We start from the raw sequence: 56,255 nt of genomic DNA, 5'->3' as shown, positions 1-56,255 counted from the left end.
TGAAATGTATTATTTTGTGAAAAAGGGATTATTAGTCGAATATTCAAGATATCGCCACATGCGTAGTGGGCGTAGTTAACCTTATCATAACATTCGTTTCATTTGGCATATTACTGTCATCATAGCAGCCTTAATTGTAAGCAAAACGTCTGGTTTATAGTTGAACACTTGCAGCATTGCTGTTTTGACGCCCCTGCGAACAAATTGAGTAACACATTTATTTCATATCAAATATCGCTAAATTCTGTAGTTCTACGTAATACACGTTAATTTCCTTATTTCACACGCATCATATGAGTTATAAACTTCATTTTTCGTTCTGAAAAAAATGCGGTTGTCACTTTTGTTGATAATTGTTAATAAAACGTAAATTATTTACGTGTTATATTATATTTTGTAGAAAACACATATACACATTACAATTTCATGTAGAAAACTCGTAACACGTTCGTTCAAGGAATAGCTGGTAATCAGGTACGTGGTTAGAAAGAATCAGAAAATATAGATATTAGTGGGTTGTGCCTTACATGCTAGTCATATTACTTCTAGATATAAGAACATACGCCATGTGTCTGGCTACCCAATTATTATCACGTGTGTGACATGTTGCGTTCACGCTGATATATGAGCATGGGAAAGTGCCACGCACAGTTCACATGTACATTAATGGTTAGTAATATATAGACGATGTTTTCTTTATTTATATTGTTCTGAACAACTACTGACGTCATTGTGTAATGTTCGCAACAGCTTCATATGACAACCATCAACGACAATATTTGAAATTGAAGGAAAAGTACTTCCGGGTGTGCACTATTGTTAATGTTGTTTGCCGTTTTAATTGGTCTATTGTTTTCCTCGTAATTTTACTTTAGTTAAAGTAAATTCGCTATGATATTAGGTGTAACACACCCAGGAATGTTATCTATCACAAAAAATGCTATTCCAACAAAAATATTTTAGAGTGCAAAAATATGGCAACCTGATTGTATCTGATACGTCACTAGAATACGAAAATATTGCATAAAATCTACCCAATGACCCTTCAATACAATCTGGGAAATGGTGAAAAAGAATGGGAATAGCTTTTAAATTACTTGACATAAAGATCATATTACTAGCACAAGTCTGGTTACGAATAAGCGGAAAGTAAAAAGCATGAAGCAATTTGAAAAATAAACTAAACCACGATAGAAATGTTAGGTTAATGGATTAAAGTAACAGTGTCGGCAGATATATGACAGCAATTGAGACTTTTATCAAAAGCCAGCTTTTAAATTGGTTAAGAAAAATGAGTACCGATGTCACTGAAACTCTTACACGACATAGCATGGGCGGACATAGAGACAACTGAGCTCACAGTTACTCTGAGATCGATATCTTTACAGTTTATTTGTCTAGAGTTATCGGTTTTCATGACATCCATGTGATACGTAGAGATTTCACAGTGTCGCATCATTCCCAAGAATGTGCTTGGCCAATGAAACGTGGAAACAATATACTTCTTTATAAATTCATGAAAAACCGTGTACATTTTCAAAAATTCAAAACAGTAAATTAAATATCAGTAAAAATAAATGGTTTTACAGTAACCGACCGTAGAACAATAAACGCACAGGAAACACACAAATCAACTACAGCTGGAATACATAGAGAATACATTACAATATAGACTGAGGTGGTATCTGATGATGTTTTCATTTATAATAAATATAATTAAACCAGAGGTATACATCTGGTATGTTACGTTGATGCTATTTGTGATCATATTTAACAACAAGCTCTTTACATCGGAAAACATCGCAGTTCGACAATGTGCAGACGTAACACACATCGACTAAAAACACATGGTTGGCGTTGATTACTCTAAATGTAAGGAGTCACATTAGTCACCGCTCTGTGTTGATAAACACATGATGCTACAATATTATTACGGCTGTACCTTTCCCATTATTGTTTCAGTAAATCATCAAACAAAACGGTCGAATGAAATTCATTTACGCTAGGTATCTGCAATAAAAAAAAAACATATTCAAATGTTAAGGCCAGTTGTTTTCCTATTAAACCTTCGGGTTAATAGTTTGGACGAAATGTAATGTCTTTTTAAAATATCTGCTTAGTTGTGGGCATAGCGAAATATATATCCCGTGGTTATTTTTGTAAAGGTGTGGGGCAATTGATGATGTTACAACGAAAATCATTTATATTGTCATACAGTTTGTTGAGCACTCCCCCTTTGAATAAAACAGGAATAAGTTCAGCTTGATATATCTTGATTACTGGTGGGGAGTATAATTTATTCATTGGAATGTCGGTAGTCTGTTGAAAAATATGTCTTTTAAACACGGCAATTATGTTCTAGCATACTGATAATTTTATCTTTTAGAAAAGGTAGAAGGTAGAAGAGTAGGTAGAATCGTATTCAGCTAATATATATTAGTAATGATTAGAACCTGTTTTTATATGATTGATGATAGATAATGCCCAATAAGCAAACTCCGACAACCTTAGAATCCACAAGTAAATTTTCTATCTATCATATGGTATAACTGTATTATTTTTACACAGAATGGATAACTCAAAAGTGATAAAAGAACTTACACTTATAAGTGACCTTGCTCTCCATTTTCTTTTCAAAAGTTCTATAACATTTTGCTAAGTTCGAATTTTGATATTGATAATCTTCAAATATTCCATGAAGCATAATTCGATATAGTAAATATTAATATTTCAATTTGAAATTCAATACACGCCTTGATTTCAAAATCGAATTGCATTTAACTTCCCTGCCATTTCTAATATCCTCAGCCATAATATAATTTGGCAACACATGTATGTTTGTTGAAAACACAAACTGTGCAAAAGAAAATGACAACTATTATTATTTATTAATGTGAACAGCAACCTCTAAAGGAGGTGTCGTTACAAACATAAACACACTTTAACGTATAATGCAACCAAATTACTACAAAATACATTATCATATAAATATCAAACCAAACGTCAAAATAGTACACGCAATGACCGGCAAATGCATATAATTATTCAATTAAAAAACAAGAAACCAATTAATTAATTAATTAAATAATTAATTATTAATTCCTCTAATGTTAGGGTCTCGGCTACAACACATACGTAGGCGATATCTTATGACACTATTGTAGTGGACCAATATCATGCGAAGATTAAATAAACAATTAGTAACATTATGAAATTGATCACAAACACTACTTCAACCTAATGACGACTGGTGCCACTATGTCCCACCATCCACAGCGCCGAGATAGAATGCACCTTAACGACCACATAAAGTCAGGACCAATTATTTCAATATGTCACGTTTGTGGATGTTCTGCTAAGTAATTATTAATTCCTCTAATGTTAGGGTCTCAGCTACAACACATACGTAGGCGATATCTTATGACACTATTGTAGTGGTCCAATATCATGCGAAGATTAAATAAACAATTAGTAACATTATGAAATTGATCACAAACACTACTTCAACCTAATGACGACTGGTGCCACTATGTCCCACCATCCACAGCGCCGAGATAGAATGCACCTTAACGACCCCATAAAGTCAGGACCAATTATTTCAATATGTCACGTTTGTGGATGTTCTGCTAATCGCCGAACTCAGACAATTACATACCTTCCGATTTACAAGTATGAATCGTTACGTGTATGTTTTCAACTTCTTTATTTCCGCATTGATGAGGAAAAGACGAATTTAGAACACTGTGTGAATCGTAACATATCATGTACCGCGAATTTATTAAAATGGCTTCGTTTGTTATTGTTGCACATGCCTTTGGTATGTTCATATAAACAACACACGGGCACTGTAAACTTGACCCAATCACTCTCATGTCAGGTTTCGTATTTCAAATAATTAAGGTCATTTTATCATTATTGATTTGTGGAATTGTTAGCTGCAAATTGCACTCCGAATTGGTCTAAGCTGAATATGAAATGCGTTGTCAATCAAAACGTTTGGGCTTATGCGCATCGTTTAATATAACACATATCAATTACAAAGTCTAACATACATAGCTTGGTAAGTGTAATGTGTGGTCGGGCGATGATTTATTGTTATACCATTATCCTTAGTGTACTTTTTAGGGATAACAAAATAGGAAAACAATCCAAATCGTCGAAAAAAAATCAAACTACAATTGAGCGTTTTGAACGCGCCTAGAAGCCCAGTACCCCATTTTAGACACGCCGAACGGAGGCGGAAATTTGTTTTCTACATATTGACAAATTTGACTTTATCACAACCAACCTATTGCCCAGAAAAAAGTTGGACAAACTTATTGACGTTGACATAACGCTTGCAAATGTACGTGTCTGATCGCAAGTTGGTTATTGATTAACTGGCGTCGTTGGTATTATTCTGGTATGAGACTTCTGTTCTATATAGTATTGTCTAAATACTATAATATTCAACATTTTTCAAATTTCTCAGAATTAAACAATATTTACCAAGTTTTTCAAATGTTAATATAATTAATGTCTGTAATTTATTATCCAGGTCTGCCAAAACTATTGTATATCACAAATTTATCAACATATCGGCTTATTAGTATCATAATGATTATTAAAAAAAATTGCATTATATCGGTATATTATAATAATTTACATATCATTATATTTTAATTTCGTAATATATGAGATCCACTCTTTTTGAACGTTTGTACACATTTCTTAAGGTAATACATACAATGCTTGGCAAATATTTGAATGAGGAGATACACTTCACAATTCACCCCTGCCCCATTAGTTCGTTCATTTATTATTAGAACAAAGGGGTCTTCCATTTTACTCTAATTACTTTGCGAAACCCTGAAACACTTTTTAACAGGCGAGTTATTAGGGAAAGACATCATCTGCATAACGATCTAATATTGTCACCAATTTGTCGGCTATCGCAGCTCTATTGGTTTTAGCAATAATTATGATTTGCTAATGCCTTGATATATTACTGTGAAGCAGTCTTTCTATACCCCTGTACACTTTATAAGTCGTCATGGAGACATTTAAAATACAATACTAATTTAGTTTTTAGAATATTTAATCTTATTCGAATGATGTACATTTCTCGTTGTAATCGATTTAGTTTATTGTGACCTACTGTTGCAAAACCATTACATTCAAACATTGTAGTTTTGTAAACATAATATCAGTGGCATTATTTAACCTACTATTTAAATCATGATCACAGTATAGGGTATTGAATAACTTGTTTTACGAGGACGTGTCCACACCCTACTTCATTGGACACAATCGCCATATATCTTGCATATATCATTACACCATTAAACGACACATACGTTGTCTGATAACCTGGTATCAGGTCATTGATTAAACCACAAACACTTAACTTATCCAATAATATAGATTGTGCATGGTATATAAAGCTATGCCATGTTATAAAGCTATTTCAACTCGATAACCCAGAAGGTCACTTATTATACACATATAAAAAGAATCAACTACATAGGCTAGATTAAAAGTTTGTCGACACTTGTGTTAATTGGAGTACCAGCGTTTGTATGGAAAGTAACTGTAAATGAGAGGTGTAATATATAACTTTCTACGCAATCATCGGCGTTTTTTCAGATCCATAAACCATGAACATTTACACCGCCGTTTGATTCGTACAGATCGCTGTATTCAGTTGTGTAAGCAGTTCTGCGGGGAAGAAGTCAATCAGCGTGATGAAAACGCGCGATTATTAGCGCAAATAGTAATATCTTTTGGAAATACCCAAGACATATAAATAGATAGTTAATGAACCAAACGTAGTTGGTGGTACACTATATATGAGATTTATTTAATCTTATGCACGTTTTTAAAAGGCTCATACGTTTTCGGTACAAAACACCTAATCAACTACTATTTGTTCAACTATGCATGAATAATCAGTAACCGTGGCACGGTAATGCATGTTTCGAATCAAAATTAAAATACGCTGCGTTCTTAAGATGGCATGAGTGGAATATTAAATATTAATTGCTTTAATAATGCATTCATGAAGCACAATAATAACATAGATACAGATAAAAACCTTTACTTTAATCGGTACAAAGAAGAAAAACAACATCTGATGACCTACTTTTATGGACACCAAGGTCACCTTACTATGTCATTTGAGGAAAAATAAGTGTTTTGTTTTGTGTGACGAGTATAGGATATAATGTGTAATCAGCACGAACTATCAACAATCTTTTCACTTTTATTACGTGTGCACGCCGCATGAAATTACAATTATTATTAGGAGGAAGCCACTGCAAAATAGTAAAAATATAGATGAAACACAGTGATCATCATTTGTTTGAGTAATTGTTAAAATTAATATTGTTTGCGCAAGACAGTTCCCAACATTTAATTTCTCCGTCGCCTCATACCTTTGTGTACATTTCATGTACACGTGCGGACCGCACACACATAGGTGGATTTTCGCTACAGATTCAATATTCCATTCTCGGAATGTTAGATCTATGTGACCATCTTCCTATCACAATGACAAATAAACGATATTGTCATAATTATTGATTACATAACGGACGGGCTTAAGGTATTTCGATACTACATTTAGAGCCAAAAAAACTTACACCTGTTGACATTCATGGATCAATATGGTATATATATATATATATAATATACACTGTAAAATACATATATAGTTCCACAAAATATGAACACATTATGAAGAGACCACAGTGCGACGGATATCATGATATATAAATAATGAAAACAAGTGAGGTAATCAGTGACGTTGGTACAACAGAGAACTAACAGGATATACATTCCATCAAATATTATAGTACTATATATATATACAATCAATATTAAAATAAGTGTTTCTCATAGTTTGGCGTAACTGAAATAGTACACACATTGTGCACAGTGGGATAGCCCTAGTTGGCAATGTGTGATGAGTGAACTTGTCATGCAAAGCGTGATTGAAGTGAACAGTTATTATTATTACTTTTCCTTACGTGTTAAACTTGCTGTGATAAAAATGTGTTTAATTGTGAGACGTCAGCATAGTTTTGGATTATAGAAATGATTGAAGAATTAAAGTTTACACGCAATACAAAACAAAGCCACATCTACGTACATGCCGCGTTTACTTACTTGCGTATTAATTGATATATGCCCTCGAAAGTGTAATATGACACTTGTATTTGTACGAGGTACCTTTAATAAGTTTTGAGACTTTTTTCGTAGTCACCCCACACACTTGTAATTTTGATATGATATTACCATATTTCTAAGGAGATAACCTACCAATTTTATTTATTCCAGGTTGAAAGAGACGGCTGTATGTAGACGTTAAGAGGACCCTACTAAATCACGCTTTTTTGCAAAACGCAGTCGGGACGGGAGGACACTTTAGAAGAGTGATACACTATAAACTGTTGTGCTAAGCTCGAAAAGAACGTTATGCAGCAATATGAACTGCGTCAGACTGCTTATATATTAACTTGCTTGGACACGAATTTAAGGGTGGCAGAGAGTCTATGAGAAACGATGAGAGGTGTTGGAGGCGATGGGAAGTCAGAACACCGGAGCTGATGGGGGGAAATCATACTTTTATGAATGAGGACAGTCGAGTGTCGATAGAGACAATACATGTTTTAAGGTAATGTGGGAAGTGTGCACACGATTATTCATGATGAACTGAACGTTTTTCAGTTTTTCCAAGGGTGGCATTTCCACCAGGACAATGCACCAGTCCCCAACTCCATCAGTGTTTCCAAAGATTCGGCCGAGATGCGCATCAAGACAGTTCCTCAACCTCCCTACTGTCCAGACCTTCTTCCCGTGAATTTTGGTTGTTCCCCAAGCTCAATCAAATCTTAGACGCAGTCGTTTTAAAACCATTGAGGAGATGAAAAAGGCTGTGGCAAGGGTCGTGAACACGTTCACAACAGTGGACTTCGAGGGGGGGGGCCTTACAGAAATTATTGAAACGATACAACAAGTACATTGCATCTGAAGGAAAGTACTTTAAAGGTAACCAGGGTTTCGTGCATGTCCGAGGAAAAGAAAGTGTCCCTACGAAAAAGGTTTCAAAACTTAAAGGCACCTCGTACATATTCTAGGACGCCAGCTCGACAAAATTAGCATTCATATGTTGTAATCGTGCACTATAATTAAACAATAGTTTACGAAGCTATTCATATAACCTTGTACATACATGTATACTAGTGGAATGTGGTTTATCGTGCGATTCAAACAAATATATGAAAGCACGTGTACCAGAAATGTCAATTCCTCGCCGCCACCACTACTATCACTATGCAGTACAACTACGGAACGATATTTAATATAATTTTCTATGGTACTGAAATTGACATGGTACTCGAAAGACGAACAATCCTAGATAACAAGAAAACGATTATAGTTGACCTAAGTGATACAGGTTAGTTTTACCCTACTGATAAGTTCGTCATAGTTCAAGTACTTGTATTTCTAACTGACAGTTTAAATCAACGTTGACACTCCGTGATCCGTTCCAAGTACATATCATGATAACTAACTCTCGTATATATGGCTCCAGCTGCTACACCAAGTAATAAACTATTATACGAAATGGAGTTATTATAAGAACTAATTTACGTGCTGGTTTTAATGACACAGTTGTCTATTAACTTTAATCGGTTACGTTGAAGCGCTGTCAAAGTTGGGAGAATAGAACAATTAATTGTTGTGATATTAATTAAAAGTGGCAGACCAATCAACCGGTTTCAGTGCATCCATGCTGGCCTCTGTATTTTGAATAAAACACACTCGTAATGCATCAGACCACACAGAACTGTCATACTATCCGCACTATATGAATTTATTGCAATACCCAGTCGTCGCATGATGATGCAGATACATCGATCGTAAACGATAGTATATAATAAACTTTCGGGTCTTCTAAGGGCTGATCCACGTGATGTAAACAATACAGTCCAATATGAAAGAATTGCATTTGATTTTGTTAAATTTGTTATGTTTTGGACAATGTGACTTGCAATGATTATTCAACACTGAGTGGAATTGCTTCAATTGTCCAATGCCGTCGATTTTTGACTCTGAAGTTTTGAAGGGGTACACAAATCAAATTCGTGTTTCCGAGGTTCCAATGACCACTTCCAAAGGTTTATGTATCCGGCATTGTTATTTTACGGTAATAGACAACAACTATTTGGACTTATACTAAAACACAATAAATATTCCCCATCGCACGAAAATCCTGGTAAAGTATCACCTCAACTGATTGAGTGGACAGGTGCCACACATCTGTTCTCTTCTCGGTGGAAACCAACCACCTTGCTATACATACAACTACATGACATCCCACTGTGCGCAGAATTGCTGATTAATTGGCAATTACCTTTCGTAAGATTAGAATTAATAACTAAGCTGCCGACACATAGCGGTGTATAGCAATGAAAAGCTGGCGTTGCTGTAGAATCAAAGAGTTGAACAATTCACCGACAAAAAACATATACAATATAGATACAAGCGCCAATCCATACATGAAATAAACTTTTAATTGGAAAAACGGTTTTGACAATATTTAATTGATAACTATTGGTCAAGGTTGGTCAACCGAAAATAACATTTCCTTATGTGGTAATAAATAATATACACTTAATTGCTTTTATGAAGACATCTATTTTAGAACACAATGCTTAAAGATATTTCATTACTAACCCCTCAGTATCTTTTTATATATATTTTGTTTTACCATCTATTGCCACATAAAATAACCAATTATAATGAGTTGTCTTTTCTATAATAGGAGCCATGATAAAAATGTATCATAAACAGAAAACCATTGCTAAACGTACTGATAAGCGCATAGTACATAACAACATTGTAAGCACAGTATTTTACATATTATTCAAAAACATGTACTCCCAAGTTACTTCTATGAACCTAAATGTCAAAACACCTATCTCAAGTTTTATTCCAATAGCATCATTTGTAGCGCTTTATTGGGATCTTGAGAATTTGCGCGAATTGTTGGAAGACAGTATACAATGAATTTTCAAATTGCAATGTTTTTAGACGTTTCGGCTTCCAATGTCAAGCTAAGGATTTTGTACAGTGTTCGAACATTCGTTTCTGACCTGAATTTCCGACGGTAGCTGTAATTCGAAACAATGCAGAATCTGGCGAATCCTTGTTATTTTATCACAGTGCACGTAAATTCCGATTATCAAACGTTTCACATAACAGTCCCAACTAACGCTGAATGCAACTTCAACTATTGACTCACATTAGCAAAAAATTACTCGCATTAATAAGTAATTCACACGTTCTTGATTTATTAAGCTCCAATGACATATTTAATTACATGGAGAACCTCTCAACCCGACTGGAATGCAACTTGATTGCATACCAAGTTAAATGTATCGAGACATTATAAATAAACTAGGGACATTGGGTACTATATTAAACGTTCTCTGCCCACTTATCTGAATAAAGCTACAGCAAGAAAGTCATATTATGCCCGTATATATCAGTTACTGTGCCGTGGAGTAATGATGTAAAGAACAATTATACAACTATATACAGATTGCTATTTTATGATGGCGTGTTTTAATGTCTTGCAGCCATTATGCTAATGACATTATTTTTTGCAAGAAACCGTTCACTGTTTTGTTTATTTATTCTTTGGTACCTTTCCGCTGATGACACGGTGACAAAGAAATAAAAGTGAGAATTTCTTTCCTCATATTAAACTGATTCTTCATTGGGGGATATCAAGTGGCAGTTTAGTTAATATCATTTAAATGGAATCGTTGATGAGACTGAATCGTAATAAATCGAAATACTAACACTAACTTAAATTCTTATTATACGAACGTTTGTAAATTTATAGCAACTTTCATAGTTTTAGGCAGACTAGAGAGGACAAAACGTACTAAAATAATGTTAGTTACTGTTGCCAATGGAAAACAATATATGTTTCCAATAACAACGCAGATTGCACGCAGAACGTGCTTTTGATATTTTCACAAGTGAGGGTTAATACATATTGGATATCTAATTTTCGCTCTGAAATTGAAGCATAATGAAAAACGTAACATATGGAAACATAATAAGAGTTATATTCCATCTCTTGTGTATTCTTCGCCGAAATATCAGCCGACTTTAAAGTGGTTTAACCGGACATATGTGTTTGTTATATAAGCTATTACATATAGATATAACCCCCTGGACGTTCTGAAAACACTGGTAGTTATCAATCATTACTTGGAATTGCATCATAGCTTGTTACTTTGCCATATAATGTTTACAATGACGTCATCGCCGATATCACCAGAGAGCATGTACAATTACTTGGCCTGCATGATAGTTGGCTATATAAAAACAGAAAAATATGCGAATTAATGAGGCTGGTTATGGAAGATTAAAATTTGCCTGAAATATGAGATGAGATTATAAAAATAAAAAATAAAAGCACATGCAAGACGCAAAGTCACTGGGGTGCCTGTATTACCACGTCGTGTAGCAACTAAACGAATTGGTACAAGTATTTTAACCTAGTGTCAAATTAAACAACAAACGCCCGTTATAATTGTGGAATATCATTGATCACATCTTTTGATATTGATTAAAGTACACTATGTAATGTTAGTGTCTGCTTCAACGGGGAGCTTTCTTACACCTGTCTATGTTTTCTCAAACTAAATAATGACAGGGGGTAAATAAAATGCCAGGCGGTAGAAATGCCCACTTGCTGCGACAAATATCAACTAATTATTAACTAATTAATTATTCGTCATTGCAGAAGGCTGGTTGTCCAAGTAACATACAGAAAGAGGAATGAATCCATTATTTCACACACACCTTTACATTGTAGTATTTCTCACCCTAGCAAATTCCCTATCAAATAGACTCAGGGTCCAATTTTTCAAATCTATAAAAGGGATTGTACAATTGGTAATTTTAGGAATAGAACGTCTACTAATTGAGAACAGATTTCTGAGAATGAATAAACATACAAACATTTTTTTTTAATTTTTTTATTTATTGCACAATTATTCAAAAATATCTAGCAAACAAATAGGGTAGCGTGTAAGTATTCTATAAGTATGATTTACAATACACAATATTCTAGCGTCACTGTATCAACTAGGCAAAGCATTTAAGAATTTTGATAAAGGATTTGTTTTATTTATTTGACTGAACATGTTGGCGTTCAGCAATGTTTGATACAGTGTCCTGTTCTATCCGGTATCGTGTGAATGGTATTAATGAACATTGCAAAGTAATACAGTGTTCGAAATCGATCGATAGATTAATACTCTCTATTCACTATTAAAATCGGGTACGCTAGTCTACAGGGAAATTGAATTAAAATTCTCCTTCCTATAATTTCATATATTATTACTGAAAAGCCTCCAAACATGTCTTTCCTAGATCATCGTTAACATCCCATCGGGCATATTTATCAGTATATAAAATGTATTTATTAAACGAATAAAGCCACTATTATATATTGTACACGTGAGTTTCTTGGGTTATATTATTATTATGCGCTGACGTTTACATGTCTCTCCATTTTAACTTTAAAAGCATAATTATATTTATGACAAAACATATTGACTTAACTTCCAGGTTTTTGTTAAAAGAAAGACCAAAGTCTTTAACGATGGTCGGCAAAGTGTATTTTCGTAAGCTGTAATCAATTGTTTTTTTATTTTCGTAATAATGTAATTTAAGTACATTAAAAACGTAAATTCTTAGACATGGAAGGTGTAAAATGTAATCTAGCTATTTTATTTATCCGTAATTTATACAAAGATATTATTTTTTGTAAGCGTATAAAGCATTTTCCGGATTAATGTCGTACGCAATCCTCAATTTTATTATTAAACACAAACTATCAAAAATATTATAAAAATGTAAAATGTAATTAAGAATTTGCTTTATCTGTAAAGTGTAAAAATCTTTTTTTTTACTGTAAATGGAACTTTCATTTATTTCCTGTAAAATCGTAAAATGTCGTTTTTAATTTCTGTAACCTGTGCCAGCTATCCCTCTTGCCACCTCACCCTCTTTAGCAACTGCATCCAGACCTCTCGCAACATTTTCTTGATTGGAGTGCCTCAGGGAGCCCCTCTCAGCAATTTCATAAAAAATCGTCCATAACTTTTTTTAATTATCTGACAAGGAATAATTTCCATGTAACCCTGGTCCACATGTCTTAGAAAGTATAAAAGATTGACAACCGTCTCCGCGGGTTTTGAGTTATGTGTCAATGTTCATTTTAATAAAAACTTAATGTTACCAAGATCTTTGTTCCAAATTCGTTATTGAATGCATCACGAGTGACATTGGCAGGCTTACATGCAGAGGTATTGAATTATTGTCGATTTCAAAAACTAAAAATTAGGCCCGTGGCCTGACGCTCATCGGTAATTATAACATTAGACAAGCAAACGAATTAGAAGTATACCGGTAATATACAATACTTGCTTAAGTGTGTCAAGGCAAAGATGAATCTGTATGTGTTAAATTTTGTAGCTGAAATTTTCATAACAAATTGGTATTGCTTTAAGCATGTAATGTATGGTTAAGCAATGCCATATGTGGGTGATCACTGTATGAATTGTCTACTCCTTGTTCATTCTTGTTGCGTTTCCGTCACACAGACACCAGCCCAGATATCGACCTGCCATTATGATATATAAAGTTCAAAAGTTTTGTTTTGGACAAAAAATACATAGAAAAAAATCACTAACAAAAAATTTAAATTAAAACCACATCTACAAGACACAGTATTAACCATGCTAGATATAAAATTACACAAATTTAGATGTTTTGGCATTTCTGACCCAATTTGCTGATTTATTAATCAATCTACACCCCTTGAACAAATTACCATCTTCAACCAATAATGAACCTTCACCCATGAAATAAAAACTAACAATCTAGCAGTTTGAAAAAAAAATATCGAAAATAGCATTTCTGCCAAAAAATAGCACCTAAAGAATCACTAAAAATACAAAACTAACGATAACTCCACCATATTACAAAATCATAGAGTGTTACATCAGTCCAATGTATTTGCTATCTGAGAGTCAAAAATAAAAAAAAAAAATCAGAAAAAAAATTATTGAAAAATTGAAGATTTCATTGAGAGAGATCTGCCCCAGATCTCTACATACTAATATGAAAGCAATTTGACTGACGGAGATAACACTCCCGGTTAAAAATATTAAAAACTGATAATGAAAATATTCACTTAAAATGCAAATTTGAAGATAATGCTACCACATCAACAGACCACACAGCCAACCAGCCAAGGTACCTACATGCTAAATAGCAAGTCAATCAGGCGAAAATATAAATTTTCAGCTTTTTGACCCAATTTGTTGATGGATCTACTTTTCTTGAACAAATTGCCATCTTCATATTCAAAATCAGAACTAAAGGTCTACGAATAGCTGGACGATTCATGATCCCTATAGCTAAACAGCCCTTCGGATCAATAACCTAAAAACTAATTCACAGAAAGCATTACAATTAATTATGCCAATTTGTTAAGGATCTAGGGATTTCAATGCAGAAAGATATAGTACAATTCATGGGAGGCTTTAGATATTTTGATTTGTGTGGTAAGCATACAATATTTGGTATAGATGTCAGACCTGCCTATTGGGGGAGTATAGCATTACCGTTATATAACATTTGCAGACTAGCAACATTCCTTTTGTTGAATTTATTCTTAACATACTACTTTCCTCATCGTAACCCAGAAAAGAAGTGACTGGGACATGAGATGCTAGCTGCATTATATTGCAACCATTTCATTCTAGAGTTTTAGAGGAGTTTTCCAGGAAAAAGTTTGTCCAATTTTAACTGAGGAATATGTGCATATACAATAGGAAAATAGTTTTAATAATCTTGTAACAGAAATATGGCTTACAACTCTCAATACAAATCAAAGAAAAATAATATTGAATGACGAATTTCATAAATTATGTTAAAATAAAGAAATGAACAAAATTAATAAAATGTATGAAGCACAATTATATGAACTAATGTAGTGGATATACTACTATCATGTTCTGTTTGTCATTACTGTGATAACAAACACAGCTAGTTAACTTACCGGGTACATTGCCACACATATTTGCGGTGTGTAACCTGTAGTGATAGACTTGCTTTAACTCAATAAATCAAGGTAGCATTTACTTTTTAAAAATGCCTCTCACCAGAGATACAATAACTAAAGTTTCATACCCAGGAGATCATACTTTACACACCTATTAGTAATTAACTGATTCACAAACAAGTTGCTTCTCGTACATGTATTTTCTTGGTTCTTAATGTGTGATATTTGGAAATGCACATTGAAATAAATACATACAAAATAGGACAAGGATTGCCTATCTGTTCATATACTTTTAGGCTGAGAAAAAAATTATCTCTGTTTCTCGTTTCCCTGCGCATCATTTTGAACTATGCGCCTCAAACATGTTTTTCCCTCCTAAAGCTTTCCAAAATGCACTTGTACTGGCACTTGTCTCAAATTTCCCTCATTTTAGCTCAGTATTAAAAAAAAAAAAATCTCCTCGCCGCTTCTTTTTAAAATTTGAGTTTTAAAAAACGAGAAACAGACAATTTTTTTTCCTGGCCTTAGTTACACATTTGTGACCATGTACTGTATTGTATGCTGTCATTTAAATGAGTTTATAAGTTTGGCATTGTGATGATAAGAATCTTGAATGGCTATGTAAAATATTTTTTCCATCCTAAAGTGTTTTTTACTGGAGAGCAGGACAAAATCTCTCCCAGACAAAGCCCCGCTCAATAAAAGCAACACCTACACAGAACCACTTCTATGGTGATACAATTATTCTAATGCAGTCAGTAATGTTGAGATTCCAAATAGAGTGTTGTATATGACAGGTATATGACAGTTTTTCTCATAAATGTTATAAACATGCCCTAATTCATGGCTAAATACCGGTAGATATAATTGTTGATATATTCATTACAATTATCATTTTCTTGCATAAAATAATATACCGGTAATGCCCTTTTAGACCTTTTAGTTTTCACTGTAACCTGTTCAACCTTTATGATTCAGATAATCTATGCACTGAGCTGAGTTCACTAAAGTTGCATGAATTGATTGGTTGAAATAATCACCTAGTTTGCATAAATTAATATTCAATAACTTTTACCAGTGACAAGTTACCTAATTAGTACGCATTTCGAGAAACCACTGTGTGTTCATGTGCCATTTGAAATAGACCAATTTTGAATCAATAAAATCATACATAGAACTCACTCCAGCAAGAAACTAGTAGTGTCTAACTGGCTGTTACTTGAATTGTTTTACAATATACACAATTTTAGAGCCTGTATATTTCTATGTGATGTTTGTGTATTTTTCATTGAGAATTATTGTGTAAAAAAATCGCTGTAATTATTTCATCTATTTGTAAAAGAGACGTTGCTTTGATGATGGCTATGGATGACTGACTTCGAAACGTTACATCCAGATTGCATAGTGATCTCTTGGGCTAATCCTCCCTGATGGAGGCTGTGGTAAAATAATTGTATACCATGGTTTTTTGTTGAATAATACATGAATATCACTGCTGTCAAATGAAAACGATAAAAATATTTTTTTTTGCATTTTCAGCATAGAAGTTAATGAGGAACATAGTGTATTTGGGATTCAAACAAGATGTAAGAGAAAATACTATTTTTTTTTCAGAGTTACAATGACAGAGAAATCATTTCCATCTGCAGTGGCTTGCTTGTAAACCAGGAAGATTTGTTGACCCTCAAAACACAATCTGCACTAATTGTAGCCTGTATATTTGTTAAATGATGTCTTTTGAGACAACATTACGTATACCAGGTATCAACATTGCTGCTAACAAGAAACAACTAGAATAAACCTTGAAATGAAAAAATACAGGTCTGAATTTGCTACATAGCATTGATTTCACTATAATTGTAATGTTCTAGTTCCAGGGCCAATTTTTATTTTACCATGACTGCAAATAGAATGTTTCAGGTGCTACATCGCATTTGTACAGGGTTTTTGTTGCTTTAAAGTTTTTTATCCTGCTTCATTTAAATTGAAGTTGATATAATATAATGGCGAAAAAATACTGTCAAAGCAAAGTTGGGTATGCCACTTGATTTTGTGCAATTACTAAGGATAGTCCCTTGAATCAAGCAGGTAAAAGGGACTAGCTCCTGTTGGTCTTTCAAAGCTGATAAAAATTAAAGGTCTTTGTTTATATGTACATTACTCACACTCACAAAATCATTTAAAAAAATCAAATCGGTAAGAAGCTTTCAGTACACAGTGAGCTAAAAGTATGAAAAGCTGAATAAAAACCCAATTGTTGTGATTGGAAGTCTTACTTGTGTTCATTTTGGCAGTGTACATTGCACTCACATGTCTACTCAACTGGGGGAGAGAACACCATTCAGAGTGTCAGCTGCAGCAGGGGCATCGTCCATTTCTATGCCAAATTTTGAGTGATATTCCTTGAGAAGTAATCGGAATTTTGATGACATGTACTGCATATCCACATAACTTTCCCCCAACAAAGCAATTTTGAAGAAATACAGAGCTTGGCAGTACTCCTTAGGGTAGTCTAGATTCCAGACACTATAGGTGGCGAGCAACACTAGCAGTGCCTCAGCAACATTTTTTACTTTGCATTCCACTGTCATTCCGTGTCCAACTACAAATGCTCGTTTCAAGGCTATGTTATTCAAGGTGAGTAAAACAAGCCTAGGTGGATCCAACTCACTGGTTTCCAAATATTGGTCTAGGACATCTTCACTCAGGTTCTATGAAAACATGAAAATGGTTTGGTAAATTTTAGTACAAATAATATTTTGTTTTATGCATATTGCGTTAATTGTTTCTCACGGCCATGCACTTATAGAAGTTATATCTTTCCAATGTGTGATTATTACCCTTCTTAGTGATGTTTTCAAAAAGTAAACACTGTTATTACCATGTGACCAATTGTTGATTGGTCTGAAAAAAACACACTACTGGACTGTTTTAGTTTCATATCATAACAAATGATAATGTACATCATAAATATTGTGATGTCATATCAGCATACCGTATGGTTCAAACGTCACAAATATTAATGATGTAGCATGGTCATGTGATAGTATAATGTTATCTTATCACACAAGGGGTGAATGGTGATCTTATCAACCGACATGTACCGGTAGTCCAGATCAATACAATCTTGTACTACTTGTAGAGCCAGCTGCCAAAGTACTGTTTGTATATGCATGGCCAACTATCGAGGTGCTGTGGGCATATACATACAACAATGTAGCCATCTGCCTAGGTACTGTTTGTATATGTACAGCCAGTTATCTAGGTGCTGTTTGCTGTTTTGTATATGCAGACCAAATGCCTAGGTACTGTTTTCATATGCACATGCCTAGGTGCTGTTTGTATATGTAGAACCAGCTATCTAGGTTATGTTTGTGAAACCTGCATAGGTGCTGTTTGCATATGTAGAACCAGCTATCTAGGTTATGTTTGTGACACCTGCATAGGTGCTGTTTGCATATGTAGGACCAGCTATCTAGGTTATGTTTGTGACACCTGCATAGGTGCTGTTTGCATATGTAGAACCAGCTATCTAGGTTATGTTTGTGACACCTGCATAGGTGCTGTTTGTATATGTAGAACCAGCTATCTAGGTTATGTTTGTGACACCTGCATAGGTGCTGTTTGCATATGTAGAACCAGCTATCTAGGTTATGTTTGTGACACCTGCATAGGTGCTGTTTGCATATGTAGAACCAGCTATCTAGGTTATGTTTGTGACACCTGCCTAGGTGCTGTTTGCATATGTAGAACCAGCTATCTAGGTTATGTTTGTGACACCTGCATAGGTGCTGTTTGTATATGTAGAACCAGCTATCTAGGTTATGTTTGTGACACCTGCATAGGTGCTGTTTGTATATGTAGAACCAGCTATCTAGGTTATGTTTGTGACACCTGCCTAGGTGCTGTTTGCATATGTAGAACCAGCTATCTAGATTATGTTTGTGACACCTGCATAGGTGCTGTTTGTATATGTAGAACCAGCTATCTAGGTTATGTTTGTGACACCTGCATAGGTGCTGTTTGTATATGTAGAACCAGCTATCTAGGTTATGTTTGTGACACCTGCCTAGGTGCTGTTTGTATATGTAGAACCAGCTATCTAGGTTATGTTTGTGACACCTGCATAGGTGCTGTTTGTATATGTAGAACCAGCTATCTAGGTTATGTTTGTGACACCTGCATAGGTGCTGTTTGCATATGTAGGACCAGCTATCTAGGTTATGTTTGTGACACCTGCATAGGTGCTGTTTGCATATGAAGAACCAGCTATCTAGGTTATGTTTGTGACACCTGCCTAGGTGCTGTTTGTATATGTAGAACCAGCTATCTAGGTTATGTTTGTGACACCTGCATAGGTGCTGTTTGTATATGTAGAACCAGCTATCTAGGTTATGTTTGTGACACCTGCCTAGGTGCTGTTTGCATATGTAGAACCAGCTATCTAGGTTATGTTTGTGACACCTGCATAGGTGCTGTTTGTATATGTAGAACCAACTATCTAGGTTATGTTTGTGACACCTGCATAGGTGCTGTTTGCATATGTAGAACCAGCTATCCTTGTTATGTTTGTGACACCTGCATAGGTGCTGTTTGCATATGTAGAACCAGCTATCTAGGTTATGTTTGTGACACCTGCATAGGTGCTGTTTGCATATGTAGAACCAGCTATCTAGGTTATGTTTGTGACACCTGCCTAGGTGCTGTTTGCATATGTAGAACCAGCTATCTAGGTTATGTTTGTGACACCTGCCTAGGTGCTGTTTGCATATGTAGAACCAGCTATCTAGGTTATGTTTGTGACACCTGCATAGGTGCTGTTTGCATATGTAGAACCAGCTATCTAGGTTATGTTTGTGACACCTACCTAGGTGCTGTTTGCATATGTAGAACCAGCTATCTAGGTTATGTTTGTGACACCTGCATAGGTGCTGTTTGCATATGTAGGACCAGCTATCTAGGTTATGTTTGTGACACCTGCCTAGGTGCTGTTTGCATATGTAGAACCAGCTATCTAGGTTATGTTTGTGACACCTGCATAGGTGCTGTTTGTATATGTAGAACCAGCTATCTAGGTTATGTTTGTGACACCTGCCTAGGTCTGTTTGTATATGTAGAACCAGCTATCTAGGTTATGTTTGTGACACCTGCATAGGTGCTGTTTGTATATGTAGAACCAGCTATCTAGGTTATGTTTGTGACACCTGCATAGGTGCTGTTTGCATATGTAGAACCAGCTATCTAGGTTATGTTTGTGACACCTGCATAGGTGCTGTTTGCATATGTAGAACCAGCTATCTAGGTTATGTTTGTGACACCTGCCTAGGTGCTGTTTGCATATGTAGAACCAGCTATCTAGGTTATGTTTGTGACACCTGCATAGGTGCTGTTTGTATATGTAGAACCAGCTATCTAGGTTATGTTTGTGACACCTGCATAGGTGCTGTTTGTATATGTAGAACCAGCTATCTAGGTTATGTTTGTGACACCTGCCTAGGTGCTGTTTGCATATGTAGAACCAGCTATCTAGGTTATGTTTGTGACACCTGCATAGGTGCTGTTTGTATATGTAGAACCAGCTATCTAGGTTATGTTTGTGACACCTGCATAGGTGCTGTTTGTATATGTAGAACCAGCTATCTAGGTTATGTTTGTGACACCTGCCTAGGTGCTGTTTGTATATGTAGAACCAGCTATCTAGGTTATGTTTGTGACACCTGCATAGGTGCTGTTTGTATATGTAGAACCAGCTATCTAGGTTATGTTTGTGACACCTGCATAGGTGCTGTTTGCATATGTAGGACCAGCTATCTAGGTTATGTTTGTGACACCTGCATAGGTGCTGTTTGCATATGTAGGACCAGCTATCTAGGTTATGTTTGTGACACCTGCATAGGTGCTGTTTGCATATGAAGAACCAGCTATCTAGGTTATGTTTGTGACACCTGCCTAGGTGCTGTTTGTATATGTAGAACCAGCTATCTAGGTTATGTTTGTGACACCTGCATAGGTGCTGTTTGTATATGTAGAACCAGCTATCTAGGTTATGTTTGTGACACCTGCCTAGGTGCTGTTTGCATATGTAGAACCAGCTATCTAGGTTATGTTTGTGACACCTGCATAGGTGCTGTTTGTATATGTAGAACCAACTATCTAGGTTATGTTTGTGACACCTGCATAGGTGCTGTTTGCATATGTAGAACCAGCTATCCTTGTTATGTTTGTGACACCTGCATAGGTGCTGTTTGCATATGTAGAACCAGCTATCTAGGTTATGTTTGTGACACCTGCATAGGTGCTGTTTGCATATGTAGAACCAGCTATCTAGGTTATGTTTGTGACACCTGCATAGGTGCTGTTTGCATATGTAGAACCAGCTATCTAGGTTATGTTTGTGACACCTGCATAGGTGCTGTTTGTATATGTAGAACCAGCTATCTAGGTTATGTTTGTGACACCTGCATAGGTGCTGTTTGCATATGTAGAACCAGCTATCTAGGTTATGTTTGTGACACCTGCATAGGTGCTGTTTGCATATGTAGAACCAGCTATCCTTGTTATGTTTGTGACACCTGCATATGTGCTGTTTGCATATGTAGAACCATCTATCTAGGTTATGTTTGTGACACCTGCATAGGTGCTGTTTGTATATGTAGAACCAGCTATCTAGGTTATGTTTGTGACACCTGCCTAGGTGCTGTTTGTATATGTAGAACCAGCTATCTAGGTTATGTTTGTGACACCTGCATAGGTCTGTTTGCATATGTAGAACCAGCTATCTAGGTTATGTTTGTGACACCTGCATAGGTGCTGTTTGTATATGCATAGCCAGGTACCTGCCTAGGTATATCTCACATCAACATAGCTTATACCTCAGGGTATGGAGGCAGTGTACATTGTCCATAGAGATTATTAGCAGTAATAGTCAAGAAAGTGAATAATTCATCTAATATACTTGTTTAGTAATATCTTGCTTTACTGTTTATTTAGATAAGAAATGGACACACATTCTTAATAATTAACTTACATTTAGAACTTGGACCACACTTTGCCTTTTGTGACCTTTCTCATACTCTGTATTGTCTTCTGTGTATAAAATAACGGGTAGCATCCTTAAGTCACCCTGCAGAAATAAACATATCAGTAATTTTAAAATATGGCAGCTATAAATAAACTAGCCCTGATTACATCCTTATACATGTAGCTCTAGGTTAGGGTAGAGTAAAGCACACAGGGCTGATGGCCATGCAGTGATCTAAATAGAATTAGTATGTACATTTTGACTTATAACTGCTTCCAGGATACAGATTGTTTTTAGCATATTTGGTCTATCAGTAGCACGTCTCTAATATATACTTAAAAATGCACGACTGCAGTATGTCACTTCACAACAAAATACCAACGTACATACACATGTATCATATTTATTTTGCAAAATACAAACAGGATTGCATCTCAATTACCAACTCCAAAATTAATTAATTAATGAAGATAAATTAATGAAGAGATCCAGCAAGTGGTTTTCAAAAAAAAAAACATAGGTGACCTTGCCCTTTGTTATATAATATAATTCCCTTTATCATAGTTTGTTTCAATATAAATATGCATTGTCATAATTAATTTTGAATACAAACAAGTTTTGGGGTTGAACCAACAGTGGGGAATCAGTCTACCGAATGTCCTTAAAAGATGTAAATATCTTACAAAAACATTGGTACCTTATTTGTTTACCGGTAATTATTTTAAGGGACATAATTTCCAGCTTTCTTCAAAGTAATTCAGATATTTTAGTATAAAAACAAATGTCTCATTGAAAAAAAAAGTGCTGCATTTAGATGTGAATAGATTCATAAAACATGCAAGATAACAGAAAATTTTAGCTGGCTTTAGTACAAGTATTTTGTACAGGTGTCTGTCAAAAATTAATGATTCACTGAGACAAATATGAACTGCCTCATTGTGTGACTACTGTATTATATGAAAAGTAAAAAAAACACCTTTTATGAATAGCTATCATGTTGCAAGCTCTGCTTTGTATGCAAATCAACTTAAATAGTTAGTTGGTGTCCAGTGGAGGGAGAAGTCAACAGTACTGTTGCCTCCTAAGAATCTACATCTTCAAACACTGCAATCTTTGAAGTGCGTTTTTAAACTAGTATTATAAAAACTCTATCATTCTGTTCTAATAGCTGAAACATATTCCTGTGAGTTTTCATTTGTCGAATGAACTGTTTGTCAAATACAGAATACATATATTTTAGAATAATTTTCTTTTTAAAATGTGGATGAAATGTTTTGCTTTTAATGTATTTTTTATGTATTGTTTTTGATTTGATAACTTTGAACTAAACAGATTTTCTATTAGCTTCAGATCTTGATCAAAGTTAGGCACCCAGTTCATAGGAGTGCTTATATTGATTTTCTGACATCTTGTTTTCTGTAAAGATTTTATTGGTAGGTTTGCAAATGTGTATCAGACTGTGCACTCTCTCCATGAGTTGGTTTTGAAACCCAGTATGGGATTCTGAGATACATTACCAAGGATATTATTACAAGATAAATCATTTGCTTCATTGAACACATACAACAATGCATATTTCCACTGAGATCAGTGACCTTTGATGTGTATCACCAGTGATCAGTCAAGTAGAAACAGTCAAAATATTTTATCAGATTTTCTCAAACTCAGGGAAGACTTTATACTGATGAATAAGGTGACCAAGTTTGATATAGTTTGGAATAGAATTAGTAAAGTTATTATGCACACAATAACAATTATTAACGACGACGACGACAACGACGACGACAACAACAACGACAACGCCGGACAAAATTTTTCCCTTAATATACCTTTCCCTTCCATCTTTGATGGTACGGGCAAGGTAAAAAAAAAAATTGCAAATTTAAATTTATGGCTGGAGCAAGGATATTCAGACAGCTTTGTTGTCACCTTTAATAACATTTTTAGTTAACTAGAACAACATCGCTTTTCATATTTGACTCCACATAAATTTACAATACTGGCAAAATAATTTAAATCACCATGAGTACATATATAATCTACCTGTTTCTTGTTTCCATTGTTCATCAGGATTTCAATATTTGACATGAAAGGATCCAGCGTTCGGAAAATCTTGATAAGTTTAGGTTTTCCAAGAATAAGAGAGTACTCATACAGAACCTATTAGGAAGGAGAAAACATGAAATAAACATAAATCAACAGAATATTTATCCAGATCATGTATCTTGACATCTAAAACAAATTCTCAGATACTAAAAAGATAAATATAAGCATACATGTATGTGATCACATCAATCGGTTTTCAATAGAATGCCAATTTTATTATGTCCAAATCTATTTTTCTGTCACGTATATTGATAGTTATTGTTATGCTTAAACATGGTTGATAGGATGCGATTTTATCATAGATGTACAATTTCATCATTATTATGATCAAATATTACTCTCGTCATCAATAACTGGACATAATTACGTCATTATGATTATGATTTATCATTAAATTTAAATGTTGCATTTGCGACACAACAGTATTCGTTAAATGAAAAATCAAAATCTCTAATATACATATGATGGTTACTGTACAACCAGTGCACATATGTATTAGAGAATTTCATTGTTTCATTGAATGAATACACAACTTTGTGCTACAAGAACAGCATTATCTATTAAAATACAGTATTGAATGACAATACCAAAAAATGTTTTGTCCATCTTGCATCTTTAAAGTTAAAAAATTAAAAATTTCATGAAATTAACTCATAGTAGCTGCTGTCATAGAAAGTAATGAAAGTAAATAACACTGAATTAACATCATTAGTACTATGTCAAATAACTATCTAGGTGCTGTTTGTATATGCATAGCCACCTGCCTAGGTGCTGTTTGTATATGCACAACCAGCTATCTAGGTGCTGTTTGTATATGCATAGCCAGCTATCTAGGCAATTTAGAGTACTAACGTAATTCCCATCCTTGAAGCATGGAATGTCTTCCAGTATTTGTGGGATTTCACTGAGAGATATACCGCATGACATCAATCGTTTACGATATTGGAAAGTTTCTCTGAGAAGATTCTTTATCACTTTATCATCGGGCAATGACTTGATCCACTCCATCTGTAGATTCTGTAAATTCTTCTCATACACTTCCTCTGACATAAAGGTCTCCACAGCATACGAGTCACTATTGGTAGGTGACAATAGTTCCTCTTTCATGGGTCTTTTTTCAGGCGGTTCATCCAGTAGCTGTTGAGTTCTTCTCTTGTTGGCCCATCTTATATGACGGATCTTCTGACTTAGGTTTTTGGTGAACAGAGACTGTAATAAAGTTAACAATAACAATAATTGGTTATAATAAAGCAAAAATATTAGCACAATATACTAGTCAACAGGTCCCTAAATGAATATTACGCTGACTATATTAGTCAACAGGTCCCTAAATGAATATCACATTGACTATATTAGTCAACAGGTCCCTAAATGAATATCACATTGACTATATTAGTCAACAGGTCCCTAAATGAATATTACGCTGACTATATTAGTCAACAGGTCCCTAAATGAATATCACATTGACTATATTAGTCAACAGGTCCCTAAATGAATATCACATTGACTATATTAGTCAACAGGTCCCTAAATGAATATCACATTGACTATATTAGTCAACAGGTCTCTAAATGAATATCACATTGACTATATTAGTCAACAGGTCCCTAAATGAATATCACATTGACTATATTAGTCAACAGGTCTCTAAATGAATATCACTTTAACTATATTAGTCAACAGGTCCCTAAATGAATATTACTTTGACTATATTACTCAACAGGTCCCTAAATGAATATAACATTGACTATATTAGTCAACAGGTCCCTAAATGAATATTACACCGACTATATTAGTCAACAGGTCTCTAAATGAATATCACATTGACTATATTAAATGAATATTAAATGAACACCACAATATTATAAACCTGCAAGTCCCTTAATAAATAGAACATATACTGTATTAATCTACAGATCCCTCATTAATTATCACATAGAGAGTTTTATTTATATAACAAGAATGGAAAACACATGAAATGGACATACCCAAGGACTTATACCCTGATCTTGGGCAATACATGGGAAGCATTTATACATCATGGATCCTATCTTCCTATACTCTGTGCCATCAGACAGACTGGGGCGGTTGGCTACATAAAAGCATGCTGCTTCATCAATCATACGTCTCCATACTTTGGTTGAATTTCCTTTCTGCAATTCACTCATCACATAGTGTGAGAATGGTGGTAACGGTATGTCATCCTTTTCCAGAATACCTGAAACTTGTTTCAAAAATACAAACAGTACATTACATCTTAAAGTCTGTTTAATAGCATTGTATTAAATAATAATCATCTGTCAATCAATATTTTCAATGTATGAAATCCAATTTACTTGATTTTTTTTTTCTCAGGCGATTTTGAAGATTGAGGAATTTTTTTTTTTTTTTTGGGGGGGGGGGGCAGGTTTAAAAAAAATTAAGAAGTTGAAAAAAAGGACAATGTGTAGATTTATACTGAACCATACAGTACATATATAGCCATTAATTCACATCTTTGTCGTGTTGTTTGAACAAACACTTGACTGTGCATGTCTATTGCATCACATTCCATCCCTCAAATACAACCTTTTGAGTTCAAGATCTGTGTATGATTAACTTGAACTTTGAGTACCGGTACTGTAAATTTCATGCATCTACAAGTTTTTACTCAGAGATAAAGAGCATAATTACGGATCTGGACACCCTATGAGGGATAAGAATGGGGGAAGGACATAAAACAACAAACCAGCACTAACAGTGCAATGGCATGCAACATCATCAGTGGCCATTTATTGATTTCCATTAAGGAATTTATTTATTTTTGGAGCCTTCAATATATTGTGGTTTACTCAGACACATTGGTAACATTCCAATTTTGAGCTACAATTTAGTTTAGCTGCCTTTACATATGTACTGGCAAAGTTGTGGCAATTTTATTGTTTTATACGATAATTCCTCGAAGAACGAGTTTGTAGAATCTTGTGCGTTGACACAAAATGTCCATGACAACGTCAAAAGATCGATGTCGGATAAAAAACTTATTTGCTTTAGTTTAGGGGTGGGGGTTTTGACCTCAAAAAGTTTCCATCCTACAAAAACGATTTTATTTTTTAATGAAGTAAAAAAATTTTTGGAGTATTTGTAATTCGTTTTTTTTTCTATCCAATCATGGACAAAAATAACGGAAAATGAAAAAAACACATTCAAGCGGAGAAAATGGTTTGGTCCGAGTGTAAAGTCTTTTTACACCCCTCCCTCCCCGACAACCAACTGCTATGCCATACTACTGTCGGATTATCAATTTGTATTTAATGGTGAATGTAGTCTGACGCCATGGTCAATATTTATCAATTAAGTTTCAGTGGGGGGTAGGGGGGGGGGGTTGGGAAAAAACTAAAGGAATCAAGTTTTTTATCCTACATTGAACTTTTGATGTTGTCCCTTATTATGGGTAGATTAAACATGTATGATATTTGTACTTACCTTTTGGGAGAGGAGATGACACAGAACTGTTATAATGGCTAACCTCAAGCCCCATGTCATTTTCACTAGTACAGAAATGCCCATTCATCATGTCAATTCCTGAAGAGACATAAGTTGGCGTTGCTGTTGTCGTTGGTACAATTGGGCTCACTTCTCCACTCACATATATATTTCTGCCTCCAAATGATATACGATCAACATGATTTGGGCTCTCAGTCCTGATTGGTACATTTACATTTACACTGGAATTCTGCATATGCACAGTTCTTGAGAGTGACATACTTTTGTCCTGACTCCCTTGGTTAGTGCTTTCTAAAACAACCGGTGCAGGTCCTGTCTGAGCCAATACTGTGTTTTCATTGGTTGATTGAGTTGATTGGGTAGAGTACTGCCTATTGCTACTTGCCACATTTGTGACGACAGCACCTGGTTTGTTCCACCGCTCTCCCTCAGCTAAGAGCAATAAAATTTGTTTTGATACCTCCATCAATATCTCGTCTTCATCAACTTCAGAGCCATCTTCTTCCAAGACGATCATTGTGCACACCTTCCCAAACTTTATGCTCCCTGACGATGAGAATTATGAAATACATCAACTCAAGAGTAGATAACTTACTTAAAAATCTTAGTAAATATACAAAATAATGGAGTAGTCATGAAAAAAAACATGTGTTCCTTTCATGCATCCTCACCAGCCCTGTACCAAGTGCTACTGTTATGTCTGGAACACTTTGGTTAAGCCAATCAATTTATTTCCATTTGTACTTTTATTGTTGAATTTTTCACCATACACTTTAGAATGATTAAATTGAGTAGGCAATGGAAAGATTAGACAATCAGCGAAAAATGATTAAATTGAGTTGGCAGTGGAAAGATAAGATTATCAGCGGAGAATGATTAAATTGAGTTGGCAGTGGAAAGATTAGACAACCCAGGAATCTGTGATTATCAGTGAAGAGTTGTGGATGTATGGGCTCGTGCGTGTGTTAAACCCACCAAGTTATGTGGTATGCAAATTTTCAGATCATGAATATTCAACAACTCATACCTCACAAGAAACACATCATAAAGTTTTTTTTGGCAATCGTACTTCTATTTCACAGTCACTGATCTATTTTGTATTTTACTACACTTTTTTCACTTTCGAAAAAACAATTAGAAAAGATTATACAGACAGGCATATGAACACAAAACAATTGTAGGTTTGACTGGACTCATTGATGAGAGCATCCAGTAGTCGGAAAAGACATCTCCACTTGAATCTGTTGGATCAGTGCATTTTGAAAACAATCTTAACACTTTAAATGTCTTTCCCCCTCAAAGTTGCTGCAACCTATTTATTGTACATATTTATATAGTTTTTTGGTTAATTTTGATCGAAATGTCAATAATTTACCATTTGTGAAAAATGATGACAATTTTAAGGGTCAAAGGTCAACTAATTGGGGTATAATTTACTGTGAACCATTATTAGTCCCGGTTCGGACGTAGTCCGAAAACGGGGACTTATGGTTTGCCCTGTGTGTGTCCGTGCTTCCGTGCGTCCGTGATCACCTGTATCTCGAACATGCATGGACCGATTAAGTTCAAACTTCACTCATACATCACACATTATATGGGACATATGCACATGCATTTTTTCCATGATCCGATCAACGATAGCCGAATAGCGGCCATTTTAAGGCCGAAAATGCATCAAAATCGCACATTTTCACCATTCCGGACCCAGATCTCAGTTATGCATGGACGGCTTTTGTTCAAATTTGGTACATACATTAAACATAATAGGACCTTGATGCACGTCATTTTTTTTTTGGATCGGGTTTGAAATGGCCGACTGGCGGCCATTTTGTTTTAAAGAATTCAGTTCTGGATCCGTATCCGAGACATGTCTGGTTTGATCAAGTTCAAACTTCACACACACATGGTACATTATGTCACAAATAGATATGTGCATTTGTTTCATGATCCGCTTAACCATAGCTGAATGATGGCCATTTTAAGGCCGAAAATGCATCAAAATCACGTATTTTCACAATTCCGGAACCGGATCTCAGTCATGCATGGATGGATTTTGTTCAGATTTAGTACAATGTGTTGTACATATGCAGGTGCATTTCTGATCAGACCACTGAAAGTGGTCTGAGATTTTGGTCATGATCTGCTTTGAATGTATATGTCACTCAAATATGACAATGACTTGTATGTTTTTACTGTTATCAAATTTTTCTAGAGAAAATAAACAAGAGGAAGCACACACAGGTGATCGACCTGTATACACCATATCAGAAGGTTTCTGCACTGTTTTGACGGTGTATCTATCACCATTGAAATATATTTGGAGTAATTTTAGTGTATTTGGAAGTTTTCAGAGAAAAATATATTTGAGAAAGATTTCATGTTGTACGGCAGCACAGAAGTGCGCGGCTCAAGAAATATATTTATGACTTGAAAGTTAAATCGTCAATTCATTAAGAGGGCGCCAGTCGAGAGTATCAGGGCGCTGTGTCCCTGTTCCCCAGTTTAAAAAAAAAACCTATTAAATTAATTGAACATGAACAGAATAATATATTTTTGGAGGCAGTTGAATTGTTAGAAGATAAAATTATACTTTATTGGGTTGATTTTAGTCAGCGGTGATATTATTATAGAATTAAAACTGAGAAATTTTAAATCAAAACACAGAAACATCAATGTTGGTTGCATCTGCATGTGGCAATTTCCTGCCAGGAGATTGAACTGCTGGAGGAAAATAACAAATCACTGTTTTAGAAAAACCACATTAACAGTGTTTTTTTGTTTTGTTTTTTTGATGAATTAAATTTTTTCTGTTTTATTCCTCCAGCAAAAATAAAATCCAAATGAAAATAAAGTAAACATATGTGGACATCTGAAGAGAGACCAAGAAGATGAAGTATGGGGTAAACTTGTTGCCTTGAATCTTTCACACCCTCACAATATCTGTATATAGTCCATCCCTAGTCACTTTTTTTAATTGGTGTTCACCGTCAAGTTAGATATATTTATCATATTGTTGAATCCTAAACATGGACACTTGTGATTGTAAATGTCAATTTTAGGTTGATTTGTCAAATTATCAGATTATCTTACCTATTTCAAGCAACGACTCTACTGACTCTGCAAAAGCCATTTTCCTTTTCTCTCGCTTTCCATCCCAAATCTTAAACAGGGTTCGCATTGTTACCTGTAAATAAATAACTAAACATTATTACATGTGTCATACAATCTTGGTATTTCAAAAAATAAAATGGTATGATATAACAAGATTTTATGGTTCAATCGGCCTGGGTTTCATTGTTATAAAGACACAATCACATGGCAAATATGAGTTTATTTTTACAATATAGCATTATTTATACCAACAAGTATTCTCAATATTTCTCAGTAACATACCAATGTCTTCTAGAAGTTCAGATTCAGTTTATATGTGCATGCAGAATATGTACTCATGCAAATAAATAAACCAGAGACAACTCCGAATAAAAAAAAGTAATTCTGTTATTTCAAGGAGAGTCAAAAACATTTAGAATACTGTGGAATACTTAATATTCGCTGGAATTACTTTTCGCTGAAAAGGCTTTTTGGGCGTTTTGTATGGAATTTATTTTCACTGATTTTTGATGAGTGTAATGTGAAATATAGGAAAAAAAGTATATTCGCTGGATTTTATTTTCAATCACAGAATCATCCCTCCAGCGAAAATAACGAAAATAAATTCCAAGCGAAGATAAAGTATTCTACAGTAATAGAATTTCTTCAGGAAATTCCAAACACCAATGTGACTTTGAACTGTGTCAAGAAATTAACTAATAGGTGTTTTAATGAGAGATGTTGACCATAAATGAAAAAATTTTAATTTTTACTTTTGTACTACTCTATTTATCTTTTGTTGTACCTTTTCTTTTTTAGTTGGGATACTCAATAAAAACGCACCCCCTAATTTTTAAAATTAGTGGGCCTTTGTTGTCAGGAGAACATAGCAAATACATATTACATAAATAAATGAACATAATAAATAATATAATAATAATACAATATAAATAGATGTAAATTTCTCCCAATCATTAAATTTATAAATGACTAAAAGATATGCTAAATGCTGCACTATAAATTGATCTACTTAGTGAACTGTACAAGTTCAAATCAATCAGTATTTATAATTTATGTAATTTCATTTGTCATTGTATAAGGTTATGGAGCCTGTAAATTTCCATGCCGGTAATTTATATAAATAATACCAAAGTATCATCTTGTAACTGGCATTTCTGTTTAAAAATTCAGTTTGCAGTATGTTATTTGTTGATTTTACTGTACAAGACATTGAAGTGGTTACCCAATTAACTGCAACTTTGCAAATTTGTATGTTTTATTTTTTTGTCAATTTTTGGCCATATTTTACTTTAAAATAAAGGAAAAAAAATGTATTAATTTGCGAAAGACAAAAGAAGTAGACCTTGGCATTCAGAGGGTTAAAAAGAAGTTCAATCACCAGAAAAATTTATCAAAATTTATGAAGTAATTTCTTAATGAATTTGTGATTTAATCTTAGTGTTATATAGATTTGAAAGGTACAAAGAGAAGAATAGAAGGTCCCATAATGTGTTTCCATAGAAATCACATTTTGATATTATTCCAAAGAACTAAGGCTGTACAACCCAAGAAAATTGATAAGTTGTAAACTGAAGCAAAAAAAAGATTGATGAAGGCCCTCCAATTTTTTGAGGGCAGTTCAAAATATATTAGGTGTATATATATTGGTAAATTTAACACAAATTTAATAAAATGCTACTCATGCATTGTTGACATGACCATAGTTCATATAGTAATGATAATATTTAGGGGTGATAGATGGTAAAAAAAAAAAAAAAAAAAAAATTAACAGAGAAAATTACAGAAAAATACACAAACTATTCTGAATAAAAAAAAACATACACACAATACAGATATTATCACTACATCATCATGAAACAAAATCTTGCCCAACACTAAGTCTTTATTATGAACGAAAGGGTCTTTCTACCATTTTTCGATCAAAAGTTGCTAATGGTCAACCTGTATACTAGTAGTTATAAATTATTTCAGAATAAGTTAACAGTAAGTAAATAAATTAAATAAATTCCCGGTAAATTAAAATATATGCACATTTTTTATTAATTAAAAACTCACTAGAAAAATTGTCATTTACTTAATTACTTTCCTTCAAGACACCATGTTTTATCTTTTTTAGCAAAATGTTCATTAATTTTCTCTGAAATTTGTATATGACCCAATAATTTTATTTCAAATTCTTCATCTGTGAAATGCCACAGTTTAAAGTAAATGACATCATTTGTCTTTCCTTGTAACATGCATGGCAAAGAAACTACGTAAACACTCGCCTACCGCGCATGCGTGAAACATACATTACAACAAATATTGAAGATGAATGTTCTGCGAAACGAACACTGACTGTACCCATCCAAAGCTTCTACATACCCTGTTACCATAGTTAAGATTGTAACAGATATCACGTGTTTATACACAATGCGATAGTCAACGCAGTTTAGACAGCAGTTGACCAACCCCTTTCGGTGACGGCACTCTTACAAATGGACGCCCAAATTCACAATGACGCCATTTTTAACACGGAAAAACCAAAGTGTGCAAATGACGTGTTCAAACCTCATCTAAATCGGGAACGACGGTCCAGTTGCTTGGAGCGACGTTCACACGGTGACTGAGATCAACGTATAAGTTGTAGATGTTGGTGTCTATTTGACCCCGACGTACGTACCTCTGATTTCTATTCGTGTGAACAGAGAGCAAGCATCACCTTCCGAACATCGAGCATAAAGAAAGCTAATGGCGCATGCGCTGTACATTGAACGAGTGTTTACATGAACGCAATTTTGAACGTGTGCAGTTCATGATACACAATGGAGTTTATTTCCAATGTTAAACGCCCAATGTAGGCGTTAATGCTTGAATTTAGTGTTAATGGATGGGTCAGTCTGTAAATACAGTTTAATATGTCATGAATTTAGTGCGAAAATGGAAATAAATTAAGTAAACAATTCCGGTACAGCAAATGCCATTAACACGGTGAAAACACAGCTACGTTGTCCAACTACACATCGGAGGAAGTCAGAGGTGGATATAAATATATTGACACGGTGTTTTAGTAACGGAGATAAAACAGAGAAAACTGAACTAGAGCATTGTTTTGCATATTGAGCATAATATCAACATGGAGCGAACCATTATTTCTTGAGGGGTGAGTCGGTTGAAAACGACGATGGTTTTTATTATCGCCTTGGGCCATTCCTCCTCAACTCTAATTGTTGTACATGTATAATTATGTGATTAGTTCAAAATGTGTATCAATACTTACACTCCTGGCGGGTTTCGAGCGATGGTTGACAGCTGGATGGAAGAAGCCAAATTTGGCTTTTATCCATGTCTCCCTCTCCGTCAATTGTTGTTGGCCATCCCCACTCTTTTTCTTGTCCAACCTGGTAGATATAAAGACATACTAAGCATATAGTAAGAAAATTGTTCAAGTATTGGCATCTGATAAGATATGGAATATATAAATTGTTGTCATGCAAGTCATGAGGTAAATACTTGCCTTGTGAACATGTCCCTGAGGGACTTGAACCAGGTCCACAGATGGTCCACGTCGATCCCTAGTTCTGTGGCCTTGGCCTTGAGCACTCTTTGCCTTTTGGCCTTGTTCCTGTACTCAGTCTTCTGCGAGTTCCATAAAAGTTCGTTTTCGCGGAAAAACTCGACGAGACTATCCTCAACCTCCCTGTCCTGGATCTTGCAATCCTTTCTCTGTTTTTTCTCCCTCTTTGCTGTGGTGGGACCTTCCTCACTGGGGTCTTCAGGGGGTTTAGGGTCCTCACGGGGTGCCACGTTAGGGTTATCTTCTCGGATCGACTCGTCGTCGAGGAGATCTTCTTCGTCCGAAGAACTTGCTTTGACAAGAGGCTTGGTATTTTTCTTAGGAATAGAAGTAGAACCACCCACCCCACGTTTTTTTCGTCTCTGTGGCATGATGTTGATTCTTCAAGCTCAAAAGAACAACTGAATTCAAAATGAAATTTTAAACGTTTTGTACACGTTCTGCCGTAAAACTCACACGCTAGCTAAACGCTATTCGTCCGTTATTCACACGTTAGATACACGCTCAACACCCCTGGAAATCATTTACGTGTGCTAACGTGTCACTAGCGCGCGACGAACGATCTTACTTGGTCGCTCATTACACGCTCCTCGTGCGTTAAGAACACGCTAGTCATACGTTAGGCACTCGTTAATCGAACGCTGGATGTGTCTACCTCGTTCCAGAACGCTCGGAAATTGAACGATTGGAACGTTCAGAGAACGCTGACCAAAACGTTATGGTGTGACGGGGCTATAAGACGTGTATTTTCTTCAATGGTATTCTTAGTTTATATTGGATTACCAATATTTTCACGTGCATAAAATTTAAACTATTTTTCGTTCCAACAACAGCACTGAGTTAATATGTTAGGTTAGATCCACCTAAACTTAGTACAAATGTAGCAATATTGCGTTATAACCCACCTCTTGTCGTATTGTAAAGATATAATGCGCGCACCATAGGATGTCGTATTTCTGCATTTGACTTGGTCCAGGTGGCTTGCATCTTTTCAATTGTTTGCATAACACCACATGATTGCGTGTTAAGGGAGAAGCCTAGTTATAATTGTTGACAAAATTGATCATAACTCGCAAGACAATGTTCATTAGTTTATTATGTACAATCATGAAGCTAATGTCTCATGGTACAATGAAATAGCATTATTTTGTGTGTTACAGTTATGCTTTTTGAGAAACGTGTCCTAATATTTCTTGAAAAATGCTATTTTTTAGAACAATTCCATAGAACACAATGTTAAAGAAAAATTGCATTTTTTGAGACTTTTTAAAACCCTGATTTTTTAAATAATTCAGAACAACAAAAAGTACTCCATCATTAACAATATATGATTTTTTTCAACCTATGTCACCGGGCTAGATTTTGAGATATTGCATAATATCTCTGCCATAGGAACCTGTGGTAAAAGTGTTATAATAGTGTCAAAATGGCGACTTTCCACTAAAATACAACCATTAATTTCTCAAAAAAAAAAAAAAAAAAAAAAAAATGCTGGTGACCCCCAACTTTTTTTTAGGTCAATATCCTTGTATTGCCTTGGAGTACAATTTATTGCAAAATGAATAAATTCTGGGTTTATTAATTTATGAGTCGGGTTCTACCTTAACATGCCTCGCATTTTAGAAAGTTTGTCGCGTTTAATCATACGAAAGCTATAACGCGCGTATCATGTAAGATAATGTGTCGTATTTTATTATCTGACTTGGCCCAGGAGATTTGCATTTCTTTCATAGAATCCCGTGTTAAAATGCCGCGCAGCATTATAGTTTTGTTTTCAAATTCAACGTAGTAAGGCTATAATGCACACAAGCTAGCAATGTATGCTAGATTTAATGTAAATATATGTAATATTGGTGCACATGAAGATTTAGTTCAACACAGACTTGCTAGGTCACATGGTCATACTATGATGCAACATTTACTACTGTTGGCCATTCCTGGGTATTTTGTTTCAAAGATGAAATCTCAAAGCATACCTATTTCGCGAGAATCACGAACGCGCATATGCTGGCCCAGGTGGGTATAGAACATCATAGAATTGAAATTGTATTTGTGGTCTGGTACTTGTAAGTATTGTCACGTGGTCAGAGTGGCATATTCACTTGTGGGAATACCACCTTGATTGTATACAAACACAACAACATAAGTAATGTTTTGAATTCTCGTCAAACTTACTTCTAATAATGGATATCCTTACATAATTTAAAGCGCGGGAGTCGTCACGTGCGCATGCGTCGGATGGCCATAGCGTGTCATTGTTTACAAACAAGCGTCTACCCATGAACCTTTGCGTTTTTAGCGTGTGTTGTTATCGTCGCTTGGAACTCAATTCCCGCGCGTGCGTAGGTGACGACCCACCCGCTTTAAATTTAAATATGATCGTGACGTCACCAAAACATACTTCAAATGTGTTTCATTTACTTCATATTAACGCAAAAACGGCACAGTAAGCTAGTACGCGTTCGAATACTTTGACAATTTTCAGACGTGCTAGGTAATGTCTTTGTCCTGCAACAATACGGTAATGAAAATTGTTACGTTTTATGTGAATTTCTTGAACACTGTCAATGACGACCAGCTAGTAATGTATTTGGTACGATGTGTGATCAACTGTATTAAACCGTCAGTGATGTTTTTTTTACTATCGCTATCGCCAACACGAGATAGCGATACCATCGATACAATCATCTGACACATTGTGTCAAAGACGCCAAATTTCACCCAGCGGGGAACGAGTGAACGTCTGTACCATGACGTGTGTCAATTTGAACAGGAATACAACCAAGCTTTGATAATTGGAATGTTCTGTCTTGTCAATTCATTGTATCGCTAATGTATAAGTATGCCAGGAATTGTGCTGATTTGACTAGGGGCATTGCTACACGTGAGCGATGTTGTAAAACGCGCGAAACTTGAGAACATTGTTGAATTCTGACCAGAAACCGAACTTTCAGGGTACAATCTAATAATATGATGTCTCTGTGCGAGTTAAATTTTTGCAGTTTTCCACATGGCCATGTATCCCAGAAAATATCGCGACATTACATGTAAATGAAACGCGGTATATGACACGTTGGTGACCGTTCTCAACGGACATGTTCTTTCAAACCGAAGAAGACGCCAAGTTCAAATTTAACTTTTCCCAACGAGTGAAAACAGATCTCTCGTGGAGCGAACTTGAGAGGTTATTTTGTGCGGTATCAACTCGAGTTACTGTTTAAGAATAGCATATGTATTTATTTCCGTGTAGAAAGTGAATATCTTAATGCAATTAAAATATTCGATTTCAAGAAGTAAATTGGTTTCAACTAGTAACATGTATCGGAACCACAGCCTAACGTTCAATTATGAGATCGCCTTGTAGTATCGATGTTCGTTGACAGCGGTACGACTCTCTTTTCATCTATGTGACACGTTTAAAGATTTAGGCGATCGATGTCGCCAGGAAGTACCATAATAACCGGCCAACAACGGGTGTGTACATAACACACACATCGACACAGCGCGAAGATCTTTCATTCAAGTTGATTGTATTCGTGTCGTACGCGGGTTTCGAACGTATACCCCATAATGCCATTCGGCAATGATGTCATTATAAAGAGCGACTCTGAGCAGAAAAAAATTTCAATTTTGAAGGGCGGTAGCCGTCGCGCCGCGCATATGCGACATTTGTGTTGATAAACATTGATTTTCTCATATTCCAAAGCGCTTTTATAATGAATTAACGAGTACGAGTTTTGCCATGGATGACACTTGCACTAAAACACACACTTCCAAAAAACCCCCAAAATACCTAATTAAAGCTTGGTAATCTCTCAGTTTGTACTAGTTGGTGTGCAAAACAGTCAAAATCGTCATCTTTGTTTATATGAGATCCATCGCGCATGCGCGGCGCGACGACTACCGTCCTTTAATATAAAACTTTTCTCTTTTTTTAACCCCCCCCCCCAGTAGACCAAAATAGTCAACAAATGGTAATATATATAACCAAACGTAGATTGAATTCGAACACGACGTAGTCCAAACATGTCTCTTATATCACGAACAGGATCCCGCGATCTCAAAACCCCCGGTATAACCACTGTCGGTGGTTTGGAGTATTTTATGGCAAAGTAATAGAAGGCAACTTAAGTGTGTACATACATTAGGGAACATTACACAGTCATCCGACAATGACGTCATCTTTTACTATGTACATCACCCGTCGCTAAGCGAATGTGAGATGTTAGTGCTTCCCCCATTGTCAACTAACTGGGAATAATATTGTGTCGCAGAAATAAATACTGGTCGAGTGTTGGTCGAGTGTTGATTGCTTGTAGCCAAAACCAGCGACAAAAGCAAAAATAATCCAAACAACACTTATAATATGACGTCGCTATTCTGTTTGTATTCTACACCCATCTTCAATGACTTTCTTTTTTATGGTTAGATTAATGTCGCCTATTCCGAGATTGTAGATATAGCGTTGTATTCTGTTGTCTGTGACTTTTCATAAGTTTGCGTAGAAGGTGAAAGTCATGGACATATTGTATGTATTCACTAACTAAAGATATTTAAAGCACATATTGGCCCTGTCTATGCTACTACATACATACAGTTTTTATAACTTGAATATGTTGTTTTTATGTCGCGGTGCAAGCCTAATAACGTTTTACTAAATATAAAACACATGTCGACCTTAGTTGGTATAGATTTATTAAATCATTTGCACAGAATGAAATGAAGTGAATTGCGCGCTGGTCGTAACCGATTCCCATTACAATAATGTGAATTGAGTGTTGACCTTACCGATTCTTGTTACAGTAATGTGAATCGAGTGTTGTACAGTTTCGATTCCTTTTACTAATACGAATCTAGTGTTGATCTGTACCGATTCCTGTTACAGTAATGTGAATCTAGTGCTGATCGGTACCGATTCATGTTACAGTAATCTGTATCGAGTGTTGTAAGTACCGATTTCCGTTACAATGATTTAAACCTAGTGTTGGCCTGTACTGATCCCGTTACAGTATTGTGAATCTAGTGTTGGAATGTACAGATTCACGTTACAGAATTGTGAATCGAGTGTTGACCTGCCCCGAATTCCGTTACAGTAATGTGAATTAAGTGTTGGCCTGCACCGATTCCAGTTACAGTAACGTGAATTAAGTGTTATTCGGTTTCGAGTCCCGTTACAGTATTGTGAATCTAATGGTGGTCGTTCTGAAAACTGGTTATTTTAAACGTCTACAGTAGAGATACTATTTCACGTGAAATAAAATACTGCATATAGTAATTATTATGGATTAAATAGAGTATAATTTAACACAGTCGGTTTTCTAAACTATTTATGTTATTGAAACGCGATTAAGTGTTTATAAAGACATATGTACCATTCCGTTTAGTCATGGATCGCATGAACTCTACAGCTCTTGGGACAATAACCCAGCAAACAATTTGAGACAACTCAGCAGGAATGTGTAGACTTATGTTACAGTTGCGATTATGTTGTCTCCCACTGGTCAATTCATCACCAATCCATGGAAAAGTATATGTGTAATGCTATGTTCCCACGTTCCCGTTTCGTTCAGGTCTTTAGATTTGATAATCCAAGCTTTGACGTTTGACAATTTCACAATATATGTATGGGTCGATGAATTAAGTTCATGCATAAACATCAACAAAGCCTCCCAGGAAAATTGAGCAATGACGCCAATCCATCCTGCTGTCTCACTATTTGATTGTTTGTGTTCAGACCAAAAACATACGTTTGTGTTTTTTTAACATGTCTGGCAAATATATTGCTGCGTTGACATTTGACTTAAATAAACCTAAACAGCATGAACGATGTAGTGAAAAAACGCCACCAACGGTGATTTGTCATAAATGTTACGGTTGATCACATATCTATTACTGTATAGGAACCTAATCTGTACAGGGTTGACATGCGCACATGTTACTAGTATACCACGCGACGTAAACAATTACAACTTGTGCAAAATACATTCTTCATACACACGAAAACAATCTTTATTTAAACCGGATGTACCTAGGATTGACCACATACTAGTAGCGTGAGCCATATCGAATTTAAGGATACATGCGACAATTGCCATTTAAATCATTAAAACATATTAATTTGTGTTTGTTTAACTGTACACGATTTCTCCGCCTCAGGTTGTTTTAATGTCATCGGACAAAAAAATGAAGTAAATCCGAATTTATTGAAGAAATCACCCCAACAATAAAATTTAACAGTAAGATTTCAAAACTGAAGTTCATACTAGATCACGAGCAATGTGGGTATCCCAAATAATTGAGTGTAATATTTCATAAAATACATGTGAATTTAACAACCAGCGATCACAACCAGATTTTAATAATTTTAGTTTTGTAATTATATTTACGATTGTTTATAAACAATTTAAGTTAAATGTCCCGAATTTAAATAACCACCCAGTGCAACTTTGTCGGTTAACACTTATTTGGCAATATCCTAACAGTCATTCAGGCAAATACGTAAACAACATGAATCGTTATTGCACACTTCCTAGTTCAAAATTAGAGAAACTCCAAATGAACTGGCAAATGAAACACGGGCAATATTTTGTAACACACAGTTTTTGTTACGTTATACTTCTACATACCAGAGTGAGTGAAATGCGAGTTTTGCATTGACAATTCGAATTGTTGTTGCGCATCATAGCCTGCAATGGAAATTTATATATGTATATTTCAGTGCATACTTAAACCAATGTTTGTGTCAGAAGGTCTTAAGTAAATGAAATGGATACCCGTATACATGTACATGACATGTGTACGTGTCAAGTGCCCGTAATCTACGAAAGCGCTACCAGAGCAAACTCTGAGGGCGCTACGCTTTCTTCTTTAAATTATAAATGTGGCATAAATACAGTTGACACGTCGCTCGATCACTGAAGTGCTCACTAGTAGAATATACACATAACCCGAATACATAATTTCTTGGTTACTATGGTTTCCATTAAGGGATGGCACATCTCGCTATTGTCTGTGGTTGTGAGTCGAAGACTTCAGTGTAGTATGTTGCGTATACTACGCCCTCACGACGGGCTACCAACAGCCTTTTGTTTGTTTGATCCACGCACGGTTGCTAAAAAGGAACCGTGATCCACGGGAAAAAATATTCCGGCGCGCGAAAAAGTGCTAACTGTTAAAACCATATTATAGAATCTTAGGAGTTTTCCCTGCGATTCCGATAATTCTGAATATATAACGTTTTATATTAAAACGTTATTCGACATGGGACGTACCCGACGAGTGTAAAATACTGTGACGTTAAATGCCTTTATGGGGCTACACCGTATTCAGGATCGGGGAGCTTGTCTTTAATACCGGTCTAATAGTCTTTGTCTTTGGTAGCGTGCTTATCTTATAAGTCTCCTCCCTCTCAGCTCGTCCGCTGTCACAGGGTGGGGATCGTTTGGTGAATGTATATCACCACAACTGAGACTGTGCAGAGAAAGATATATACCAGTAACGATTATAACAAATCAACACAACACAATATATACGGTTTCCTGTACTTTAATAAACAAATAACAGGGATGCTGGTCACTGGAACCAGCAAGGGGAGGGGGATACACTGTAAAATAAAATAAATTAGAGACTTGATCGATGCTGCAGGGAACACTCCACTCTCCATTGGACAGCAATGTGCAATGTTGCGTTCCTTCGTATCTGGCACACTGGCGAAGCAGCTGCACTACAATTTAAACTCGTGCTCTGTGTCCAGGGAGTATCGGCAACTGCACTGCTATCTGCTGCTACTGGTAGCACTGGTACAACGGGAGTAGTTCAGGCAGTGAGCTTCAGTGGTTCCTGTTGATCAGCAAGGATTACTGCACAGCACGTCTGCATATGTACCACTGTATAGGGTACAGCTCACTGGAGTCAGGAATCAGCATCACAAGATGTTACATGATCAAGTCAGGTCACCTTCCTGACTAAAGATTTTCCCTTATGTCTCAACTTAAATACCCTAGCTAATTTATGGCCATGCAAATAATAAAATGTATATAACGAAATGATTGGTTATCTCGAAATAGCCGACAAATCAGTGTACAGAGGATGCCAATTTTGGTAGTGGAATAAACCACTCTTAATCCAAGCTCTACCAATTTAAAGTAGGAGACTCGGGTCAATGATGTCATATCTATTTTCATTGCCAACAACACTGGGTTCAGCACATTCCAAGGTATTTCACAATCACCATGTCACTGTCTGAGCCATACCATTATGCCACAGGGAGAGACAGGATGTATGTATCTCAAATTCTGCTGACAACACAATCCAGTGACTGTATCAGCGGTCTTAAAAATAAACATGTGCAATGGGTTGTTGCAAAGTATCCAAACATGTGCGCTTTTATTTCACACAGCCAGGGCTCTGTACTTTTCACTTACAATTTATGTCACATTATTCCCCCCTGAGTTCAACACACCGGGGTTGATTTCATAGCATTTTTTCACAGACATAAATTATCTTGAAAAATTGAAATTGGTTATGGTAATTAATATCTGAAGTCTATCCTCTCAATTGAAATAGTACACAAAATCAAAATCAAGTCACAGCTCAAGTCGACTTTTGACTGCCATTTTGTTTGTCAATTTAACCTCTTTCCCCAAACTCCCAATGCTGGTCTGCAGCCCAGCAGTAGGAATGTGGTTTGAGATCTTTCTGGCCACAAATAAAATAAAAACTAGTTTTCATGAATACAACAAAAATAATTAAATATGGAATAGTTAATCCTTCACACACAAGTGCGGTTTTTATACTTTAAAATTTCTAGTTACACTAAATCCAAATGGAAATATATATGCCACCTAAATAAAGGTAAATACATTTTTCAGGGCAGTGCAAATTTCCCATACAGGGTTATTCACTCACAGTTTATAGTTCAGTTCTATTTCATGTCCTTCTCATCTGATTCAACAAAAATGCACTTTGACTGGTTCATAATTTTCACTTTCATCCGATCTCTTCTAATGTCTTCATCACAACCGTCACATACTCTCGACCTTTCTTTATTCCGAGTTGCTTCCAGCTTCCCCAATTAACTCTCACGGCGGGCGTCAACCGTGACATCTCTTCCCATTTTGGTCTGATTCCGCATTCCTTCGCCCTCTTTACTGGACCTATTTCCGCATCAGCCGTCTGAGCTTCCTTTATCTGATCACTGCTCACCTTAGGTTGAATTCTGACAGCCCGTAACTGGGTCTCTATTTCCGCTTCCACCATCCTGGTATCCACTATTCCTGTTCCCATATTCACTTTTTCTGTGTCCCTCATGCAAGTGGGAGTATCCTGCAATGAACTGCTATACTCTCCGGCCCTGGAAATCACAGCGCTATGTTTCCCCTGCCAACCACATTTCCCGCATGGTCTCCTTATAACCCGTCAGTTTTCCCGGGGATTTTCCCTGGCCTATAACCTTATACTCGGATTCCCCAAGGACTTCGATCCACCTGGCGAGTTTTCCTCCTGGACACTTAAAACTCAACAACCACCTTAGAGCTGCATGATCAGTCCTGATGGTGAATTTCCTACCGTACAAGTACTGCCTGTAGTATCTCACAAAATTCACCAATACCAGTAATTCTTTCCTTGTGACGCAATAATTCCTTTCCGCTTTACTCAGCGACCTGCTGCCATACCTTATCACCCTTTCCTTTTCATCCTGGACCTGTGATAAGACAGCACCAATACCTGTTTCACTTGTGTCTGTATCCAGCATATATTCTCCTGTTTCCTGTGGATACGCTAGTACCGGGGCGGACATCAGACACTCCTTTAATACCTGGAAAGCAATCTCACATTCTGTATTCCAATTAAACACTTCATTTTTCTCCGGTAATCTATGCAAAGGTACTGCTATTTTGGCAAATCCTTGTACATACCGGCAGTAGTAGGACGCCATCCCCAAGAAACTTCTTACATTCTTCACACTTTTTGGCGTTGGCCACTCCTTTATGGTTCTCTCGCTTTGTCTGGATCCGTCGCTACACCATCTTTTGACACTACATGTATATGACCCAAATACATTACACTGGTTCTGCACAGGTCACATTTCTTTGGCTTGAGTTTTAACCCGGCTACCAGCAATCTGTCCAATACTTTTTCCAAACGCTCTAACTTCTCATATACATCTCTGCCATACATAATAATATCGTTTAAGGTCTAGGAACTACAACTTGGTTCAATAATACTGGCTTTTAGCATCTTTTCTACTTCCAATGCAGGTCTCTGCACCACCTGTTAATATTGTTTTCTTGACAGCAGTGTTTCTGATGCCCCAGTATCTATTAAAAATATCTTTGCAATCCATCTCCTTTGTCTGCCGCAAATATCCCGCCTGTCGCCCTAGTATAGTCATGTACGGTAGGGAGGGGTCTACTTTCCTTTTTTGGGGGGTTTCTGTATCTGGTTCCTCTAGTTTCTTTTCCCCTTGCTGTGTACCCTGTCCCTCCTTCTCTGCACCATTTTTACTGCTTGTTGGGGTTGCCTGGGCCTGTCTGCATTTCCGAGCCAGCCCTGGTCCCTGGGGTTAGTTTTGATGCATTTCCAGCATATCTGCTTGGTGGGGTGGTACAGTTTCTCTTTATATGCCTCCGTCCACCACATCTGTAACACTCAATTCCTATCAGGCGCCACCTTTCTGGTCCTTCTGGTCCCCCACTGGATGGCTGTTCTGCTATCAGGCTTGGTTGAAATTGTCCTACCCCCATGTCTTTCATTCTTTCATTCAGCTCCATCACCTCCGAGTCACAATCAGCATTCAGCACTCTGTCAAATCTGGGGTACTGCTCAGCCAGTCTTTGTTTCTCTGACATCACGTGTGACTCAGTCTCCAATTCAGCCTGTATTGCCTGGTCAAATGTTTTTGGATTTGCTCGAAATATACCGTCTCTTATTTCTTTCTCAGGGATTACATTTTTGAAATACTGCCTGCCCAGCCTTTCTTGGGAAGCAGGGTCCATACCTGTGTAGTTCATCTCTGTTAAATCACGTATAGCTTCACCCAATTCTTGCAAACTTTCATCTTTCTTGCGCTGCCTAAACCATAGTTCTGCCACATAGGTATCTGCTTGCCCACTGGGACTAAATCTCTTGTCCAATCTTGCGACTAACTCTTGGTGTGGTATTTCTCCACCATCTGTTTCTTGGGTCAGCACTTTGTGCGCCAAACTGGACAAACTCACTGCTAAATACCTGGACTTGTGTACCATATACCAATTATTTACAATTGCACTTTGCTCAAAATAGGCTTTGTAATCTCTCCATGGCGTTTCACCTTTAAATTTTTCTGGAATTATGCTAGGCTTTGTCACAGGATACATGCCCCTCTGATGGAAAGCCTCCTCTCCTTTCAGTGCTTTTTCTCTGTACAACTTTGGTCTAACTACCAGCTCTGGATCCTCTTTTACCTCCTCAAATAAATCTGAGGTGGGGTTTGTCAGCCATCTGCCAGTTGATTGTGGCCGGGGGTGCCCAAGCCATAAGTCATATGCTCTGTCAGCTGGTCTCCCTCTCAATGCTGATCGGTACCATGGTGTGGCTGTATCCAGCCTCCATGGTATATCTGTTTTCTCTGCTACTGCTGATTCACTCCGCTTTTCCGCTGTAACTCTACTGCCAGTCAACAGGTCAGCTTTACTCATTTCTTGGGTCCCATAGCCAGAGGTTGGTGTCACCTGTTGTGGCAGCTCCTCTGCTTTACCCTCTGACTGCACAACCCCCTCTTTTTCAGTCTCCACTGGATCTTTAAGCTCTGCAGTATCACCAGCTGCTGCCTGTGCAAACTGTATTTCTCTTAATGTATCAACAAAAATTTGCTGATCAATTCTTTGCTCTGTATCAGCTACTGGTTCAATCTGGATACTCTCTACTGTAATCTGCTCTGCCATATCTGGATCTGCTACTGGAGTCGCCTTGATCTGCTTTCTCTGGTTCACCTCCTCTGCACCAGTTGTATCCCACCGCTGCCACCAATGTGACGTTAAATGCGGGGGGCCTTTATGGGGCTACACCGTATTCAGGATCGGGGAGCTTGTCTTTAATACCGGTCTAATAGTCTTTGTCTTTGGTAGCGTGCTTATCTTATAAGTCTCCTCCCTCTCAGCTCGTCCGCTGTCACAGGGTGGGGATCGTTTGGTGAATGTATATCACCACAACTGAGACTGTGCAGAGAAAGAAATATACCAGTAACGATTATAACAAATCAACACAACACAATATATACGGTTTCCTGTACTTTAATAAACAAATAACAGGGATGCTGGTCACTGGAACCAGCAAGGGGAGGGGGATACACTGTAAAATAAAATAAATTAGAGACTTGATCGATGCTGCAGGGAACACTCCACTCTCCATTGGACAGCAATGTGCAATGTTGCGTTCCTTCGTATCTGGCACACTGGCGAAGCAGCTGCACTACAATTTAAACTCGTGCTCTGTGTCCAGGGAGTATCGGCAACTGCACTGCTATCTGCTGCTACTGGTAGCACTGGTACAACGGGAGTAGTTCAGGCAGTGAGCTTCAGTGGTTCCTGTTGATCAGCAGGGATTACTGCACAGCACGTCTGCATATGTACCCCTGTATAGGGTACAGCTCACTGGAGTCAGGAATCAGCATCACAAGATGTTACATGATCAAGTCAGGTCACCTTCCTGACTAAAGATTTTCCCTTATGTCTCAACTTAAATACCCTAGCTAATTTATGGCCATGCAAATAATAAAATGTATATAACGAAATGATTGGTTATCTCGAAATAGCCGACAAATCAGTGTACAGAGGATGCCAATTTTGGTAGTGGAATAAACCACTCTTATTCCAAGCTCTACCAATTTAAAGTAGGAGACTCGGGTCAATGATGTCATATCTATTTTCATTGCCAACAACACTGGGTTCAGCACATTCCAAGGTATTTCACAATCACCATGTCACTGTCTGAGCCATACCATTATGCCACAGGGAGAGACAGGATGTATGTATCTCAAATTCTGCTGACAACACAATCCAGTGACTGTATCAGCGGTCTTAAAAATAAACATGTGCAATGGGTTGTTGCAAAGTATCCAAACATGTGCGCTTTTATTTCACACAGCCAGGGCTCTGTACTTTTCACTTACAATTTATGTCACAATACATTGCTGTCTACATGGCATTCGAACACGAGCCACACGACGACCACCGTCTTCTAATAATGCATTGAACAACAGTCATTTTTATTTAAAATTTTCCAATACATAGATTTAAATTATGTAATAGGAATAAACTCATCATAGACGAACAAATAATCGGAAACACACACACCAACAGTTTCATAGTACTCTAATCTGTAGTTCGCTATGCTCGTGTTTTAACACAATGATCCGAATATTTGCTTAAGATAATTGTTATGTTAGTACAAGATTGTTGTCATTAATTTTTATATTTCCCCTGGGTTGTAAGTAATTAGTAAATTCATTTATCATAAAATACACACTTCAGTGACTGAGAATAAAGTACTATGTTCAATATTTAGTGGTTGCTATGACAACATATACGGTTGCATTGACGCAACAAAACATGTACACGTGGATTGGGTAAAGGTATAGGCTAATATCGAAACATCTATTGGATATTGATTAGTTAACCTACACAAATATATCCGATATAGTTCCGATACATAGATTAACGTCATCAATTTATCTGTGTTTATTTCCAGCTGTACAAAACTCAAGTTAAGAGATGATATAAAAGCATCGTCGTTGTTCATTTTCTTCCAAATCGATGACGTTCAATTCGTACATGCCCTCCCCACGTCTGACAATAACATCGTGAATACGACGCCGAACTAATATACACATACTGACATTAGCAACCTACGTAATTGTTATGTTCCAACATCGCTTACCAACAGTGTTTCTCACTTGCGCAAAGAATGACGGGAACCACCGACTCGGAGTCGGTGCTTTATAATAGCGCCCTCTGTTACTACTTCGGATAACGTACAATTCGACATTTGAAAGCGCCACAGGGCTAGTTCACTGAACATTGTATACTCAGACGATCTTGATAGACTACACACATAATCCACAGTGCGGCTTATCTTTGTTATATCCTCTTCTTGTGGCAAGATAAATGTTTTACTGTTCAGCATATGTCCCGTTTGTCTATATGGAACGGGGTGGTGGCGGCGATAAAGATATACCTAATCTCACGGGAACATTGATTTAAAACTTGATATTGTGCTACGTTCATATCAATCATTTTCAGACGCCTTTTGTGAACTAAAACGAACAAAGCAGGTTAAAGTTGCGTTTGTACTGAGTTAGGTTTGCGCAAGAACGCTTCTGTTTTGACAAAGCCAAATCAAAGTACAATTCACTCCAGCAAAATCACGAATAAAACATTGAATAAATGTAACTAAGAATGGAAGAAAAAACAAACATGAAAATTAATATAAGAATATAACTACTAAGCTAGCTACTATATATGCCATTGCATTAAAACTACCTGCAGACTAATTTGATGGAGTTGCTATGTCCAATCTCTTAAGTTTATACCTGTATGTATAAATTGTGCAGTTTCTATTCCTGCAAAGCTTGTCATAATTATTCGAATTTTTGTTTTTGTTTCAATCTCAGTTCGAGTTGCCTAGAAAATTGCGTCTGTGGAGTGCGTGCGCGTGGTTTGTTCAATTATACCTTCGCTGTACGATGATTTCTAAGGTAAATTCCGTTCTTTTGTGGATAACCTCATAATATCAGCAATAAATTATTATATATATATGGTTGTGTCACGTCATTTCACAAGACACCACCTCACAGTATACAAATATTGATGTAGAATAGTATTAGTCTTCCACAAAACACTCTATAAAGAGAGCAATATCAGGTAAATGTGGCTGTCTTAATGTATATGTCCATACCTTAAAATAATGTATTATATTTTGAAAACGATTATTGGAAGTTCCATCTAAGAGAATTTCACAGTGGGCGTTCTGTATGAATTATAATTTGGATTCTTTGGGTAGAAACATTTAGAATTGGCGATATCAATAATTCTCAACTGTGTTTGTAATATTTGTTATGTCGACCATGGACACAATTGGACACAATCTGTGCTTTCCTAATTTTGATGAAATGCGACAAGATTTATTATCTTTTTGTGTTATTTGTCAATCTGACATTTTTTTTAAATTTTAGTCGTACTCATTGAACCGCAATAAACTAATTTATAAAGAACAAGGATTGTAATAAATTAGTAATTGTTTAAACACCTGTACGTAAACGACTATTATATACGTTTAGCTGAAATTGTCAGCTAGTGTTTTAGGTCGGTCTTAAAGCTTTTAGGGGCTACGTAATTTAGGCTTACACATAAATAACTCCCTAAGATATGATGGAGCTAAATTGTTACGAAAAGGTAATGTTAAAATGTGAAACATAAGAGATGTGCGACTTAATGGTTAGCGTGTCCACCCAGCATCATGGAGATTGTGAATTCGACTTCCGTGGTCGGGTTACGTACACATCGATTAAAGAATACCCACCGCCCACCTGCCAGGCTTGCCGCATTCAGCTTTGGGAATATGGCGTTCAGCTGGAGTCCCATGTACTGTTCCTGTCCTCAGTGGACGAAAACAAATACAACATCCTTTTCACAACGAGTAGCGGATTTGCCGTGGGTTGTCTGGATCGTGATTTGTAATTAGGTTATTTGCCTGTGGATCTTAGTAATACATAATAAAGTGGTTCAAGTTAGGTCATACTACAGCGCCTCAAACGTTGAACATTAAAGCAAGAAAAAAATATACGATACATCAATAAGTACTTACCATTGAGTATATTTGCTTAACTGAATCATCAGTATAGTACAATGAATCATCAGGATACATAATTATGCGTATTACTATTCGTTAGATTCATAGATATCATTATTAATAGATAATTTAAAAAAAAATATTGGGGCTCAATATGGATCACAAGTGATACGCCAACTTTAGATTCGAAAGCCCGTACCTGCTTTTTGATTATAAACCTTGTGGTATCTGTTTCTGAGGTAACTTGCAAATCATATAGTTGGACTATCACAACAATCATATATACTTAGCTTCCTCAAAAATAGTGAATAACCTAGTAAATCAACAGCTTTTCTTAAATCCCCATGTCATGCCACGCGGTCACAATATAATCCCTTTTTATTGGTGTTGTGTTTCCTGTTTATGTATTCTGACCCTTCCTTGACGATATCATCACACATACGCAATGTAATAAAACAATAGAGGCATGAAATAATTGCTATAATAACCGTAGTCACACATATACAATTTAGAGTGTTATATAATAAGGAAATTTAACCCGACAAAAACAAATTAACTTTGAATTTGATGGGAACTTTTTGAACATCAATTTTTAGTTCATTATAAATTATATGTGCCGTTAGATCCAGTGGTAAAACCCAGCTAGGTTACCACTACCCGTTTTCGTACCCCATGACCATTCCGATTTAATGTAATAAAATTATGTACTTGTCGCTTGTGGACAATACAACAGACAAAACAGAGATCGGCCCCAGTCGCCTTGAACAGTAGTAGAGCAATTTTACATTCTGATTGCAGAACTACTAGTAAATCATAGCTCAGATAATTTCTTCACAGACGCAAATAGATGACGTCATTTAGAATATAGTGGATTTTTAAAAACCATTATCTTTTTCGATGGACGACTACTCATCTACTACTCATTAGTTTCGGTGTTATCATCAATCTTCCATTTACGTCACAGAAGCTTCCGTCGCTAGATGGCGCAAAGTATAGAAAAAAAGGTTCATTGAGTATCATAGACCATTCCTATGTGCATGTGCATTTGTTTCTATTTAAACCTCGTAACGTAATTATGAGTATGAATAGAGATTAGTATCAGTTTTGCCATGGCGCTAAGTGTGCGTTTCAATTTATAGAACATGATTGTATAGGTACTGGCGAAAGATACCATAACACAAGTCAGTCAATGTTCGTGGCGCCCAAATGAGATTTGCAGTACTGTATTCACACTATTCGTTTTAATGCGGCTTTAATTTAGGACAAAACCCAGAAATGAATCAAAGGAATGCCAATATGTATCTTAGACAAATCAGACAAATCTTAGACTGGTTTCAGGTTCACGTACACTATACTCATTCAGAACAATAATGATTAAATCTGCATTCGTTCTAACGTTTTTCATAAATGAATGAATGTACGAAAGTTTGTTTTCAGAAGATCCTGTGTTGTTAAGGTATCGACAGGCTAATCGGGTCCAGGATGTTTATAAAACCATCTCTGGGACGTAATGTTTTTGTTTATTTAGCACAGAGTGTGAGTTACGTATCGCTGACACAAGGAAAAGCATTGACAAAGTACATTTTCTATAGTGAGTGAATGATAACTTGAACAAGATGGCACATCGTGTAAGTAATTTTTCAAGACACTCGCATTCCGCCTCGTTATGTAAATGTAAAATGGAATGTTGATCGACAATTTGGTTTTTGAAAATAAACTGAAATTATTCATCAAATTCATCACGCACAATAAATTTATAATGTGAATCTGTACCCGTTTTTGCTGTCGGTATCTTAAACTGGTTTAATTTATTATTGAAACATTAGCGTAAGAAGTCGACAATATTACAACACATTGTGCAACCATCTCTCACGGGCTTATAGATCACTGTATAGTGTTAAATAACAAAATGATAAACCTAAGATTCGATTTCCTATACTAAAACACAAAATCTACGTAGGCGACTGTCTTCAGCAATGTAAAAACAAAACGTCAGTTTATGTGGGTTTTATGAGTTGTGTTGAAAAAAAAAAATCTATGAGGCAGAAATGATTGCTTTGCATTTAAGATTGGTTAGTTTGTGTATTAAAATGAATGTTTAAATTCTTTAATAATACAACAACTGAATTAGTTAGATTTACCACGCCCCAAACGTTATTATATCACTGTTTTTTTTGTTAGTTATTGGAATGACAATTTTTATAGGAATGGTTTCTAAATACCAAATTCCCTATTAAACAGGAATTTGATTCGAGTCTACAGTTAAACATTGCATCATTGTGAGAGGATAACATGCACTTTTAGAGTATTCAGCTTGTTCAACTTCTAATATCAATTCAAGACAAGTGTAGTTTGTATTGTAATTATTGGACTATTATAAATATCGATGTCCCTTTGATATGATTTGATTTGAAAAAAATAGCAAACCACTTCTTTAATAATGTTTAAATGTTGGGTAGTTTTATTTGCTCTATGGGCAAAATAAACGCGCTTTTAAAGTGCGTACAGACTAGACCAGTAAAATGAACATAGACTCTGTTTTCGTCTCAGCTGCTAGAACGGCTAATTGCAATTGATGAAATTGCACGCACACAAAGATATGAGACTAGATCACAGTGTTTTAATCTATCAATCTAACATTCAATAAATGGCATTTATTAGTCACGTAACTATAATCAATCAATTTATGATATTACACTCGTGTAAACCAAAGTTTCTGAATTTGATGATTTTGATGTTTTATGATTACAAAACAACACCATTTATTAAACACGTGTGGTTTGTTTGGAATAGATCAAGAAAAAGTGGAATGAGAACTCCAGACAAATGAATCGTGTTATTGAAAACAAATTTGAAATATGGATTGTAATGCTTTCAGTGTAATGCGATTCATTTGATTGCAATGGATTACTGAGGCGTGACCAATTAATCTGGTAATCTGCCAATATTGTACATGTATTTCGCCAAATCAGAAGATTTGTTTCCAGTTACAGCCAGTATCAGAATAGATATTGACATTTGCAGTACATTGACCATGTTTATAACAAGATTTTTAGTTTTCAACACGTTACAGTCGCCATGCGACGCCACGTTTGCAACTCAGCGCGCCACAGTCACACAGCGCGCCACATTCGCCAAGCAACGCCACATTCGTCGACTCAGCGCGCCACAATCACACAACTTGTCACAGTCGCCAGGCAACGTCACATTCGTCAACTCAGCGCGCCACAGTTACACAAAGTGCCACAGTCGCCACGCAAACGCGCGCCACATTCGCCACGCAACGCCACATTCGTCGACTCAGCGCGTCACAATCACACGACGTGCGACGTATATATTGCGCTGCATTTCGTCATCAAGCAAAATAAACTGAATAACGATTATCAAAAAGAGAACATGGATCAGTACATAAAGTACACACAAGTACACAAAAGACGTTATTTTCTGACATGTAATGAATCTAGTCACATTTCGCAGCAATACAATATTAATAACAGTTTTAATTATTTTAAAAATAACAAATAGAAAGTTAAATAAAAAGGGATAATATAAAGCATCAATACACACTATCATCAACTAAGCTAATCATGTAAAATATGTATTCAAACACACTGCTACATCCATTGACCAGGTATGGCCCAATAATTCCTTTTTAAAATCTTGCACACTATTACAATTAGATGTAAATAAAAAATACCCTACTTCACATTTCTTATTATGAACTCCACATTTATTCCATGCCATAGTTTGAATCTTGAACATAATTATTAAACTTATATTAAACGAAGCAAACCAATTGTCGGACACACGTTAGGCCAATTCGGCTATGGTACATTCTAGCACCCGTCCTTTTAAGTTTTAGTTCTCACACTCGATACATTTTATCACTCGCTTTTTTTCATTCTAACTTGCCAAAGCTTATCACAAATGTCCATGAATGTAGCAATTCTTTGCACGGTTTTCCTAGGATTACTTTATCCCTTGGCCTGTAATATTTGATGGATTCGATTCTAAATTCTGTCACTCAGTAAGTTTCTCATTGATACAACGCGCACGTTTTATTAGGCTGGGTGGAAGGACGGTAAGCACCATAACTGCTTATATATGATTAAAACAATACAAACATGGATTTTACCTCAAAAATACTCACTCTAGAATCTTTACTGTAAACGACTTTATAATAAGGCTTCAGTCTAATGTGAATTTGTCTGACATATCCCATTCCAGGGCATAATGTGATTACTTTACGTAATCTCCACACTGCTGCTAAACCAAATTTTATTGCATGATTCATCCAGACCAGATATATGGAAATCCACATTGATACCCGATTTGATCTTTTTGTTGTTTAATAAATCAACCAAATTAACTCAATGTAAGTCACGCAAGGTAAACATTTACACAGACTTACACGATGTAAAACGCCAATATACGTATTTAGCCGTACGAATTGTCTCTCAATACACATCGTTGTTGAAACACACTGCCAAAATGCACATTAGGTTGTCATTATAACAAACTAACTAAGATGATCAATAAGAAGACTACAACGCAAAGAAACACACTGAGATCTTTGCATTGTATGAGTACGATTGAGACATAGAAATGTAATCGATATTATCACCTGATATCAATAGATTATAGAGTTGGTTAATACGAGTGACAGCGAATAGAATAACATCCACGGATTACAAAACACATTTTGTATTGTCAATTAGCCACTACTGAACGATACCACTATTCAAACTACGGTTTTCGTCTATAACCAGTTCCGGTAAATTTCACATACAGTCCGGATTAGATTTATTGAGATGTGTTTAAGTCATAACAATATTAAATTATACAAATGATACCGGTATTTGTGCTATAACCACATGCATACATACGCTTTGGTCACGTGACGGCAGCCATCTTTCATTACACCTAAAAAAGAACTGTACTGTACTTTCATTTCATTTATGGAAGTCGTCTTCACGAAAATTCCAAAAGTCTTTTAACCAATAAAGAATGAATGATTAACATTAGAGTCACTAAAATATGCAAATTATAATGTCATCTTTGAATGTCAATGTTTGATAACGTTTTTGCTAGCCATTAGTAAGGGTACATAGACTTCGATATCTGATACTAAATGCAAGAATTTGTATATACGTGTTCTTGAGCCCGGGGAACAGTTGTAAGTTGTCAGCCTAATATATCACTGTTTTCTGTGAAACAATTTATCCTGTGTTGTAGTTTACCTACCTCGAAACAGATAAAATTTTGTTTATTCGTGCTATATTTAGCAATGACACGACCAGTTAGCATGCTGAAACCATAGAATAGCTTTATCGATGTATTTGCGAGTCTCATTAAATAAGCATTCGTTTATTCAGTTAAAAGCTTTCTCCGATCATATCAAGTTAATATCTAAAGACGAATTGACCTTAAACAATTTAATGGCAACACAAAATTGGTATGATCAGTTAACCAAATATTGACTATACCGTAGAGATTATAGATTTATTAAACGAGCACGTATCCTATAATATCAACAATTGTCGGCAAAATATTTTCATATTACATTTCGTTTATAACCAAACAATTCTTTGTCTGTTCATTCAATACGAATGATTATTTACACATTTCAGCCTATTCATGAGATGATCATGGACTTCAATTAAGCTGATCATAAAAATATGACCACGATTTTGACCCCTTTCACACATTATTATGGTCCAATTGATTAATCCTGTCAGATCTAAATCGATTATATATTTTGTATATGCCATGCATACACGTATCTACGGAAAACAAATCTCTGTGGATTCTCTACTAAAAGAGAATACGATAATTAGGGATAATGCCTGCCAATGCCCCAGTCACGAATTCTGACAGCAGGCGTCGATTTATTTCCGTCTCCGAGAATATACTTTCCTCAACTCAACAATTGTTATTGTTAGCCGTTTCCCAATAAGACGCTCACTTAGTGGCTAATGATGACACGTACTGAATAAGAAGATATTCGA

The 56,255-nt window shown here is 36.0% G+C and overlaps 1 protein-coding gene across 1 annotated transcript; it reads right to left on the bottom strand.

Moving 5' to 3' along the window:
• Positions 1-14,901: 14,901 nt before the first annotated feature.
• LOC100373251 (uncharacterized) lies at positions 14,902-33,603 on the bottom strand. The gene is made up of 8 exons (XM_085504500.1): positions 33,526-33,603; positions 30,843-30,936; positions 27,732-28,298; positions 26,255-26,490; positions 25,119-25,475; positions 24,204-24,320; positions 22,167-22,262; positions 14,902-17,850 (listed from the first exon to the last, which is right to left on the bottom strand). Exons 2-8 carry the CDS (start codon positions 30,928-30,930, stop codon positions 17,458-17,460), a joined length of 1,854 nt encoding a protein of 617 aa, XP_085360626.1. The 5' UTR covers positions 30,931-30,936; positions 33,526-33,603; the 3' UTR covers positions 14,902-17,457.
• Positions 33,604-56,255: the final 22,652 nt, after the last annotated feature.

The sequence above is a fragment of the Saccoglossus kowalevskii genome, chromosome 10, assembly GCF_978046115.1.
Source record: "Saccoglossus kowalevskii chromosome 10, keSacKowa6.1, whole genome shotgun sequence".
Classification (NCBI taxonomy): Eukaryota; Metazoa; Hemichordata; class Enteropneusta; family Harrimaniidae; genus Saccoglossus; species Saccoglossus kowalevskii.
This window is presented reverse-complemented; position numbering and strand designations above follow the sequence as displayed.

What these genes read in the sequence shown, in the direction of transcription:
- LOC100373251 (XM_085504500.1), bottom strand. Translation starts at nt 30,930, where the DNA reads ATGCGAACCCTGTTTAAGATTTGGGATGGAAAGCGAGAGAAAAGGAAA. An exon ending in GTCATCTCCTCTCCCAAAAG is followed by an intron (nt 26,491 to 27,731) that starts GTAAGTACAAAT and finishes TTTTGAAACAAG; the next exon opens with TTTCAGGTATTCTGGAAAAG. An exon ending in ATCAGGGTATAAGTCCTTGG is followed by an intron (nt 25,476 to 26,254) that starts GTATGTCCATTT and finishes ACTTTATTACAG; the next exon opens with TCTCTGTTCACCAAAAACCT.